General features: G+C 37.8%; 1 protein-coding gene and 1 non-coding gene across 5 annotated transcripts; both read left to right on the top strand.

Moving 5' to 3' along the window:
- Nucleotides 1-15440: 15440 nt before the first annotated feature.
- LOC140497966 (U6 spliceosomal RNA) lies at nucleotides 15441-15546 on the top strand. The gene has a single exon (XR_011964961.1). It is a non-coding gene; the product is annotated as a U6 spliceosomal RNA (small nuclear RNA).
- Nucleotides 15547-20722: 5176 nt separating this feature from the next.
- MACIR (macrophage immunometabolism regulator) lies at nucleotides 20723-61528 on the top strand. 4 transcript variants are annotated; one of them, XM_072597288.1, is made up of 3 exons: nucleotides 20723-21012; nucleotides 31364-31453; nucleotides 59002-61528. In XM_072597288.1, the coding sequence occupies exon 3, from the start codon at nucleotides 59025-59027 to the stop codon at nucleotides 59646-59648; it is 624 nt and encodes a 207-aa protein (XP_072453389.1). In that variant the 5' UTR covers nucleotides 20723-21012; nucleotides 31364-31453; nucleotides 59002-59024; the 3' UTR covers nucleotides 59649-61528. The 4 variants fall into 4 exon arrangements, with proteins under 4 accessions (XP_072453389.1, XP_072453390.1, XP_072453391.1 ...); XM_072597289.1 differs by lacking the exon at nucleotides 20723-21012 and adding an exon at nucleotides 21550-21918; XM_072597290.1 differs by lacking the exon at nucleotides 20723-21012 and adding an exon at nucleotides 21983-22196.
- The last annotated feature ends 10561 nt before the right edge of the window (nucleotides 61529-72089 follow it).

The raw sequence follows: 72089 nt of genomic DNA, 5'->3' as shown, positions 1-72089 counted from the left end.
GAAACTCTCAGAGAGTAAGGTCAAATGGTCACCTTCTCAAAAAGAATTTATAGAAGATCTTTAAAAAGACTTTAAAAATCAAATGACACAGATGGAGGAAAAACTTAAAAATAATAATAAAAATAATCCAAGAAAAATAAGAAAGTTATGAAAGTCAACCAATTAGAAAAGGAGATCTAGAACCTTAAGAAAGAAAATGACACCTTGAAAATTAGAACTGGGCAAAGTGAAGCCAGAGAAATTATAAGAGATCAAGAAATAAACAAAATATGAATAATGAAAAAATAGAAGAGAAAGTGAAACATTTTACAAGAAATACAACAGATGTGGAGACTAGATCAAGAAGAGAAAATATAAAAATAATTTGGCTAAATGAAAGTTATGATCAAAAAACGAATCTTGATATAATGATACAAGAAATAATTAAAGAAAATTGGCCTGAAGCATTAGAACAAGGGGGTGGGGAAGTAGAAATAGAAAAAAAAAATCCACTGATCACTACATAAAAGAGATCCTGTGAGGAAAACTCATAGAAATATCATTGTCAAATATTGAAACCACCCCCCACCCCTGCTCAAGGACAAAATTAAAAGCATGAAGATTAAAACAATTTGAATATGATGGACCCATAATTAGAATTACACAAGACCTAGCAGGGGAGACATTAAAGGACTGCAGGTCTTGGAACACAATATATCAAAGAATGAAAGAACTGGAACTCTGGCCAAAAATATCATATCCTGAAAATTAAATATTATCCAGAATGAAAAAAATGAACATTTGATAAACTCTCAGACTTTTAAGACTTCTTTAAAAAATGTCCTGAACTTAATTTGACATATAAGAACCAAGAGAAATATAAGGTATATACCCAAAGACTGATTATAAATGATTCATAAAGACAGATTGTTTATCTTTTATACATGTAAAATAAATGTCTAAGACTCTTATTAATAATTGGGTAGCTCAAAAAAAATTGGGGTAAACCTGACTATGATATTAATTTTAAAAGTAAAACCATTTAGGAATAGTTAAAAAGAGTATTATTTTAAACAAATGAGGTTCAAGAAGAATTGATACAGAGGCATCAGATGAGGGAGGAGGGCTGGTAGTTCTGGGAACCTAAATTCGTCAGGAATGGGTTTAAGAGGGAAAAATACATATATATTTAGAAGAATATAAAAATCTTGTAAATTCAGAGGAATTAAAATGATAGTGGTATAGGGAGAGGAGAGTGGACAAGGCAGGGATCTTTAGAGAGGAGGGTGAAGGAATAGATAAAAGGGGGGTATAGGAGGCTGTTTAGGTTTATGGGAATGGGGGGATAGGGGAGGAGTCCTTGGAGGAGGATAGGAAAGTAATAGGAGGGCAAGATAGTGGGTAGAAGTTAAGTAGAGGAGGCAGGAGTGATAGGAAATAAGAGATATACACAAACATAAAAAGCAAAGATCAGGTGTGGAACTTGTTTGGGAAAATATATATCAATATATATGTGTATATATATATATGTATATATATATATATATATGTATGTATGTATGTATCTATAGCTATAGAGAAATATATCTAAACTTCATAGGAGCCTTCTGGCAGTAGGGTAAGGGAAGAAAAAAAAAGTGAGCAGTAGAGAACAAAAAAGTCACAAGGAAGAAAAGAAAAGATGGACAATTTTCAATACCACAAATATATTTATCATACAGGCTTTCTTGAAATGAAAATATATTGTTACATAATTTGAATCTTCTCATGTTCTGCTATGCACATTACATGGTTTTTTTCCTTTTTAACTTTGTATTTAAGTTCCAATATTTAAGTTTATACTATGTTATTGATAGAGAAGTGAAAATTAAAGCAAATTTGAGATATCTCACACCTATCAGATTGGCTAAAATGAGAGAAGGGAAAATGACAAAGGTTGGAGAGGATGTGGAAAAATTGGGACACTAATAACTGTGGGTGGAAGTGTGAACTGATTCATTTTGGAGAGCAAATTGGAATTATGCCCAAAGAGTTATAAAACTGTATATATACCCTTTGATCCAACAATATCACTATTAGGTCTGTTTCCCAAGGCTATTCAGGAAAAAGAAATAGAACCTATATGTTTTAAAATATTTATAGCTGCTCTCTTTGTGGTGACAAAGAACTGGAAATTGAGGGGATGCCTGTCAACTGGGGAATGACAACACGTTTTGGTATATAATCATGATGGAATACCACTGTGCTATAAGAAACGATGAGTAGGTTGATTTTAGAAAAATATGGAAAGACAAAAGAAATAATGAAGAGTAAAATGAGGAGACTCAAGAGAATGTTGTATACAGTAATAGCAATACTGTTTAAAGAATAACTGTGAATGACCAAGCTATTTTGAGTATCATAAATATTTAAATCAAGTACAAAGGACCTAGGAAGGAAGATGCTACCTACCTCTAGAGAAAGAGCTGAGAAACAGAAAAGTAGAAGTTTGCATAGTACAGTTTTGCACACACACACACTTATATACACGTATACATATACATAAAACATACATATACATACATATATGTCAAGTGGTGGTCTTTTTTAGTGCAGGGTGGAGAGGGATGGAGAGTGACAGTTTAGAACTTGAAATGTTACAAAAATAAATTTAAAAAAATAAAGGGAGATGAGCTCAGAGGCTAAATGATTTCTCTAGGGTCACACAGACAGTAAGTGGTGAAGCCTGGACTCAGATGCAGACTCCCTGACTCAGCCTGGCCATTCAAATCACCCAGGAGGAGAAAGCATGAATGGATTCCTCTCTGTATGGCCAGAGGAAATGCTCACATTAATGAGATTACATGTCCACATATATACCTACACTGATGTACATGTATACACATATATGTGTATATACACATGTGTGGTTGGGCTTTAATCCCTCCTATAAACAACATGCAAAAGCAGCAATCACAAACTCACATTCTAACCCATTGACTATAACATGATGGGGGAACAAGCAATTAGAAAGTATGGGAATGTCAAACAGAATTCTGTACAGTGGGGACTCTTCATGCCCTGAGATTACTATAATAGCTGCAAAGCCAGGCAAGAACTCAAAAATGTTTGCCAGTTGGATTCTACCGATACTTCTGATAGGTTTGCACACTGGCCAATGCAATGAAACAGTTCCTATGAGTCAAAGAAATAGAAGGCACAGCATAGGGTTGCCAGCTGGTGCTACTTGAATCCATAATGATGGAGAGCTTGGCCCAGAGGACAGTATAACAAGTGATGTGTTCCTTCATGGTCTGGTTCCATAAGAAGGAAAGATACATGGGAACAAATCAGAAATACTAACAACCTACCTACTAGAATTGTTTCAGCAGATGGCATGTGCCACTAAAGTAGGCAAATCATGGATGTACATGAATGGACTGAAGACACAAATAATTTCCATATGTATCAGTACAATAACATATCAAAAATGCAATCATTTCGTGACTTAAAGGTAAGTGATTCATACTGCTTTTTCTCAAATATATTGTCAGTTCCAAGTTATTCAATAATCAAGTGCAATAATTAAAAAAAAAACAATTTCAATCTTAAGCCCAACTCAAATGAAATAAGAAAATAAATCAAGGAGCTACTAAAATTTAAAGTAATGTTGAAGATCCTGAGTTGATTGAAAAATCATCTATTAATTCAAACTATGGTAATTAGACCTAATAACAAAACATAATAAATAACCCAATCCCAAATGACTGTGAAAAGGAGATGGGCATATATAGACTGGAATTTCAAAAAAGTCTTTTTCAAATTTGACAGAAAGAATTCAATTAACAGACCAATTATAATGAGACAGCAATTTTAAAAGTTATGACCACATAATTATAATAAATCTTATTTTGAATGTCTAGCTCACAGAATATAGAGACTCTGACCATCTCTTGTAGAGGATGATATTCAAATTAGAATGTTAAGAAAAGCAGTTTTGTGTGGGCAATTTGAGGATAGTGGAGAAATATTTGAATATGAAGTGCGTCTCCCTAGGGAGTTGTAAGGATGGGACAGTTTGCTAGGTCCTACCTGACAGAAGTGACTACATGTTTGGTGCCTCATTGGTACACTTGGGTATAGGGATGTTTCTATGTACCCAGAAACTGGTATAAGCCAGCTTCATTCAAGCAAGGTCTTTAAGGTTCTTCTAAACATAATCATTTAGCAAATTTTCTTAATCATAATGCTGTTGTAGTAGATAAGGGGAGTTTCAGTCTGGCAGCTTGCTAATTAACTGCCCCTCAAGTCCTCCTCCCACTTGGTCCCCTTGAATCTGCCTAGCAACAGCAATCAGATATAGGGACAGAGACCCTGAGCTCTGCACTCTCAGCTAGGGAATGTGTCCTACCACATATCCACACTCCTGCCCTTGCTTTCCTAGGACACTGACGGATGGGGGACCCATATACTCGCATGTTTGTGTAATTTTTCATCCTCACAGACTTGGATTCCTTCTTGGTGCCTTACCCAGACCTGCTAACAGGAGTCTTGTCTGCGATACATGAGGACCTAGCAAGAAAATACATGCCATAGAGAGATAGGAAGGAAGTGAGAAAAAAATTTCTTCCTTGTAGGAACTATTTTAACTGTGATAGAAAGAATCATATAAAGACAAATTGATCTGTGAGGAGCTGACAAGCACAGTGCCTTTTAGAAGGAGTGTTACTGCAATTAAAGACAAAAGAATTAGTCTGGATTTTCCCCGAGAATTTATCCTGAGAAGAAATATGAAGGTTTTAATAATTTAGAGACTTTAATCAATATCTGAAGTGAATATAATAATGGCTAGCATTAATGTAATGCTTTAAGACATGCACAGCACTTTACAAATATTATCCTCACAACAGTCTTGATATTTGCGGTTGTTTAGTTGTAGTTGTGTCTCTTCATGACCCCATTTAGGGTTTTCTTGGCAATGATGCTAGAGTGGTCTACCATTTCCTTCTCCAGTCATTTTACAGATAAGAAACTGAAGCTAACATGGTGAAGTGACTTGCACAGGGTCACACAGCTAGGAAGTCTCAGGCCAGATGTGAATTCAAGATAGTAAGTCTTTCCGACCTCACACCAGGCAGTCTACCTACTATACCACGTAGCTGCTCAACAACCTTGCTAGATAGGTGGTATTACTATTTCCATTTTATAGATTGAGGCTAAAAGGGGTTAAATGATTTGCTAATAAGTGTCTGAAAGAAGATTTAAACTCAGAATATCTTGACTCCAAGCACAGAACTCTGCACTATATGCCACCTGGTTGCCTATAGAAGTAGCCTATAGCTGCCATGGAGGGTAAAGAGGGTTTAAAAGAAAAGAATTATATCTATCTGCTCCCCTTAGATATTGCTAGTTTAGGGAAGGGATTTTTTTCCCTTAGTTTCAAGACCATTTTCTTGTTGCAATCCTTTAAAGAGCAAGGGGTACTCATATCTGAAGGGCTGACCGCTTCCCACCAAATTCTAGCTACACAAAGGAACGTCACAATAGTGAATTGTAAGTAACCCATTCATTCAGGCAGATAACAAGCAGAAATCAAGGAACTTATATAGATCAAAATATATTAGACAATACTCAGAATGAATGAAGTTTCCTACTGGGAGTAAGTTATCTCAGTCTGACCAAGAAAGAGAGCCCAGATCACACCCAAGGGGCTATTTTCTGAAGTCTTTAGGGAAACAAGCTGGAAATCAGACATGTCAAGGAACTTTCCTCTATCTGCATGCCTTCCAAAAATCCTTTCTCTCTCTCTCCAGATTTGGTCCTGAAGAAACTATGACTGTGTATGTCCTCTCTTGAAAGATGGAAGAAAGGAAGGAAGCAAAGGAGGAAGAAAGAAAAAAGAAAGGAAGGAAGTAAGGAAAGAAAGAATGTTCTTTTCAAAGTTCTGGTATGCATCATGGAGTCATCACTTTCTACCAATGAGGAGACTCTTCTGTAAATATCCCTGGCTTTCCTCTAGGCTACTTAAATGAATAGGTTTTTACATGATAGATTCAGAATAGAAGAAAGTTAACTTCAGAGGGGAAGGCTCAGTGACTATGGGGACCCAAGAAAGCTTCCTGCAAAAAGTGTCATTTTAACTATTGAAAGAAAATGCTAAGAGATAGAGGTGAAGAGAGAGTAAGAATTCCCAATCTGTAACACTAAAAGCCAAATAGGCACACTGTATATACTTAAAATGGTATTGGGTAAGGAGAAAACGTGGTATGGCTCCAAAGCCCCAGGGGAGTTATAAAGAGCGACTTATTACACACTGGATAATTATCAGACAAGTCTCTCTAAAGTATTATAACAGTTATGTTTCCTTTTGTTTATTATCATACAGCTTTGACTTGGAAAGGTACATGTGACTGTATATTGCAAGTCTACAAAATAGACCCAAGTATAGTGAGAATATTAGAGTGGTAGCCTTCCAACTGGGAGTAGGGTGTCATATTCAGGGTGCTGTGGCCTGACCCCAAAAAGTGTGTTATCAACCATTTGGGCTATGGTAAAATAGGCCCCATATTGCCCTAGTTGCAAAAGCTGATTGTAGGGGCATACTTAGCCTGGCCCTCCCTCACTGCCCCCCAAATTCTCTCCTTCTGATTTGGGTATTTCTCCCTCAGGGAAGTAATCATCTAAATTTAATCTCTGCCCACAGAAGCTGAGCAGATGTCATTGGGATATTCTGACCCTATTATCTTCTACCCCCTGGTTATTGCCACTCCCCCTACATGAGTGGGCTTTCGTATTTAGGGGCTATAGTCAGTGAGTACCAGCCCTTCCTCTCTTTGTCTTGTTTGGGGTAGAGTGATTATCACAGGCCACAGATTGTGATTTAGATTGCTATATTTCCTCCAACTGCTTCTTCCACCAAGACACAAAGCAAATTACCCATTTTCCAAACTTCCCTATCACTTTTAAGGACAACATGATCATCCTTTTACTCATATAGTTTTTTTTATAACCTCAGTATCATTTCTGACTCCCTATTTTGCCTTATCAACAGCCGTATATCCAAAGAGTTGCCAAAAGTTATAGATTCACCCTATACATGTTTCACATCTTTCTCAATCTCTACCTCACAAGATTATCATCTTCAGGTGAGTTCAGATCCTCACCTCCTCTTACCTGCTCTACTGCAGTAGTATCCTAGCTGGTGTTGATACCTCAAGGTTCTTCTCATTCTTATCTATTTTCCAAGCAACTATCAAAGTGATTTTCCTAAAGCATAAGTCTGACCCTATCACTCCTGTACTACTGTAGTCACTCTTTATTGACTCTAGAATAAAATATTACTTCACTTTATCCCATTCTTTTAAATTTCCATTTTTTCAAAGTTTTACAATGTACATAATCAGTAGAATAGTAGTACAGGTATATATTTGTGCTAGCTCAAAAACTTTTTACTGATAAGAGTGTGCAATCAAAAATAAGATTACAGACCATCTTACCATTATATCTGAGATTCAGATAGAAAGCTATTCCCTATAACATGCCACCAAACAATGCCAAGAGACATAAGTGACATAACAAAAATCTGAACACCGTTAATGAAACATAGGGTTCGTGACTCTAAGAGAACTAGAGAAAGATTAGTATTTCCTTGATAAAAAGAAGGAAGACGATGAATAGAAATTCCTAGAACATATGATTAAACAGGTCAAAAGCCTACGATTGTACTTCAAGAACAAACAGGCACCATGTCACTGAGCACCACGAAAGTTGATCACAGGTACTTGCCACTGGATTTGTCAAGTCTAAGCGAAAGTTGTCTACCTTTGGATGAAGCCTATAACATTGTTAAATAGAAAGAGTAAAATCAAAAAGACTTTCACTGGCAATATCTTTATGAATTCAGTGAATACGACAAGCAAAAACAAACATCAAATAGCTGATTGGTGTGAATTTGTTTATGGAAATAGAAGAGGTTATTTGTGATGGCAATTCAGAAACTGGGTGGTTCCCACTGGAAATTAAAAAGGAGTATTTTTAAGGAGTCCAGAATTAGTGATCAATGAAGGTTATGAAAAGAAATGGTCAAAATTGCAACATTTCACTTCAGAAGTCAAAAATTTAGCCTCTGCTAAATGCCAATCAAAATATGACTTGGAGACTAGCATTATCCATTTATATGCAATTATATATTTATGAACTATCATTACAAATTCCTACAAACTTCAAAATATACTGGATTACTCAACCAAGAAACTATACCAGAACTGGGTTGTTGTAGACTGAACTATTTATTGTTCACAATCATCCAGATAAAATTACTTACACTTAAAAACTTAAAGACAACATTTTAAGTAGATTTTTCTATAACAGATACTCATAATCTCTAAGCTGTATGGAACTGCTTTCAATATATAGAGAAATAGCAGAAGAAATCAAAGTCATGGAAGCACTAGCTCAACCAATCATTGATCTATTGGTATTTATTAAGCAGCTATGATGTGCCAGGCACTGTGGTAGACACTGGGGATACAAAGACAAAAAAATAAAACAAAAAACAAGCAAACAAACAAAACATCTTTCCTGTCATCCTGTCCACTACTGGAATTATACAATGATTTTTTTTCAGTGAGCTCATAAGAAAATGAGGTTGTGTCCTAATAATTTTATTCAGCTTCGGAAACCAGTTATTTCTACTATCAGTGGAATAATCTGTAGAACATTCAATATAAAAGAATAATGGTAGGAAAGCACCTTATCCCAAAACTGTCTCTGTTGGAATTCCATTGCAAAAGATGAAAGCAGTAATAACTGAAATTTATATAACATTTTAAAGTTTGCCAAGATATTCATATACATTATCTCCTTTGAAATTTACAACAACCCTGTGATGTTGGCTCTATGGGCAGACTTATTCCCATTTTACAGATGAGGAAACTGAGACGTGCCCATATTAGAGGCTTACTCTAGGTCTTCCTGACTCTAACTCCAGCATTGCATCTACTAAGCAATACTGTCTCTTATAATCCTAAAGAAATAAAATCCATCTGGGCATGCAATAAATAGAATCTGATTCAATTTTACTTTTAGAATCTTGCCAACATCTAAATTTTGATATGTTAAAAACGGAAGCTATTGTAATGTGACCCCACCCTTTAAAGTTAGTTTCCTTTCTAAACTTCCTCAGTATCCTCAACATCACATGCTCATTGTCCAATTTAGTAAGCTGTTTTAAATTTTTTCCTCCTCACGCTCCACATAAGGGCAGTTACAAAGTCCTATCACTGCAGTTCCTCTTCCATGATGTCGCAAAATTCCCCTTGACTTCCCATTTCTCCTGGCAAAACCCAGGTCTTTTATCTCTTTATGCCTCGCATACTGCAACAGTCTCCTTTTAAATTTGGAAAGGAGCCAATACAACTTCCTCACTTTACAAAGGGAAAAGCAGAGGACCAGAAAGGTGAAGTTTTTGGCCAAGGTCACACACATCTAGTCATTGGCAGAGGGAGACTTAAGCTTTCTCACTCCGAACACAGTGTTCTTTCCACTACAACATAATTTTACATTAGACATTACATATATCTTTTTAGCAAAAGGTAGCAATATAAACATTCTAAGCCTGCCAAGTACACACTAATATAGGGCTGCCAGATTTGGGTGTGTAGCAAACAGAAAAGGCAGCGTCAGTGTGGGGAGCGGGCGGTATCCAAGGGAGATGAGAATAGCTTACATTTATATAGCACTTCAAGGTTTACAAAGCTCTTCCCTCACAACAATCCTGTGAAGTAAGGCAGTTATAATTATCTCTATTTTACACATAACTAGTGCCCTCTTATCTATCCTAAATTATTACTTGCCCTAGAATCCAAGGAGATGGTAGTTTGGCCCAAAGAAGGAGAAAAGGGCATTGATGATTACCACCAGGTTTTCCTTCACTTCCTCACTGGGAAAATGTCTGGACTGTATTGGAGACACTCCCAGAAAAAGCCATCGAGGAAGGGAAGGTGAGCTCCCTGTTCATTTACTTTGTTCTTGAGAATGACTTTCTGTCAGCCATTCCACTGGGTTCAGGTAGCAGGGTCTTCTGTGTTACAGATTTGGGTCTTTGGCCCTTGAAACTACGACTTTTGGAAATGAGACTGGACTGAGAACTGGAGAGGGCAATAAGGTGAGAAATGTCCTGGACTTGAAAAGTTGCCATTATAGTAAGGATGGCAGAAAGTGAGCTTAGCCTGCGTGACACTGATAGGCAACTTTAGTCTGTCAGCTCATGGGAGGAGGACCCATGGAGAAGCACAGAAGCTTGTTCCCTGGGGACTTCACTGTGTGAAATTCACTATGTAGCTACAAAAGTTGTTTGCTTGTGTAATATTGTGTAACATTGCTAGGAAGGTGCTCAGATGTGGCAGTAGTGGAGTAACAGGGAGTGATAAAGGTGTGTCAACCTATGGTTTTTTTAATTATTTCAAAAAATATGTATTAAATAAGACAACTTTAATTTTTGTCTTTATGCATCAATAGGCATTTAGTGGGGCAGTGGATATAGCACTAGACCTGAGCTCAAAACTGTCCTCAGATACTTACTAGCTGTGCGACCCTGGGCAAGTCACTTCAACTCTTCAATTCAGTTTCCTCAATTTTAAAGTAAGGATAATAATAGCCCTTACCTCTCAGGGTTATTGTGAGGCTCAGTTAAGGTAATATTTATTAAAAGGGCTTAGCACTCTGTCTGGCACATGGTAGGTGCTATATTCTTATTTTCGTCCTCCCCACTCTTATTTTTTCTACTTCTTTGCTACTACTACTACTAGTACTGGTAGTAGTACTAGTACTACCACTACTACTACTATAAAAGTTATCATGAATATATTGGTATAAATACACATGTACATACATACATTAATACATGCAGATATATATATACACACACACATATGTATATGTGTATATTTGTGTGTATACACACATATCTATATATATATAACATAAAATAACCTTTCTATCTTTCTCTGACTTCCATGGAGTATATCTCAAGCAGTGGGATTTCTGAGCCAATGAGTATAGTTATTTTGGTCACTTCCTTAGCATAATTAGCATAGTGCCTGCTCATAGCAGATAGTTAATAAATGTTTATTGAATTGAATAATTTCAAATTCTGAGTAATATTTTATATGAACTCTTAAAAACCAGCCAGTTTCTTTCTTGCCCAATCAGTTGAGGTCATGCGACTTATGGGGTGGATTTATGGGGCACTCACTAGAAAGGATGTCCTATGGATTCTTCAGGGAACCCTTGATAAGTCCCCTGTATCAGAGGATCATAGATTTTTACAGTTTAGAAAGGATATTAGAAGTCAAGTCAAATCATGTTATTTTCCAGATGATGATCCCAAAGTCTGGAGAAATTTAAATGTCTTGTCCAAGGTCAAACTGTTAATAAGTATGTGAGGACAGATTTGAATACAGGTCTTCTTGACTCCACGACCAGTATTCTTAACTATAAAATGAGCCTAAAGGCTTGGCTGTACCTACCTGATAGGCAAACTATCACATTCTCATAGTGGTCAACAAGTTTTTCTGTAGGTCTAAGAAAGTTGGCACATGAACCAATATGGGTTATTGGAACGACTGTACTTCCTCAAATGTAACATGAGATATATACTTCATGCCACAGTCATATATTGGGGCTCCATTAAAATATTTGGATTTTTTGTTGTTTTGTTTTTGAGTATGTCTGCCTCAGAGTATATGGGTGTCATATGGGGATTCATAGTCTTGGGAAAAAAATTTTGGTGATATTTTTGAGTTTTGAGAAAGATATTTCCTTTCCAGTTGAATTTTATCTGGTTTCGTCTTATATAAAAGATAATCTGGATACATGTATAGATCTCTCTCCAAAGAATTTTATAAAACTGAGAGAGTAGGCATATGGGTTGGCATTTATTGATTTTTTTCTTATTCATCTTTTTTGGAATAATAACTCTGATTTTTTCTCCATTCTTATGATATTTTTCCCTCCTCAAATTATCTTACACAACTAATCAATCAATCAACAATAATTCACTATCTACCATGTGCCAGGTACTGTGCTGGGTGTTGGGGTTACAAAGACAAAAATGAAACAAACCCTGCACTTTGGAGGCCTATATTCTATGATGGAGATGCACATGTATAAGTTTTTGTAATATATCTTACCTATAAATACACATACATATCTTACCTATAAATACACATACACAAATATATACATATACACATGTATACACATGTGTATGTCTATATAAATATGCAAATGTAATAAGATGTTGGTTATTGGTATCCATTGGCAGACAGGAATTCATGGTGTTTATTTCCTTGAGTCTCTATAAAGTCTTGAAATTCTGATTGACATCTTAGCTCCTTTCATTCCTAAGGGAGAAGAGGAAGGAGAACAGAGCTCTCTGGAGAGGCAGCTACATCATATGGTGTAATAGTCAACAAGAGATAGGCTGTGAGGATGAGAATAGGTCACTCTGCTACTGCCACAGGGAATGGAGCTGGAGCTGCTGCCAAGACAGGCAGCCAAGGCAGGCACTGAAACCACAAGCAAAACTGGCAGCGAGGAGAATGCCAAAAATTCTAAGATAAAGATTATAGCTGAGCTATGCAGAAGCCATAAAGATAGATGCAGAGTGTCTGGAGACTTTCCAGTTGCTAATAAGGGAACTGGTGATGTCCAACGATCCTGTCCCTTGCATCATTCTGACTTCTGCTCTGTTCTGGAAGAGCTCTGAGCCTGTTTTCTCTAAAAGTTGATTCACTTTCTGTTTGGCCATTTCTTTTGAAAGGCATTAGTTTTACAAAGATAATCCTGATGCTCACTGCAGTGCCGATTTTTGTGTGTGTCCTTGGAGGTTAAATGCAGCTCAGAGGGGGGACATGGATAGTCAATCACACAGGAGAGAGAAGTAGTAGATTACACATATAATACATACATATATATATATGTATATAGGAATAAGAGAGAAAAAGAAAAAGAGACAGAGACTCTAATGGCAAGGACTTTTGCAGCTAGGTGCTTGAAGCAGCAAAAGAAATTTTTATTGATTCTGACGTTTTATAGGTCAACCAAAGTAGAATGAAATCATGAATTGGGACAGCACTTAAACACAAAATGGGAGCTAGACATTGTGGGAGATGCTGTGGGAAAAGGTGTTGTAAATGAATGGGAGATGGACTTTTGACGCAGTGGGCTCTGACATCTCTGGTTTTTGTTCTTCCTTTGGTGGATATAAAGGGAATTGACTAAATAGAAGGGCATGGTCCTAAGGGAGCCCTGGGGAGAAAGCACATTGTTCACATTGGAGTTAGGGCCAACCAAGAGGTAGTCACTAGTTTTGCTCACCAACTTTTCACCTACATCCCACACTATTAGAAGCCTGCCACCACTTCTGCTAGATAAATAGAGGTAACTTTTGGAGGGTGAGGTACTAGCAGTATCAAAGAAAGGCTTTATGTAGAAGGTGGTCCTTGAACTGAGTTTTGAAAGACAGAAGGGATTCTAAGAAGTGGATATAAGGAAATAGTAGATTCCAGGCATGGAGGACAGCCAGAGTAAACATGGAGACAGGAGGTAGCATTGTGTATGGAGAGTAGAAGGCCAATTTGCATAGACTGTAGAGTTCAGGAGCAGGAGTAATGTCTGATGAGTTTAGATAGATTGGGAATAGGTTATAAAAAACTTTAAATGTCAAACAGGAGTTTATATTTGATCCTTGAGGCAATAGGGAGTTAAGTAAATATTAAAGCTGAGCAGGGGAGTGTTGTGTGCTTTAAGAAAATCACTTTGTCAACAATATGGAGGATGAAAAAGAATGAAGCAACAAAGTGAAGAGACCAGTTACAAGGTTATTGAAGAAGTTCAGGCAAGAGATGATGAGGGTCTGTGGAAAAGGACAGATGTGAGGGATGTGGTTAAGGTAGAATGAGCAACTCTTAGCAAATGATTGTATATGTGAGTTGGAGGAGAGTAAAAAGTCTAAGGGGAAATTTGGTGAACCATAATTAAACCTTTGGGAGCTGAGAAGGTCACCAAGTAAAGGAGTGTAGAAAAAGAATTCAGCAGGGTCCAGCATAGAGTCTTGTGGTACATCCATAGTCAGGGGGTTCTATAGTTCTCCATAGTTCCAGGCACATAGAGAGCACTTAATAAATGTTTATTGAATGGTTGATGATGGTCCAGTAATTGATGATGGCCAGTTTTTTTGCCTTTCTTTCTTATCCTGAGAGCTTAGCAGAATGTCTGGCACATAGTAGGTGCTTAATGGAAGCTAAGTGACTGAGTGATAGGGAGATCAAGAAGGAACAGACAGAAAGGAATACAACCAAAAAAAACCTAGAGGGAAAGAATATATAAAAAGAGAGGTGGTCAGTGTCAAGTGCTGCAGAGGGTCAAGAAGGCTTAGGAAAAAGTCTTTAGATTTGGCAATTTAAATATTATTGTAACTTTGAAGAGGACAGTTTAAGTTTGAGTGATGAGATCTGAAGTCAAATGGCAAAGAATTCAGAAATGAATAAAGAGTAGGAGAGAGAACAACTATTTCTTTTTTGACCTTCAGTCTTGCATTTCCAACTGCTTGTTTTATCTCTTGGACTAGATGTCCTGTAGACTTCTGGAAATTAACATGCCCCAAACTGAACTCATTTTCTTTCCTCCAAATCTTATTACTAATAAAAGTCCACCATTTTCCCCATCACCCAAGCTTGAAAATGTATCCTTGTCTCCTCACTCACACTAACTCCACAAATCCAATCTGTTGCCAAGTTCTATCGATTATCCCTGGCTAACATCTCTCATGTATGTTCCCCTTCTCTCCCCTGACACAGCCACCACCCTAATCCAGGCTTTCATCACCTCACACCTGGACTACAGTAATAGTTTGTTGATTGGCCTTCCTGCCACAAGTTTCTTCCCATTCTTCTCAGTTTCCAAAGTCAATTTTATAAAGATCAAGTTTGCCCATGTCATCTCTGCCCTGCCCTTAATACAATCCAGTAGCTTCCTATTATTTCCAGGATTAAATTCTGATTCCTTCCTACCTTTCCAGTTTTATATTTTAGTCTCCTCTCTGTTCTTTGTTATCCAGCAAAACTGGCTTCCTTGCTTCTCCTCACACTCAACATGCCACATGCTGACTCTGTGTCTCTTCACTGGCCGTCTCCCATGACTGGAATGTGCTTCTTCCTTGTCTTTGCCTCCTGGCTTTCTCAGCTTTCTTCAAGGATCAACTCAAATCTAGTCTTCTAGAAAAGACTTTCGTCAGTCCCCTTCAATACTAGTGCCTTTGCTCTGAGATCATCCTGTGTCAAGTACATGCATAATTGTTTGCTTATTTTCTGCCCCATTGGAATGTGAGCTTCTTGAGAAAAGTGACTATTTTGCCTTTGTGTCCTCAGCACTTGGCACAGGTACTGGCACATAATAAGCACTTAATAAATGCTTGTTGAGTGCTTGCCTTGCAGCACATATATTAAAATTGGAACAATACAGAGAAGATTAGCATGGCCCCTGTGCAAGGATGATATGCAGATTTGTGAAGTGTTTCATATTTTAATTTTTACAACCAATATCTGTGATAAGGGTCTCATTTCTAAAATACGTAGAGAGTGTAGTCAAATTTATAAGAATATAAGTCATTCCCCAACTGATAAATGGTCAAAGGATATGAACAGATAATTTTAAGAAGAAGAAACTAAAGCTATCTATAGTCATATGAGAAAATACTCTAAATCACTATTGATTAAAGAAATTGACTAACATGACAAAACAGGAAAATGATAAATGTTGGAGAAGATGTGGGAAAAATTGGATAACTAATGCATCGTTGTAGAGTTGTGAACTGATACAACCATTTTGGGCAATTTGGAACTATGCCCAAAGGGCTATAAAAATGTATATACCCTTTGACTGAGCAATATTTCTTCTAGGACTATATCCCAAAGAAATCATGGAAATGGAAAAGAGTCCCATATGTACAAAACGTGTAAAAAGGACCTATATGTACCAAAATATTTATAGTAGCTCTTTTTGTGGTGGCCAAGAACTGGAAATTGAGGGGATGCCCATCCATTGAGGAATGGCTACAAGAAATGATGAACAGGCAGACTTTAGAAAAACCTGGAAAGACTTATATGACCTGATGCTGAGTGAAGTGAGCAGAACCAAAACATTATACATAGTAACAGTTACAGTGTGTGAGGATTGTTTTTGATAGACTTAGCCCTTCACAGTAATGCAAGGACCTAAACCATTTCCAAAGGACTCATGATATAAAATGCCATCCACATCCAGATAAAGAACTATGGAGTCAGAAAGCAGAATGAAGCAGAGCATTTTCTCTTTTGTTATGTTTTGTTTTTCTCATGGTTTCTCCCATTCACTTTAATTCTGCTGTGCAACATGAATAATGCGAAAATGTGGTTAACAGGAATGATATGTAGAGCCTATATAAAACTGCTGTTTTGGGGAGGGACGGAGAGAAAATTTGGAACTTATGGAAGCATTTGTTGAAAACTGAAAACAAATTAATAAATTTGAGGAAAAAAAGTTCTTCCTTTTGTTGAATTAAAAAGTAAATGCTTGTTGATTTGGTTGTGTTTGGTTGGTAAGAGTTTGATTGTAAAAGGGAGGGGAGAGTAAGGATGAAAGAATGAGAGGATGGCAGGATCCTTCATGATCTGATTACTTCATTGTGAGAATATCAATACTGACATGGTTCACTTGTTTTTATTTATTTATTTTAGTTTCAACATTCATTTCCACAAGATTTTGTGTTCCAAATTTTCTCCTCATCTCTCCCATCCCCCACCCCAAGATGGCTGGCATTCTGATGACTCCTTCCCCCAGTCTGCCCTCCCTTCTATCACCCCAATCCCCCTTCCTATCCCCTTCCCCCTCACTTTCTTGTAGGGGAAGATACATTTCTATACCCCATTGCCTGTATATCTTATTTCCCAGTTGCGTGTAAAAACAATTTTCAACATTTGTTTGTGGTCCACTTTCTCCAGGTATGTTAAAGTTACTGTCTTTTCTGGTCTCACTTCCCTAATATCCACTCCTACTGGCAGGATTCCCCCAAAAGGTGAAAGGTACCTTGGAAATTCCAAAGGGTAACTAGGTAGGGCACTACTAATATTATAGCTTAATCATCCTTTCCCAACTAGTGCTTTCCATTAATCATCAGTGAATAGACTTGATTAGCTCTTAGAAAAGACATTTACTCATATGGTAGAGTCACGAACAGTGATTACAAACCCTGGAGCATACTTTTCCACAAAGATATTGGGTCCAAAGTGGGAGGAAGGAGAAGAGAGGCGGCGAAGATTAAAAGTACAATAGTAGTGAGATACATGTGTAGAGAACACCTGTGGACAAGGTATACAACCTCTGAACTCAGGAAGAGGGTCTCAAACGCCCATTCTCTCTCTAGAGAATCCTCAGGATCATTGTGGTGTGAGGGATTAGTGTTGGTGATGTACCAACTACTCTGCTGTTAGGCAGAAAAGAGTCATCTTTTCACAGAGTATGACATCTAAGCTGAATGAGCTGATCTGCTCTTGGGCATGGTGTGGCAGGTAGCTCAACAGCTGGGCTGGGTTGGCTGTTCACAGAGTGTTGTGCTTCCATTGGGCAGGTCAATCTGTTGGACTTCCTAGACCTCTTCTTTGATGAGTCAGTCTACTCCCCAGTCGCCATCGCCTCTAGTTGTAGACTGAGCTGGGTGTTCTTGTACTCCTGCTGGGATGTTACACTTGGACTGCATGTGTCTTTTTTTAATGGTCAGAGGTACGTAGTCTTTGGCTGAAGCCTCTCCAATTCTGCTTACTCAGTGCCTCTATTGTGAGATTGGTCACATCCTAGTTAGACGGCTTCCCTCTTCTGTGTTAATTCTTTCTAGTTCAGAACAGGGTTTTCTCAGGGAGACACCTAGTCCTGACCAATGGTAACAATATAATTACGTTTTCCAGATTCCTGTTGGATATTATTGAAATAAATATCTGGGGACAAAAGTTTTGAGAAACTTTGTGCCTTGGCAAGTTTATTTTCTGTGCTGGCCTTTTCATATACAATTAAAAGCTTCAGAATCCCTTCCAAATGTGGCATTTACACCAGAAAGGAACTTGTCTTTACATTTCATTCCCTCTGTCTTTCCTCCTATGACATTCAACTTTTCATAATTTTTAAAAGGACATATTATTTATTAAAAATTAAAATTTTTTATTTTTTCTCAATTACATGTATATAAATATTTTTAAACATTTTTTAAAAATTTTGAGTTCCAAATTCTCTCCCTTCCTCCCACACTTCTCTCCTTCTTAAGAAAGCAAGCAATTTGATATAGATTATATATGCAGTTAGACAAAACATTTCCATATTATCCATGTTGCAAAAGAAAACACAGACCAAAACAACCCAAGAATAATAAAGTATAAAAAATAACCAAGAATTAAAAAATGTTTGCTTCAGTTTGCATTCAGACTCCCATTAACTCTCCCGCTGGAGGTGGAAAGCATTTTTCATCCTATGTCCTTCGGAATTGTCTTGGATCACTGGATTGCTGAGAAAGGCTAAATCATTCACAGTTGATCATCATACAATATTCCTGCTACTATATATATATATGTATATATATTTATATACATATATATATATATATATATATATATATATATATATATATATATATATATATATATATATATATATATATATATATGTTCTACTGGTTCTGCTCATTTCATGTTGCATCAGTTCATGTAAGTGTTTTCAGGTTTTTAATGAAATCTGCCTGTTCATCATTTCTTATAGTACAATAGTATTTCTTCCATCACAACTGTATTCCACAACTTGTTCAGTCATTCCCTAGTAGATGGGCATTCCTTCAACTTCCATTTTTTTTTTTTTTGCCACCACAAAGATAGTTACTACAAATACTTTTGTACATATAGGTTCTTTTCCTTAATTCCTTGGGGTACAGACCTTGTAGCGTTATTGCCAAATCAAATGGTATACACAGTCTTATAGCTCTTTGGGCATAGCTCCAGATTATTCTCTAGAATGGTTGCCCAGTTTGCAACTCTACCAACAATGCATGACTGACCCAATTTCTCCACATGTCCTCCAATATTTGTCATTTTCCTTTTCTATCATATTATTATTCTATAGGGGACCACCTCCAGTCATCCTGATCTATATCTGGCCACTGGACCCAGATGGCTTCAGAGGAGGAAGTGATGCTAGTGACCTTGCATAGCCCTCCTTCACTTAAATCCAATTCATTTGCAAGTCATTACCCCATCTTCCTGATGTCACGGTCCTCTTCAAGAATGAAGGACAAACAACACCATTATTGTATAATATTAACCAATCTGATAGGTGTGAGGTGATACCTCAAAATTGTTTTAATTTGTATTTCTCTAATCAATAGTGATTTAGAGCATTGCTAACAACTATAGCTTTGATTTCTTCTGAAAATGTTCATATTTTTTGACCACTTATCAATTAGGGAATGACTTCTATTGTTATAAATTTGACTATTTTCTATATATTTGAGAAATGAGGCCTTTATCAGAGAAATCTGCTATAAAACCTTTTCCCTAGCTTCTTGTTTTGCTTCTAACTTGGCTGCATTGGTTTTGTTTGTGCAAAACCTTTTAAATTTAATGTAATCATAATTATCCATTTTACATTGGGCAATGCTCTTAGGGCAGGTAGGTGATAGAGTGGATAGAATGCCAAGCCTGGAGTCAGGAAGAGTTATCTTTCTAAGTTTAAATCTGGTCTCAGACACACTAACTTTGTGGCCCTGGGTAAGTCACATAATCGTGTTTGCCTCAGTTTCCTCATCTGTAAAATGAACTGCAGAAGGAAACGGCAAACCACTCCAGTATCTTTGCCAAGAAAACTCCAAATAGTGTCATAAAGAGTTGGACACAATGGAAAAAGAACAATGCTTTCTATGTCTTTTTGGGTCACAAACTCTTCTCTTACCCCTAGACCTGACAAGTAAAGTATTCCATGCTTACGACATCACCCTTTATGTCTAAATCATGTACCCATTTTGATCTAACCTCAGTATGCGGTGTGAGATGTTGGTCTATACCTAATTTCTGCCAAACTGCTTTCCAGTTTTCACCGCAATTTTTGTGAATTAGTGATTTCTTGTACAGGGGCAAATTGATCAATGGATAAAAGTTTATATGGCGATTAATATTTCTCAATAACATAAAAACTTGACTTCTTAGCACTTTTTGCCATCTTGTCATTTCATCATTGCCAATGAAAAGGCATATTATTATTTTTTCTCCCTCCATGGGTTTCTTGGTCCCTGTCCTAAAGGGGCTCACATGCCAATGTAGGAGTTACTGGCCTGCCACTCCCCCCCATTCCTGGAATTCTCTCCCTCCTCTCTGCCTCCTGACCTCTAGCTTCCCTCAAGTGCCAACTCTATGAGAAATCTTTCTCTATGTCCCTGACTGCTAGTGTTTTCTCTTCTGTAAAGTGTGTGTACACAGCTTTTTGCACTCTGTCTCTCCTGTCAGACACGGAGCGCCTTTCTCACACTCCCGGCGTTTGGCACGAAGCCTGGCACACAGTAGGCGCTCATAGGCTTCCTTCTGGGCTCAGTTTTCTCACGCTGCCCGCATCAGAAGATGCCCGAGATCCGGACAATGGGCGAAGCCGGGGCGCCCGGGGGCGCGGCAGCTGGACCCGCACTTTGGGTCCGGCCGGGGGTGCCCCCCTCCTCCGGCTCCCGCTCTTTCCCTCCCCACTGGCTCCACCCCGCTCCTGTTCGGGGCCCTAGGAGGCGGAGCTTGACTGGCTGAGTGGCAGCGCCTCCGCAGCCGGAGGAGGAGGCGGAGACGAGCCGGGACTGCCGCCGGGACTGCCGCCACCCGCTTCGCTCAGCTCGGCTCCGCTCCCGGGGTCTCCGCCGCGCCGCCCGGATCTCGGGGCGCCCGCCTCCCCGAGGGCCAGGCCCTGCCCTGCCCAGGAGGGCGCTGCGGGCCCGCAGCCCAGGTAGGTGGCACAGGGGCCGCGGCGCGCGGGGCTGCCTTTTGTACTGCAGAGCAGGCGGTACGCTTAGGTGCGGGTGCCCCCCGCGCCCCCTCCGGCTCCTGGGCGGAGGCTGGCCCGGCCCGGCCTCGCGGGGACTGTGGGGTGCGGCCGGCCCGGACCCATGGGGAGACTCCGGCTCCGGCTCCTACTCGGCTCCGGCGCGCGCGAGGGTCTGGGGGTGGGGCCAAGGGGTCTGTGCCAGCCCCGGGGAGGGCGCGCGGGGCATGGGGAGCAGCTTCTGCGGGGATGGGGGCAGGGGCACTACGTAAGAGGAAGATTCCGGTGTGTCCGCGGCCCTGGGGTGGGGCCGTGTGTGTGTGTGTGTGTGTGTGTGTGTGTGTGTGTCCGCAGCCGGGTGTGTTCCCTGCCAGGGTGCCATGGTGCTTTTGGGCTCTCCATCGTTGTGTTTGTGTACGCCTAGGGGCTGTGCAGATGCATGCACCCACTCTCCACGGGCACGCACACGCCGGGGTGCCCGGGGTGCAGGGTCTGTTTCCGGGGGACCGCTCTGCAGCCTGCTTCGTTTCTCGGCTGCACCCGGGTGGCACCCGGAGGCTCTGTGACAGAGAGTGACTTGTGCGTGGGTGTCTCCCTGTCCTTCTCGTGCCCTGTCCCTCCCCTCTCCAGTTTCCCTCTCCTCCCACGGCGGATCTGGGTGTCATTGGGAAGGAGTTGCCGCCGCCCTGCCCTCTTGCCCTGCTTGGGCACGGGGGAGGAGGGCGGGATGGGCCGTGACCTGCTTCTTTCGGCTCTGCCTGCCTCCGGGGGGTGATTGTGGGTGGGAGCGCGTGCGGGCCAGAAGTAAAAGTGCCGAAGCGCGCCTGGCATCCGCCCCTGCCCCTTCTGGACTTGGGGTTACCTTGGAAGGTGAGAGGAAAGGGGCAGGGGGAGCCTAGGGGGACGTAGACCGCGTCTGCCGCTGTCCCCATTGTTGTATCACCGCCAGGATGCAGAGAGAGGGCGAGAGTGGCAGGTGGGTGAGGGGAGCCCCCTCTGATGCCCTCCTTGCCCTTTGCTCTGCCCAGCCTTCTCCAGGACCTTCCCCTGTCTTGCCAGCCCAGCCCAGTTCATCTAGTTTAGTCTCAAGGATTCAAAGCTTTTTTTTCACCCTTCTGTTTAATGGGCCACGTGAGGGGCGGTTAAAGGTAACAAAGTAACGAAGGACAAGGGCTGGTAACTTTTCAGTCCTTTGAGAGGGAGAAGAATCCCTGAGATGGCATTTGTAGCACCAGCCTTTGAAAGCTGTTTTACCTTGGCTGAAAGGACAGTCTGCAAAGCATTCGTGGCACTGCAGCTAGCCTAAGTTTTACATACTCCCTCCCCTCCACATAGAGCTGCCATATGCTGTGGGGTTTGTTGCTGGTCTGTTGTTTTTTAAATTTACTTATAAAGCCCGGAGATGGAAAGTGGAGGGAGAACACTTCCTCTTCCAGAAGTTTATTCCCATGGTTATTACAGATTTAAGGATTGTTAGCAAGAATCTCCAAAGTCTTCTGATTGAGCTCATTTTGGGATCATGGTTATGAAACTAGGCTGAATGTAGCATATTATAGATTTCACAGTGTTTTATGAAACTGGACATGGTGATAGCGTGTCATTTGAAGGAAGAAAATTAAATGTGAACTGAAGTGGTTCTTGATTGGTTAATATTAGATGGGCAGAACAGATTGTTTAGGGATAAAAACTCAAGGTTGTAGGTTATTTGTTGTCTTAGATGAAAGTCAGTACATTTTATTTAGTATTTTTATGCATGCTAATTTGTGACTTATTTTTCATTTTAAGACACTGGAATTTAGTGTGGCTATGGCAATTAAGCTCTTTTACTTAGACAATTTGAAGTATTTTTTACTCTGTGATATATATATCCTGTAAACTAAAACAACAAAACACCAGTGAGGAGAATCTTGAATAGCACATTCTGCTCTTTTTCTTTGATAATTAAGATAGCATTTTGGTTGTCCTTGGGAACAGATTTATAGGTTACAAAAAAGACTTCAGAGGGACTTGTTTTTTCCAGTTATTGTCAGTCATGTTTGCAGCAGAACTAAGTTTCTTGTTCTAAAACAAGGATGATTTCATCAATGCTAAAGGCAGCATTGGTAACCTAGTTTGTAGTTTTAGCAGCATTGAAAGATACTGATGAAAAATGCTGCACTTTAAATAATTTTAAGGACCTGGATATTTCAAATAACTTCCTTAGTTTGATGTCAAAGTATTGTTTGTTCAGAGTATCAGAATGATTGAATGCCAGACTCCTTAAAATTATTTAAAGTACTCTTTTTTCTAATAATAGATATTCAAATAAGTAGTGTAAAAATAATAAATTTTGTCTTGCTTCATCAAATATGGATAACCAAGCAGTAGTTTTGAAGTTAATTTTTTTAGGAAGTGCAAGATTATTTTCAGAAAATTTTATTCTAATTAAACTAGAAGCTCACCTTTAAAGTTAAAAAGATTTAGGGCTTAGAAAAATGCTATATTTCATACAGCAATGGTTTGAAAGTAACCATGTATATATATGAACAGACATTTTTTCTTTTATGTGTAGTGGGTTTTTTAAAAAAATCAGTCACATGTTTTTATCAGCATTATTGCCTTAGTTGGTGACATTTTGATCCCCTTTTCACTTGCTTTCCAAGTTAAAATTTTTCATTAGTCTGAACTAATCTTAGAACTCTTAGAACTGTCTTAGAACACTTAGAACTCATTTTAGAATTCATCTTTAATTTTTTTCTTAATATTGATTCACCCTCACAGCCTTTCTGAATCTTCACAAATACTTCTGTCAATTTTCATGAAAAAAATAAAGATTGTTTTTGGATCTTGAATTATAATTTATGTCTTAGCCTCGCAGTTTCTGTACTTAAAAACTCTGTCTCTTTATAAATCTTGAAATAGTAACAGAATTCATTAACTTATGCTTTTGAGGGCATGTGTGCTGAGTTGGGTACTTGCCTGCTTGAGTACTCTTTTCTGTTAATGTATCCCTATTGATTTCTTAGTGAATGCTTTGTACTTCTTTTTCTCCTCTTTGTATTTTGAAATGAAAATGTCCTGAAGTCTTTTTATTTTTTTTTGGTGGGGGGGAGGTTCTGAACTTCTCTGTCTTAAAATATAATTTAACACTCTGGGTAAGCGCTTCCTGGGTCTTAGGAAGCCCTTGGCAAGTAGGTAATTTTTTTAATCCATTGATCTTGGAGAGATGGATGCTGTTTTTGTCTTTTTTGATATCTTTTAATACTTCACCTTCACACATATGTGCAGCCTGTCTTCAGTGTAGTGTCTATAGCATCTCCTCCTTAGGGAGTTTATGTCTTGGTTAGTTTCGGGTCTATTTCTTTGCAGATTTCCCCTTACTTTCCTAATGGGCTTTGTTTGCCTTTTCAGTTCCACCCCCTGTGCCTTCTGTGCTGGGTGTTGATGAATTTCTTTTTCAGGAGTCTGGTTGCTTTTTTACCATCTTTAGACTTTTCCATTCTTAGCAGTTTCCAGGATAATGTCACAGTGTTTTATGTCTGCTTCCACATGGTGTATGCATGATTTCTTGTAGTTCTGGACATTAAATCTTATCTGCCTTTCTAGCTATGCCTTTTCTTTTCTTTCTTTTTTTCTGCAGCATTTTGCTTATTGCCTAAGGTGCTAATAACTGTGTTTCCCTACACACCCAAATGTCTTTGTGTCTGTGATGGGGTCACAGACGCTAATTTCTAAGTTAAAAGTGGTGGCTAAAAAAGCCTTGCTCTGGGTTCAAATCATGTCTCTTCCACTTACTACATGTGTTACCTTGGTCAAGTCACATAGCCTCATTGGGCCTGGACTAGATGACCTCTGAGTTCTATGATCCTATGATCATGAAATTTTCTCTTTTTGATGCTATCCCGATGTTCTTTACTTATCAATGGTGTTTTTATATCGCAGGTTCACTTTCAGTAGTTATTAAAAGGGAAGGAAGGAAACCAGTATTTATAAAGTACCTACTGTGTGTCAGGTTCTTTAAAAATCTTGTCCCATTTGATCCACACAATGACCTTGGGATTGTTTTATTTATTATCATATACATTATTATTATCATATATATATTATTATCATCACCACTTTATAATTGAGATCCTGAGGCAGACATGAGTATGGTTAAGTGACTTGCCCAGGGTCACAGAACTAGTTAGTGTCTGAGGCTGGATTTCATCTCTGGTGTTTCTGCCACCTCTGATCGGAGATGAATTTCTGTGATTTTATGGTGTGCCTTTACCTACTTACCTTTACCTACTTTTAGAAAGTCACTCCTGGAGAATGTTAATTTTTGTACTCTCCTGTGGTATTTTCAGTAATGTGAAATGTGATCTTTTTTAAGTAGCTGTGTAATGACATATTACTCAGCATTCAGTTACACAAAATAATGAGTCATATCATAAACGAATAAAATGGTGACAAAGTATAGCGTTCTCCCTTGGTTTCACCTTGTTGTGTTCCCTGATTCTGTGTTCTATTTTTAACTGGGTGAGGGAGTGATAGGTATAATTGGTTACTATGGTTTATTTACCATGAAATTACTGACCATTCTCTCTATTGCCATCTGTCCTTCGTTAATAGGGCCCTCTCTGATTTGTCTTCTTCCCTTTCTTAAATTATAATAAAAGGTCAAGAAATGAGTTGAAAATTAAATATTTTATGTTCCTCATAATAGTTTTGAGTATTGTTCTTGATAAAGTTGATAAAAGAAGCTTCTGAGAGCTCAAAAATGAATAAGTTTTGTAGTAAAAGATACAATTTGCAATATATTTTGGAATCACTTTATTTAAAATTCTGATCCTGGGAGCACACAAATTATAGATTGTACTTATAAGGCTGAAACCAGGGAACTGGTCTAAGGATTACCTGGAACTTCAATCTAGATCAGCATGGTGGTTAGGTTTTTGCTTTTTCCTAGTGTAGTTTTTGATTTGTGTTATAATATTAGGCAGTGTGCTAGGCAATGCAAAAATATATTTATGACATGCTCCCTTTCTCCCAGGAGTTTGGAATCTACAGAAATATGCAAGGTACATATACTGAGGTGGTATGAGATCCATTAATATATATTTGATATTGGTTGATTTCATACTGTGATGTAACATAATTGTGCCCAATGATAAGATGGCTAGATATTTGGACATCTAAGTTCAGCTAATAGTCTTTAAATTTTATGATTTTTTCCTTAAATTTAAATACTAGAAAAAGTCACATGGTTTATTATACCATAATGCTACTGTGTGTTGTCTCCCTCTACTAGAAGGAAAGCTTTGTGATGCAGGAAATAAAGTTTTGTACTTGATCTCAGGTACTTAGCACAGTTCCTGGAAGATAGCAATTCTAAACAAATGCTTTTTCATTCGACCATTTCAGAAGTATTCATTTTATAAAAGGATTCAGAATAATAGGTCTTTTTTTAAAGAGCTAGAAGAAACCTTAGATATTATGTAGGCAAATCCTCTTATAGAATGCTAATAATAGCCAACATCTACATAGCGTTTTAAGGTTTGCAGAGTGCTTTACAAATATTATCTCATTTGATCCTTATAATAACCTTGTGAATGAGGTGCTATTATTATCCTCATTTTACAGATGAAGAAACTGAGACAGGCAGGGGTAAGTGATTTATCACTATAGCAAGTAAGTATCTGAGGCCAGACTTGAATTCAGGTCTTCCTGACTTAAGTCTAGTATTCTATCCACATCAACACCTAGAAGAAAAAGCTGAGAATTTTCAAAATATAGAGCTCCCTGAATGCAGTGTTTGTTAAAAAAAAACCAAAAACCAAAAAACTATTGCATACAACAAGGCATTCTTCTATGTATATATGTGTGTATGCATATGTGTATATGTTTGTATATCTATCCTGGCTTATCCAAAAGTCTCATAAGCTTTCCATTAATGAATATGATTCAATAAAGATCAATTTCTGTTACAGTAAAAGTAAAATATAGTAAAATACAATAAATTCAGTATTTGTATAATCCCCTCTGTTAGATGTAAAGGATAATCAGAACCAGCACAACCTTATTCTTGCCCTCAAGCGTATTATAGTCTACTAGAAAAGATAAATGTTTTCACAAATAACTGCAGGACTAATTAGAATTTCAGGAGATATACAAAATACTTTAAGGGATCTGAAGAGGCCAGCCTTACAGCTGGTTAGGCAGTGAATTAGCTCTGTAGCAACTCCATGGAAGAGCTGGGCATTTGGAGGCAAAGAATTTTAGTGACTGAAAATTGTGGTCAGGGAAGAACCTACTAAATATAAGTCTTGGTGTCCCATAAAGTATAGGAGGAGAGACGGAGTGAGATGAAATTGGAGAGGTATGTTGGCCCTAGTCTACTAAGGGCTTGGCGTAATAAGCCCTCCATACACTGTACCAGTTAGTGGGAGGCCACCTCAGATGGAAGGCATTAGAAAGGAGAGAGGGAGGGATGGGAAAAAGCCTGTTGAGGGAAGATTTGAGCTGTGTTGAAGGGAGCCAGGAGGCAAAGGCAATTTTCTGATCTTAGCACCAGTGCAGGAGTCAGGAGGACCTGAGTTCAAATCTTACATCAGACACTTGACACTCACTAGCTGTGTGACCTTGGGTAAGTTACTTAACCCCAATTGCCTCATCCTGGGTCATTTTCAGTCATCCTGATGAATATTTGGTCACTGAATTCAGATGGCTCTGGAGGGGAAGTGAGGCTGGTGACTTGCACAGCCTTCCCTCACTCAAAACAAAGTCAAGTGCAAGTCATGTCATCATTTCTCTGATGGCATGATCTTCTTCGGCAGCGAAGGACAAACACACACACATATCAAAAGGCCCTAAGTCTGGAGCTAGAAAGAAATTCAGAGGGCAGCTGGTGCAAACCCCTTCACTTTACCTATGAGAAAACATAGGAGAGTAAATTACCCCATTGTGCATTACCCCATGCACATACTGCAGACAGAATGCCACTCATCAAGCGTACCTTGCCCTTTTCTGCCTCTCTGGCTTTGGTCTGCCATGAGTACTCTTGACTGCCATTTCCACCCAGTGAATGAAGCCCAGCTCATCCTTCAGGATCTACTTAAATGTCATCTCCTCCACAAAACCTTCAATGACCCTTCTTTCCACCCAACCAAATGGAATGATCTTTCTCTCCTTTATGTACTTTTTTTTATCATTGCTGTTCAGTTGTGTCCAACTCTTTGTGACCATAGCCTACCGGGCCCTTCTATCTTCCACTATTTCTCAAAGTCAGTCCAAGTTCACGTTTGTTTCCATGATGCTGTCTATTCATCACCTTTCCTTTTGGCCATCTATCTTTCCCAACATCGTGGTCTTTTCCAATGAGTCCCATCTTCTCATTCCATAGCCAAAGTATTTCAGCTTCAGTATTTGACCTTCTAGTGAATAGCCCAGATTAATTTCTTTAAGTACTGACTGATTTGATCTCCTTGCTGTCCAAGGGACTTTCAAAATTCCAAAGTGTTGATTCTGCACCAATCAGCTTTCCTTGTAGGCTTAACTTTCACACACATTCATTGCCATTGGATAAACCATAGCTTTGATCATATGTTTCTATTTTTTAGTATGCTGTCCAGGTTTGCTATAGCTTTCCTTCCAAGGAGCAGGTGTCTTTTAATTTCATGGCTTACATTTGCCATCTGCAGTGATCTTGGAGCCCACAAATATTAAATCTGACACTACTTCCATTTCTTCTTCCTCTCTTTGTCAGGAAGTGATGGGACCAGTTGTCAGGATCTTAGTTTTTTTTTTTAATGTTAAGCTTTAAGCTAGTTTTTCCACTCCCCTCTTTCACCATCATCAAGAGGCTTCTTAATCCTCTTCACTTTCTGCAATCAGAGTGGTATCCTCTGCATATCTGAGATGGCTGAAGTTTCTTGCAGCAACCTTCATTCCAGTTTTGGCATTTTGTGTGATGAGCTGTGCACCTAAGTTAAATAGACAAGGGGACGATTTATAGCTGTGTCATATTCCTTTTCCAGTCTTCAGACTGTGAGTTGTTCTAATGGTTATTTCCAGGCCCACATACAGGTTCCTCAGGAACACGGAAGATGACTTGGTACTCCCATCTCTCCCTTTTTTTAATTTTCCTGTATTATTATTTGTGTTTGTAACCCTTATGTCAGAAGCTCTCTTCTGCTACGAAAAGCCTAGGCATCACTAATTGTTGTGTTAAGTGCTGTTACCAAGAAAAACAAATGTATGGTTTCTGTCCTTAAGGAATTCCCATTCTAATGGTGTGGAGACCACCTGCAAACAATGACATAAATGGAAGATTTGTAAATAGAAGAAATTGAGTTGGGAGGTCATGTGGGAGGGAGGGCACCAGAAAAGGGGAGAAGGGGGATTGGAAAAGGCCTTGTTGAAGAAAGAGAGATTTGAAGGAGGCAAAGACAGGGAGGGAGAACATTCCAGGCACGAGAAAAGGCTCTGCATTGAGAAATGGAATGTTCTGTGAAGAACAACAAGGAAATGAGTGTTCCTGGAAGGTAGAGTAAATGGAAGAAATTCAAATGTAGAAAAATTAGAGAAGGAGTCATGCTGTGAAAGGTCTGGGGAGGGGTGTTAGAAAACTCAGCATGGTTTTTTATTTGATCTTGGCACTAAAGGAGCGTTGGTGTTTATTGAACAGGAGGTCAGACCTGTGCTTTAGAAAGTTCACTTTGGCAGCTGAGTGGAGGAGAGACTTCAGGCAGGGAGATCAGTCTGCAGGCTCCTGCAGCAGTCTGGGTATGAGGTAATGAGGGCCTGGTGCAGGGGGGTGGCTTTGTGAGTGGAGAGAGGAGGACATATGTGAGCGATGTTGTGAAGATAGACTCAACTATGTTTTGTTTTGTTTTAATGAGTCATTTTCGGTTGCGTCTAACTCCTTGTGACATTTGGGGTTTTCTTGGCAGAGATACTAGAGTGGTTTGCCATTTCCTTCACTGGCTCATTTTACAGTTGAGAAACTGAGGCAAACAGGGTCAAGTGATTTGCCCATGATTACCCAGCTAGTAAGGGACTGAGGCTGGACTTGACCTTATGAAGATTATTCCAAAGCTGGTGCTCTATCCATGGTGCTATCTAACTGCCCTTATAGAATCAATAGGACTTGGCAGAGTACAGTACAAGTGGGAAGTCAAAGATGACACCTAAGTTTTGAGCCTGAGTGACTGAAAATTGTGGCCTTTCTCAATAGTAATTAGAAAGTTAGGGAGAAGAGAGGGTATGTATGTGTGGGAGATAATTAGTTCTATTTTGGACTTGAGTTTGAGATGTCTACAAGACATCCAGTGTGCTATGTAAAATAGGTTGGGGATTCGGGACTGAAGATTAGGGATGAATAAATAGATGGTGTGTGTGATTGTTTTAAAAGTAAATTTCCCCCAGAATGCCCCACAAACACCTCAAACTCAGCATGTCTAAACAGCTCGTTATCTTTCACTATCAACCCATCCTCTGAGCTTTCCATTTGTTATTGAGTCTACCACCATCCTCTCAGCCAACCTGGCTCATGAACTTAGAGTCATCCTTGGTTACTCTCTTTCCCCAACCCCACCATGTCCAAGTCCAAAGATATAACTTGTTTTTTTTCTTTTCATTGTTGCTTAATAACACAAGAACAAAGTCATTTGTGGATAGAAAAGTACTTTGGAGAGTTTTGTGTGTCTTAAACTGTTTCAGGAGGAGATAGCTACCTACCTATTTATACACATGTGTGTGTATTTATATGTATGTATATATGTGTATATACATACATACACACACATATATGGAGAGAGAGGTGATGGAAAATTTAACCAGTGTTCTTATTGTTTTAAAAAATTATAACTTTCCTCCTTATTTCCCAAGTGCTTGACAGTCATTGTTTATTTCTGACAGTAATCTCCTGTAGGGGATTATAATTGCCTACATTTTACTGGTAAGAGGGAGAGACACAGAAGAGATAATTGTATGAATCCACAGAAGGATGAGGATATTAGAGGTAGCATTTAATCTCCAGATTTGAACTCTCATCCTTTTATTTAGACTAGTCAGCTTTTCTGAATCTCCACAGGAATTTTTTTTTAATAGATCAGAAAAAAAGAGCATCTGGCAGTTTAAAACTTTTATGTTTTCCTTTAGTTCAACAAACTCCAAACTATTGTAATTGAATGAATTGAATGCTAAATCCTCTATAATTTGTACCCTCTGTTGATATGTTACGGTCTTGTTATTTTGTTTTGCATTTATAAATTATGTATTGCTTTGCAAATTGTAACTTAGAATTTTTTGGAGAGGTTTAAATTAAAGGTTTATTTTTATATTTCATGTTTAGGATCCGCAGAATAACAAGAAAATTAGTATGCCTGTGCTCCCTTGGGACTCACTGGAAGCCGCACCGTGACATCTACTGGGATTTAGTCTGGTGAGCTATATTTTTACCTTTTATTTTGCTAAGCGCTTGAACAAAAACATGGTTCTACCATATATTCTGAGATATCCTAAATAAGAATAAAATACCAGACATTATTGCACGTATGCTGTACGTACTCTGTATACTCTCAATATATTGTTATACATAGGTACTCTGTAGTTTTTAATGTATTGAATGTTTTTAATTGCTGTTTTTTAAAATTCAGTATTGTAAATAGTTTGCTTTAATTTTTTTCACTCAGATTTTTTTTTTTTGAGATGTAATAGTTTTGCTTCTTTAAGAGGGATAGTGTCTTTAAGAGGGACCATATTTCAGAGTTCAGCAGTTAGTGATACTGCGGCTATTTTTAAGCTTAAATTTTTTTTTTAGGGAAATTAATTTAGGTGATATTTTAGTAAAATATATTACCCTTTGATCTCCCAAAGTTTTGTGTGAAATACTGGTTTTATAGAATGGTATGCCAAAAGGTTAAACAAAATCCCAGAGTAATTTTCAGTCATTTATACATATATTGGAATTGAGAGGTCTCTTTCTTCATGACTTAACACATTAAAAGTATAGTAGACTCCTGTACCTTTTCCATCATGGTGGTAGTGTGTCTATACCAATACAACTAAAGAGAACTTGTACAGAATTGTGAGTTTCTTTATACTATATCACACTGCTTATGGCAGCATTCCACCTGACCTGAGTCTTTGCAGGTCATTGCTTAGAACCACTTAGAGATATGATCATAATCCTTGAGCAGAGCAGCTTAATAGTAAGCCGTTGCCCAATTATTTAGCAGCAGAATGATAAAGAAAAAACGATGTGAAAGCTACTTTGGAATTTCTTTAAAGGGCAGATATGGGTAACATACTTTTACATGAAGTATTAAGAAGATAAAAAATTTCATTAAACAAAAGCACAGGCAAGCAATTGCAAATGGAAAACATCCTTATTGGATCTTGCTCGATTGAATTTGGTGTTTGTGACTTGGTATGTTGACTTGGCATTACACTGGAACACCCACTTCTCCTTCCATCCCATCCCAAAGTCAGAATTCTGTTAATGGGAGGCATCGCAAACTCAACAGGCATCAACAAATATTTATCAAGTGCATACTCTGTACCAGGTACTGTACTAGGTTTGGGGGATACAAATACAAAGTTAGTCTCTTTCTTGTGCTAAAGTAGCTTACATTTAATGTAATGGGAGTGAGACAGCAAGATCACAGAGAAGTAAATACAAGATATATGCAAAATATGGGGCACTAGGAATACAGGGTGTTCCTGACAGCCTGTGGCTGTGGCTGGAAGAAAGCAAGGGGTTCCAAGAGGCAGAAATGAGGAGGGAAAATATTTTAGGACTTGAGCAGAGACTCATGCAAAGGCACATAGACGAGAGATGGAATGTGATGTTTGGGGAACAGTAAGACCATTTTGGTTGGAGAAAATGTATTTGTGAAGGGAACAGTGTGCAGTTAATCTGGGATGATAACTTGGAACCTTATTGTAATGGGCTGTAAGTGCCAGACAGAAGAGTTTATATTTTATCTTAAAGGCAATAGGGAGCCGTAGTAGCAAGCCCCCTGCCACATCCAGGATGGCCTGCTGTACAGGTTCTTAGATCTGCTTTTCTAAAAGGAAAGCAACTTTTGAGGGGTCAACAGTCTTCTTTAATTACATATACGAGCAAATATAAGCACAGAAATAAAGACCAACAGACAGGGCTTCTAGCTGTCTGACCATAAGCAATCCATACATCGTAGATCAACAGACAGATCCAGCTGTCTGACCATTACATACATACGTGGTTACCAGAGGGAGGCACCAGCATCTGGGTTTTCCAAGCCAAGGGGCTCCTTAGCAGCTTCCCAGAGACTCGTCTGGCACACAAACCTTCTTCCAAAAACTAAGCAAAGCTTCACCTTAGAGTGCATATACACTTTTAAGAGCCAGAGGGCATCACAACCCTCATGACCTGGTGCCTCATTAAAAATTAACAAAAGATGTGGGCCTTCCTACAAAACAAGCCTTCCCGAATCAGACTTCCCTTAATGGGTGGGGAAGATCTTTGACTCTCATTACTAGTGCCACTGAAATGATTAGGAGAGCGGCTTAGTCAGTATTTGCTTTAAGGATATCAATTTGGCAGTGCTGGGTAGGATAGGCTGGGCAGGGGAGTCACTGGATGCAGGGAGACTAATTAAGTCATTATAGCTTAGGGGAAAAGTGGTGAGAATCTGAAATAGGGTGGGTGTTGTATGAATACAGAGAAGGGTATGGGGACAAGATTTGTTCAAGATACGTAATAGGTAAAACTTGGGAACTGATTGAATATGGAGGATGAATGAGATTGAAGATTCAAGTAAAATTCCTAGATTATGAACCTGGATGACAGGAAGTGTGGTGTTGCCATTAATGGAAGTTAGGAGGACGAGTGGGGAAAATGAGTTCTGTTTTGGAAATAGTGATTTTGAGATACCTATGAAATATCTGGGTGATTGTGTCTAGCAAGCAGTTGGAGATGGGATTCTGGAGTTTAGAAGGCAGATAAGGGCTAGATATGTAGTTTTGGGAGCCATCTACATGAAGATAATGGTTAAATCCTTGGGAATGGATAAGATCACCAAGAGTGAGTATATAGAAAGAGGAAGGTCTTAAACAGAGTTCTGGGGTACATATAAGGATGGGAGATAGATTATGATCCTGTAAAGGACCAGAAGGTCCAGACAAGGTGAAAGAGAACCATGACAGTGCAATTTCATCAAAATCTAGAGAGGAGAGAGAATCCCAAAGAGGGAAGGCTGGTTAACAGTATTAAATATTATAGGATGATGATGAAAACTAAGACAAGCACCTCCCCCTTTTTCTTTTCTTTTCTTGTCTTTTTTTTTTATAGTAATAAAGAGATCATAGGTGACCTTGGTAGACATCAGGTGGTGGAAATAGAAACCATATTGCAAGGGGTTGAAAAGTGACTGAGAGGTGGGGGAGTGGAAGCAAAGAGTAGAAAGGATGTTTTCTGGAAGTTTGGCTATGAAACCTCGGCAAAATAAAAGATAATACGTTGACGAAATGCTTCAATCAAGGGAAGGTTCTTTAAAGATGAAGGAGCAGGGCATCTTTGAAGGTAGCAGGGAAGGAACTAGTGAATAAGAGGAGGTAGAAAACTGGGGAGAGAGAAAGGATGGTTGAAGGAGGCCAGTTTGCTAAAGGGGATGAGGGGGGAAGGGGCAAAGGTTAGAAGGGTTGGTATTATTGAAGAGAAGAGCCATTTTCTCCTCTGAGATTGGATTAAAGATAGAAAGGATTGGGGATGAAACTGAGGTGATTTGAGGTATGAAATTGGGGAGGAGGGTGCACTCAGGATGTATGGCCTGAGCTTATTTTAGTTAAGTATGAGATGAGGTCCTTTTTTAGGTGATGTAATATAAACAGTTGAGAGGAGAAGGTTTGGAATAACCACTGTGAGGAGTCCCTTGGGGTGTCCATCATTGGGGCATCAATGGATGAGCATGCAGCAGTGAGGGCTTAGCTTAATTTCTTTAGTGGTCTTAAGTTGAAATGGTGGTGTAACTCTCTAGAAGGATGTAGCAGCATTTGAACAGGGGAGAGAAGGTAGGTGGTGGGAATAGTGTAAGATTGGGTTTGGACAGGCATGGGTAATGATGGGATAATGGATCAGGGGAGTCAAAGGTCAAGGAAAATGTCGAGTTGAACTGGTTACTAACAAGTCAAGATTTGGATGGTGTGGGAGCTGGAAACACAGGAAATTAATTGCATTGAGGGATTTTAGAGTTTTGGCTTATGGAGGTAGAACGTCTGTGGGTCATGATGAAATCAAGGGTTTGGCCTTCTTTGTGCGTAGAGATATCATAATCCTGGTTCCCTCTTCTGAAATAGTTGTACCTTCTCTCATACTCAGCTGACAGTGTCAAGAGGAGAAATGGGAATTCTTCCAGGCCCAGGTTCCTCTAACTGGACTGTTAGAGTTCTCATCTAGCAGCACCTAGATCATTCTTCCTCCTTTCTCAAGAAGCTTAGCACCTCAATCAGTTTTTTCCACCACAATCCCTAAGTCCTTCATAATTTGCCTCTCTACTACCTTTTCAAATCATGTGACTCCTAACACTCCATCTGACACCCAGCATTGTGTACTCTGAGATCCAGTGACACTGGCCTCCTGTTGCTCAAACAAGAAACTCCCATCTCCCAACTCTGTATGTTTTTACTGATTATCTCCTGTATCTAGAATTTTCTTTCCTCCTAGCTTCCTGGGATTCCTTTAAGTCACAGCTAAAATTTTAATTTCTACAAAAAGCCTTTCTCAGTTCTCCTTAATCTGAATTTTTTCCCTCTGTTAATGATCTTTAATTTATCCTAACAGTCCAGTTAGAGGGACCTGAGCCTGGGAGTATTCCCTTTTCCCCTCTTGACCCTGTCAGAGAGGGTATGAGAGAAAGTACACCTGTTTCAGAAGAGGGAACCAGGATTGTGATATCTCTAGGAAGACAGATTTCTGTGAGATGGTGTTGATTAAAAATAGAATGAAGGTTTCATAGGAACAGTAGAAGTAGAGAGTTGAATTGGTTAGTAACCTGGGAGGGCTGTGGCTGTCATGGTCGTGGATGAGGGGTGTGGAATGACTGATAGAAGAGAACTTGTTTTCTAGGCCTACAACTTAGAATCACAAAGGTTTAGAGTAGAGCCACAGGGCAGTAGGTCATCATGCCCTTTTTAGCAGTAATGGCAAATATTATTTTATTATTGTTTTCTGAGCAAGATGGAGAGAGAGAGAGAGAGAGAGAGAGAGAGAGAGAGAGAGAGAGAGAGAGAGAGAGAGAGAGAGAGTGTGTGTGTGTAGAAGGGAGGGGACAGGATTGGCAAGATGCCTTCCCTGCCTGGCCCTGTTGAGCTGATGGCATAAAGCTGTATTTGAGATTGAAGTGAGATTCATTTCCTGGGGTGTGATGTATGTATGAGCAGGATTTCTGGAGGACCCAAATTTCTCTACTTGTGGAAGAGAGAGATGGATAGCAGAGCAAAGGGAAGTATGGCTATGCTGGCTAGACTTTGGTGTCCTAGTAGAATGGTTAGATAGGCAGAAGCTTGTTACAGTGTTGAGATGAACTTTGATTTGCACATATACTGATCAGTAACAGGTGCAGTGCTGCCCCTAAGAGATGGCTAAAAACTCAGCAGAAATCCTGGGGATCTGGGTTCCTGTCCTGGTTCTCCTGCTTATTGTATCACCTTGGGCCTAATTGGGTTATTTTGCGTCACTGAGTTTCATCTTTATCATCTGTAAAGTGAAGGGATTGGTCCAGTATAATGTGGAAGAATCTTTTACTGGCCTAAATCTCATAATCCTGTAAATAAGTAAAAAGACTTTTGGGTAACTTAAGTAGTTCCTGTAAAGCCCTTTGTAGGCGAAACTTTGCGGGTCCTGGTTCAGGGACCACCTTCTCTTACTTCATTAGAAGTTCTGGCTAATCATCATTTCCCTGATGTCAAGGTCCTCTTAGAAAATGGAGGACAAACACAGTGGTAACTGTTCTCTTTGGAACAGCAACCCTGAAGGTTTTCCCCTCCTAGCTTGATTTTTTTTCTTTTTTCTTTCTAATTAAAGGGGCCATCCTTTGACTCATTTCAAGAGGGCTATTCACCGAATGGGCATTACCTCACTCAAAGTGGGAACCTGAAAAGGCCTAAAAGGCCAAGGTCTCTCATTGCATCCTTGGCCATCTCCAGCTGTCCTGATGAATATCTGGCCACTGGACGTAGATGGCTCAGGAGGAGAAAGTGAGGCTGGTGACCTTGCACAGCCCTCGCTCACTCAAACCAAAGTCAATTGCAAGTCATGTCATCATCTTGATGTCACGGTCCCCTTTGCAAATGAAGGACAGATGCAAACATTTCCTGCAAGTTTGATTTCTTAGCCCACAGGGGATTGTGGGGTAGAGCGAGGTAAAGGGAGTAATGTGAATTGTCCATAGTTGCCCCCATTTCCTTTTTCTCTCACTCTTCAACTCTTTGCATTTTGGCTTCCTACCGATGGTCATCACTTAAATGAAACTATTTTTTTCCCCATAGTTTTTTAACTGCCAAATCTTATGGTTTTTTCTCAGTTCTGTCCATCAGTCAATATTTATTAATATCTCCTATGTGCTGAGTGCTGGGGATACCAGTGCTTTAAAAAAAAAGACAATTCCTGCCCATAAGGAGCCTATATAATCTAATAGGGCAAGCCAGTGGAAAAAGAAGCAGAAAAACCAGTAGGGGACTAGTCCAAGAAATCTCAAAGTAGTGCATCCAGATGGGATATAAGGAGATGCCTGAGCTGAGCTCTTTCCTTGAATGGAGGTTTTGCAACCCTCAGCTTTCTTAGCCTGCCTGCTGAGGTCTGCCATGTTGACCATCCTCTCCTTTCTTTCTCTCTGGGTTTTTGTGACACTACCCTTTCCGACTTGATTGACCACTCCTTTTCAGTTCCTTTGCTCGTTTACCATCCATATCCCACCCTCTAAATATCAATATTTCTGTAGGCTCTGTCCTGGGCATTGTTATTTTAAAGGTGGTATAATGAATACTGCACTGGACTTAGGGTCAAGAAGTTAAAATCTTGCCTCAGGTACTGTGTGGAGAATTTGGACAAATCCTTTTCTGGGACTCATTTTCCTCATTTGTAAAATATAAGGAAGATATTAAAAACTAATTATAAGGTATTTATTAAGGTCAAACTGTTTACTTATTTTTTGTATGCACACAATGCATACATATACATATATATGTGTGTATGTATGTACATATATAAAAATGTTATCAGTATTTTTAAAACTGTCATTAGTTACTGAGGTAGTTTGAAAGAAAGGTTGGGGCTGAGTTGTGTATGGTGGAGTGGTTCTTATTATCAGTATTGAAGAGGAAACAGTGTGTATATCTAGAGGGATTGGAGGTGAAAAAATTGAGGGATGAGGGGGGGAAGGAACTTTTAGAAGGATGTGTAGATTAAGATATAAGATATGAGGGGTGAGGCAGAAGATAAGGGAGGGACTTTCAGGGTGGGCAAAATAAGGAGAGTAAGGGTAGAAAATAAGGTAATGGGGATAGGGCAAAGAGAAACTGAGAAGGAAAATAGTGAGTAAAAATGAGATGGAGGGAAATTCACAAATAGTTATAACTTTGAATGAGGATGGGATAAGCTCACCCATAAAATAGAAGGAGATAGCAGAATGGATTAAAAATCAGAATCCAATAATATATTGTTTGCAAGAAACATGTTTAAGAACGAGAAATATATACAGAGTTAAAATGGAGGGTTGGAGTAGAAATTATTATGCTTCAGCTGATGCAAAAAAGGCAGTGGTATCAATTAGGATCCAAGATCAGAAGGAAAGCAGAATTGGAGAAAAAATTTATAACAGTTTCTTGGAAAAAAGTCTCATATCTCAAATAGATAAAGAACTTTGTCAATTCTATAAGAACATAAGTCATTCTCCAATTGATAAATGTTGAAAGGATGTGGACAGGCAGTTTTTCAATGAAGAAATCAAAACAATTTATAGTCATATGAAAAAATGCTCCAAATCATTATTGATTAGGGAAGTGAAAATTAAAATCAATCTTCTGATATCATTTTATATCTAACAGACTGGCTAAAATGATTGAAGGGGAAAGTGACAAATATTGGAGGGAATGTGGAAAAATTGGAACACTGATTCATTGTTGGTAGAATTGTGAACTGATCCAACTATTTTGGAGAGCAGTCTAGAATTATACCCAAAGAGTTATTAAACTGTCTTACACCCTTTGACTCAGCAATACCACTACTAGGTCCATTTCCAAAGATGATTGGGAAAAAGAAAAAGTACATAGTAGTTCTAAAATGTTTGTAGCAGCTTTCTTTGTGGTGGCAAAAAACTAGAAATTTCAGAGATGCCCAACAGTTGGAGAATAACTGAACAGATTATGGCATATGATTGTGATGGAATAAGAAATGATGAGCTCAGTGATCTTAGAAAAACATGGAAAGACTTGCATGAAATAGTGAAGAGGGAAATGGGCAGAACCGAGAGAACATTGTGTACAGTAATATTGCTTTAAGAATGACTTTGAGCAAATCAGTCATTTTAAATATTATAAATACCCAAATTAACTGTAACGGACATGAAGAAAGATGCTATCTGCATCCAGAGAAAGAACTTAGAAATAGAATACATATATATATATTTATATATATTCACACACATATATCGGTGTCTAATGGAAGCTATCTCTAGGGTGGGGGAGGGAGAGAAGGAAAAAATTATGTATTATGTAATTTTATTTATAATAATATATATTACATAAACTTTATTATATATTTAAAAGGAATAACAAGTTGTATGTCATAGTTTTCAATTTCATGTGCAATGTTTTTTAATTATACTATGTTATGGAAATGTTTGTTTTATTTCATGAACTAAAATTTTTTAAAAGGAGGGGGTTGTCCTTTATGACATGTAGGGTCCTTTCTGGCTCTAAATCTCTGAACCTATTAATCTTTCTGTACCTCCTTTGTCTTGGTGATCTGGTTTGATCTCTCTGCATATGTCTTCCTAAGATCTGTGTATCCAGCCCTGATCTCTCTGCTTAACGCCAGTTGCATCTTGGGCATTTCAGATGGAATGTCCTGGAAACGTCACAAACTCTAAAAGTGTCAAATGGAACTTATCTTTTCCCCCAAGCTCTGTCCTCTTTTAGCTGCCTTCCCAGCATCACCATTCTTCTATTTTACCTGGTTCATAACTCCTTAACTCCTCCCCTTAGATCTTGCATTTCTAGAACTCCAGGATACCTCTCACACGCTATCTCCTCTCACCATTTTGTGCCTCATCGTTACAATGGCCTCCTCCTTGGTGTCCCTGTTACAAGTCTCTCACCAGTCTTATTCATCCTTTGTGCTACTTCTGCCAAAGTATTTTTCTTAGGCGCATATTTGATGATGTCCCCCCTCCTATTCAGTAAATTCCAGTGGCTCCTCTAAGATCGAGTAAGATTCACAGGGTTATAGATTTAGAATTGGAGGAACCTTTGGGGCCATCCAGTACAACCCCTTGTTTGAGAAACTGTGGCAAAGAGATTGTTGCTAAAAGTACAGAGTTGGTGAATTGCAACCAAAATTCAAACATAAGTCTTCTGACTCCATATTTTTCCATTACACAAATGCCTTCAGTCATGAACTTTGTATGGTTTTTAAACCTTTCACAACCTGGGCTCAGCTTGTTTGTATTCACTCCCTTTCTATACTGTGTAGCCAAACTTGCCTTCTCTCCTGTGTTCCTCATGGGTCACTCCATCTCTCATTTCCATTGCTTCACATGCTTGGAAGGTATCTCATCACCTCCCTCTGAGAAGCTTTTACTTTCTTTGAGATAGAGTCCAAGCACAGTCTTCTATAAGAGTCCTGATGTTCCCGTATCAGTAAGCACCCTGGCATACACAGGATGGCCTGCTGTACAGGTTTGATCTGTTTTTATAAAAGGAAAGGCAACTTTTGAGGGGTCAACAATCTGCTTTAGTCAAGCACATAGATCATTCACTTAGTTCAGGGAAAAAGTCTGAACTTCAGAGAAAATACAAAGAAATAAAAACCAACAGACAGGGATTCCAACTATCAGAGCATAAGCAATACATATATCAACAGACAGATCCAACTCTCTGATCATTGCAGGGCCCAAGGTCTCCCAGTGCATCCTGGGCCATCTCCAGTCATCCTAATGGATATCTGGTCACTGGATCCAGATGGCTCTGGAGGAGAAGTGAGGCTGGTGACCTGCATAGCCATCTGTCACTCAAAACAGAGTCAAGCGCAAGTCATGTCAACATTGCATGGTCTTCTTTGGCAATGAAGGACGAACACAGCATGCGTAGTTGCCAGAGAGAGAAGCACCGCGTCTGAGTTTTCAAAGCCAGGGGAGTCCTTAGCAGCTGCCCAGAGACTCTTCTAACGAGTAAGCCCCAAAGTAAAACCTAACCTCAGAGCATTTATACACTTTTCAGAGCCGGGGGGCATGGCAATGTTCTGAACCCAGTGCCTCAATAGGAATGAACAAAAGGGTTTGAGGCTTATTAATTGACTGGGTAGATCTTTAACTCCTCCTCTCACCCACCATTAACCTTGCATTAACCTTACATGTGCCCAGCTGCTAGTGCCCTCCTTCCCTAATTATCTTGTATTTACTCTCTGTGTTCTGTGCCTCCTTTGTTAGAATATAAGGTCCTTTAGAGTAGGAATTGTTCCATCTTGTCTTTGTATCCATCTCCTAGCGTGATACTGATTGTTATATAGTGGGTGCTTACTAAATGCTTGTTGGTTGATTATTGGAAAGTAGGCAGGCTGGCAGCAGAGGTAGAATAAGGAAATGTATGTGGATAAACAGATAAACTGAGAAGGCACAGCACTTGTATGCATCTTAGCCATGAAAGCATTATTGTATTTGAGACAATGTCGGGATTGTTATTCTAAGGATGACATCAAGTCATTAGAAGCTTGTGCATTATGCTCTGTTTAAGAAGACAGGGTGATATAGGATACATTTTAGAAAACTTTCCATAAATGCTTAAAATAAAAAATGTTTTAGCACTTGAAGGGATCGTTTTAATCGCTGCCTGAAGGACAGGGTACCAAAGGGGCATTGTGGTGTTGAAAAGTCTTAGGTCTAGGAGTTAGCCATTGTTTAGTCATTTCCAATTGTGTCTAAATCTTTGTGACCACATTTTGGGGTTTTCTTAGCAAAGATACTGGAGTGGTTTGCCATTTCCTTCTCTAGCTCACTGTATAGATGAGGAAACTGAGGCAAACAGGGTTAAGTGACTTGCCCAGGATAACACAGGTAAGTAAATGTCTGAGGCTAGATTTGAACTCTGGAAGATGAGTTTTCTTAAATGTAGGCATGGCACTCTATCCACTGTTCCACCTAGCTGCCTGAATTCTTTTTCTCTTTCTGCCACTAACTAGCTAGGTGATCTTGAATAAATCACTTCACTTTATCTGGGTTTAATTATCTCTTAAAGCTCTTTCCAGCCTGATCATTCACTCCTGAGACCTCTGAGGCCTGAACGCCCAACTGATTTTAGGCTAGGTGCTTCCTTTAAATAAATTTTTTAATTTTTTTAATTTCAGTTTTCAGTTTTGAATTCTCTCCTTCCCTCCTGCCTCTCTCCAACTCATTGAGAAGGGAAGAAATATGTTTAACTCCCATTGCACATATGAAATTATGAAAAACATTAAATAATTTTATTTTAAAGGGCTTTTGATGACATCTTAATGACCTGTTCTATTTTTCTTGAATCTAGCATTTAGAGCTATAAGTCAGTATAGCATCTGGGCTATGCTCTTTTGTGGTCTGCCTACTTGAGATACAATTTTACTTTTGGGGGCAAAAAGTGGAAGAATATAGCTAAGCACATGAAACAATTGTTAAAAAAATTTCTGGGGGTAAATTCGTACACATGTATGATGGAAAAAGGAGACAGTGTTTGTATCAAAAATATTTTGCAACAGGTGTAAAACTTATTGATGATTTTCAGATCTGGTTGAAGCAGGTAGAGTTTTCCTACAGGGTGTGTTTTCAAAGCATTTCTGTTTGATCACAAACATAGGAAGCATGAGCAACTATGACTGTGTACTGAGCTGTCCACATTCCTGATCCTTGTCCCCAGGTTGTATGTGCTGGGCCTAACAGATTAGGTTCTACAACAATTAAGTGGAGGTGCTGTCACCTGAATGAAAATGTTTATTTGTACTTAAAGGGGCTGAGCTGAGCACCTGGGATTTAGGTACAAGCAGAAAGATAAATTCTGCCCTGATGGGAGGGGAGGGAAGATGAAACTTAAAAGGAAATTGAAATGTTGGAAAGAATGGTGATGAGATGAGGTCCTGGTGCCAGGAGCATTTTAGAGAAAGTCCAGAGTCTAGTCTGCAGAGAAATGAGACCTGCTTGACCCCTGGGCTACTTTCCTTAAATGGAAGGTCCTTTGATATCTCATTTTCTTGAAGAGATCTCTTGCCTTTCTCATCCTGCTGTTTTCTTCTATTTCTTTGCTTTTGTCATTTAAGAAAATCTTCTGTCTCCTTGCAATTCTCTGGAATTCTGCATTCAGTTGGGCATATCTTTCCATTTTTCCTTTACCTTTCACTTTCCTTCTTTTCTCAGCTATTTGTAAGGCCCCATCAGACAGCCATGCAGACACACACAAACACACACACATGCACACAAGCACATACCCTGCATGTTCTATAGCTGGTGGAGGGTAGTTCCAATATGTGAACTCTAAGGCTGGAGTGAACTTCCAGGATAAAACAGTTTCTTGTTTCTGATAAAGGAGCACAGTGGGGAGAAGAAGGAGTCACTTTAAATTTTAGAAATTATTTTATTTATTAAAAATTCAATTTTATTGATATTTTCTCTTTTTTTTCATAGCTTAAATTACCCCCACTGTCCCTCCTCTTTGATTTTTTATTTAAATATAGAATCAGGCATGAAGTTTACTTCTTTGGATGAAACTATATAAAGAACTATTGAAAAATGAAATTCACTTTTCCAGTTTCTGTTGTCTCTCTCTCCCATATTGTGGGCGTGGGGACGTAAGGGGATGGTAGTCAGGGCTGTGCTCTAAAAAATCTAATTTATTAAATTCTTCAAGAATGATCCCCTTAGACTTACATGTAGAAACAACATCAGAATTTAGGACTTGAAAAGAAGATGAGGAGTTCTCTCGTCTTACCACTGATTTGAGTTTTGATCTTTATTTGATTTGCATTAATGAGATGTATAGTGCTTTTTCTTTCCATAGATCCTGGTGGTACTTAAAAGTGTCCCCATTTTTAATAACACTCAAAATATTGTGGTTAAAGCATTGAGTTGAGCTCTACAAGTAGAGCTTATTATAAAAATCTTCCTTATCTTCTTAGCTGCTAATATTGTGCAATTAGGTGACTTTTTTAAAAAAGTTAATGACTATTCAAGAAGGCTAAATAATGATAATAAAAATAATAACTAGTATTTATATAGAATTTTAAGTTTTGTAAAAACCTTTACCTATATTATCTTACCTGAGGTGGGTGCTAAACTGAAAACGATAGCTAGTAAGTGTCTGGCAAGATTTGAATTCAAGCATTGCTGACTGTGAATTAGCCACTGTACTACTTAGCTGACACATGTAAACTCAAAAATAAACCTAATGTATCTAAAGCCATTAGGGTGCATTAAAATTGTCCTGGTCTCAAATGGAGCACAGCCACTAAGAGATCCCAGAGTACTTCCAGTTTAGGTCACATTCTCCCGTGTCCTTCTAGGTGCCTCTGGCTTAGGGCTTATTATGGATCGCTACTGGTTTACTTAATGGTTGGGACTCAAGGTTCTGAAACTCACAGCAGCCAGTCGTCTGTAGGTGAGGCTCTGATTTTATATATAGGAGAGAATCTTGTGAGGCTCCTGGGTTCAGAGATCAAAGTTAGCAGCCATTAAATGTGGGTCTATCTACCAAAGGACCTTCCTTGTCAGTCCAGGCCCAGGCTGGTGGTGTACTATGGTAGGAACACTTTTAGACTGATGCTTTATGAATTCATGATTGTGTCAAAACAATGGAAATGGACGCAGATCAGATCAGACCTAGGAATGAGCCATTTTTGGTACATACCCAAAAAGAAGAGTCTAAAGAAATTGACACATATTCCTTGTTTCAATAAAAGGCTTTGTTTTAGTCTAAATCATGCAAAAATAAAGCTTTTGTATATACATGCTTTCATGGGAAACTAGGATAATTAAAGGACCTTTTCAGTGTCCTGAAGGTAGGACAGCTTGCTTTCCTTTTCCTGTTCAACCCTTGTACTATCTTATTATATAATTGTATTGTGTTTTCCAGGTATATATACTGATGAACATGCTCTGGGTTGTAGATTCAAATGCATATTGTAATTGGGGACATAGACTTTGCTCATCTACTTGGTTTTTCCTTTGAGGATGATGAAGTCCTTGATGGATTAGAGATTTCTTCCAGGAGGCCAGGCAGTGTTCTGTGGTTTGATGTAATTAGAACAGTGTTATCCACAAACTGAGTCATCCAGAAGACCTCACCATCAAAAGGGAATTCCTCTTTAGCTTGGATCCTGAGCTGATCTCCTCCATCATCATTGCAAATCATCTCTCCTTGCTTTATACCTTTTTTGATGCTTATGATCCAAAAGTTGTTGAAAAGGGCTATTTTTGTTATCTCTTTCGAGGAATCTTGAATGATTATCTTTCACTGAATTGTGAGATGGTAAAGATGTGGTCCATTGTTGAACATTGTTTTTGAAAGGTAACTTGTTCCTTATTGATAGATACCTACATAAAGGTTATTCTCAACTGATGTAAATGATTCATGTAAAGATTTTGTGTAGATGAGCTTATAGGCATATTCGTTGGTAGTTATTGAAATTTCTTCGGTTGTTTTTTCTCTGGATAAGTTCTGAGATTTTTTTCCCTTCCTCAGATATCTTTCCCTTTTTCATATACCTTGTGTATCAGCGCCTTAGTCTGACTGCTTTTCCTTGATTTTTCTCTTGTATTATTTCGTCTTCCCCTGTAAGCACAGTGGGTACTGTAATAATAAGGTTCCAGTGCAGTAGTTTCACTGTTTTTGATGGAGAAAGCAGTTATAAAGATTTTTACGAATCTTTTCCATTTGTCTTGTTTTTTGCTCCTTATACGTTTTCATCCTTAAACGCCCTTTGAATGGCTTTGCTCAGTTGGATATCTTGCCAAGACTTCTTTAAATTAGTTTTAGTCTCCTTTGCTGCTTTCTGCTTCACAAAAATGATTCTGCTGATAAATGTCCATCATTCTTCTGTAAGATTATACAAATGAGTTTATATTGTAACCTGGTGTTGCCACTGGCAGCCATCTCTCCTATTTTGGCACGTACGTCTGATGTTTGCTGACTAATGTTCTTTCTGAGCTGTTTTTGGTATTTTTATGGTGACAATTAATTTATATTGGCTAAACCTCTGGATAAAATCATTAGAGTCAGTTCATTTCCGATTTTTGAATTTCAGTTACTTGTTTTGATAGTTCATATTACATCATCATATTTTTTATTGTATTTTTCTGCTTCTTATGTTAGCTCTGATAAGTTGGTTGTCTGACTGCAGAAACCAGTAACGCTATGATAACTCCCACACCAAAAACAAGTCTTTTCCTGTCTGTTAAAATAAAACCTGCTTTGTTTTTTGCAGTGTTATTTGGTGCTCACCATTTCTAGCACTTATCGGTTCTTTTTTTGAACAAAGTGTTCATGCTAATATGATGGGTGTGAGTCTTCTCTGTAATCTATAGAACTTTGGCCTTTTTTATTTCTTTTTTCCTGAATCATGCTTTTCCACGTATTTTCCCCAGTGCTTACAGTTTCCTCACCTTTGTATCAGTGTATGTTGATTCATTTTGGGGAATCTCATCAAGCTTTGTGGACTCTACAATGTCATCTTTAGCAATTGGTGTTGATGCATAAGCTGCAATTATTTTCATGCTATCCATTGGATTTTTTTTTTGCACTTATCTTTCTTACTACTATATGTGATGACCAAGTGTCTTCCTGATAGAATGTTTTTTGTTGCTTTTGGGTGTATGATAAAATCCATCCTTTTCTCTGCCTATTCAAGATCATCTTTCCATGTACCTGCAATTTCCTATTATCTTCTTCTTATATTTATAGTGAGAATTGCTATAGGTTGACAAGCTTGACACGATTTAGCTCCCTCAACCAATATGTCTACCCATTGGTTAGTGGATTTCACATTCACAATTCAAGTGCTCCAATTCATTGACAGTGTTGGTGTCTATGTGTATTGTTTTCTTGGTCTTACTTATTTCACTCCACATCAATTCATTTAAATCTTCCCTTGTTTCTCTAAATCATTCATATGCTTCATTTCTCACACAACAGTAAGGTGACTTTACAGTTGCGTGCTGCCATTTGTCTAGTCATTCCCTAACTGATGGGCATCCAGCTTATTCCCAATTCTTCTCCACGTTCAATACATTAGTATACTGAAGACCTTTTTTTCCTGTCTTTGACCACTTTGGGGTTGGTGCCTAGCAGTGGGATCTTTGTGTTTAAGGGCATGGACTTTTTTTTGCTATTTTCTTAGCATTATTCCAATTACTTTCCAAAATAGCTGGGGTAATTCATAGCCTCGCCAGTATCACATTATTGAGGTTGTCTTTCTGAAGTGTGTGCAACATGTACATTGTCATCTTTGCTAATTTTCTGTATGTTTGGCCTGAACTGTTTTGGTTTGAATTCCTTTTATTACTAGTGATTGGAAGCAGTCTTTCATTTGATGGTTAATACTTTGTAATTTATTTTGAGAACTTGTTCTTTGACAATTTATGAAATACAGGATAACTTTTGATCTTATATATTTGTGTCAATTTCATCTATATACTGGATCCCAGAGATACTTGATACAAAGATATTTTTCTCCCAATTAGTTGCATTGCCTTTTTATCTTAGCTATAAGAACTTTTAAATTTCATATAATTAAAATGATATATTTTATCTTTTCTGATTTTCACTGTGTCTCTTTCGGTTAAGAATTTTCCCCTTAACTGCAGCTGTGAAAGGGACTTCCGTCGGGTTCTCCTCTGCTGGTTTCGTGGTGTGACCTTTCATATTCAGTTGGCTTATCCATTTTGAGCTTATTGTGGTATATGATATAAAATACTGGTCTAAAATAATTTCTGATAAGCTGCTCTCTGGTTTTTCTAGCAGTTCTTATTCAAGTAAGGAATTATTCTAAGTTATTAGATTTGTTGAACACTGGATTATTCCATTTTATTACTTATGATTCCTCCTTATTCTGTTCTGTGGATCGACTTTTCTCTTTTCTAATCAATACCTAATAGTTTTGATGGTGGGTACTTTATAATGTAATTGGAGGTCTAGTTCATCCCCCTTCATTCCTACTTTTTTCCATCATTTTTCTTGCTATTGTAGACCTTTCGTTCATTCTAATAAATTTTGCTATTATTTTGTCGGACTCTACAAAGTTTCCCTTTGGTAGCCTACTTTACTCCTCAGTGAAAGAAAAAGTGACCCCCAATCAAAAGTACAATAACACACATGTGCAGCACTCACTGTGTAAATTAATTTAGATAGTGCTATGTATGAGGAACAGAGTGAAGACCAGTTTGGTTGGATCTCATGCAGGGTGCCGGAGGGAAGTCATGTCCCTCTGAAGCTCCACAGATAGATAGCGTCTTGGTTAGGAAGGCTTTAAAAGCTAATCAGATAAGTTTATTGAGTAGGGTGAGTTACAAAGTCAGTTCTGCAGTTAAGAAAAAATCACTTTGGCAGCAGCGTGGAGGATGGGTTGTCATTTTTCTCATACTACTGTAACTCCCAATCATGGTCAGTGACTATTCCTAGAATTAAAGTCATTATTTCTTTAAATGATGTCTTAAAATTGTATTTGTATGAGTTTTATGTTCTGTTGGTAGATTGACTCCCATGCATGTTATTTTAAATGAAATTTCCCTTTCTGGTATTTTCTCCTTGATTTTATTATTGCTAAATAAGAATATTATTTATTTTTACATGTAATTGAGGGAGATTATACCTAGGGCTTCTGGAGAAAATGCTTTGTCTTCACTGTTTTTATAATGCCGTTTGTTTACATGCCTTTGCTTTGAGTTAATTAGATCTCCTGGATGACTGGGGTAAATGTAAACTTGCCATTGGGAACTTGTGAGCTGTAGTTTTAGAAATGTGGACCCATAAAGTACTTTGAACCTGGAGTAGTTGTTACCTGGGCAACTCAAGCTGAAGGTATGGATGGTATATGGAAGAGGTGCCATATCAGAGGGGTCACTAAAATTACAAAGAAGCTTTATGCCCATACATTATGAATACATTCTTTAAGAAAAGAATTTCAAGACCCTTGACATGGTGAGCATCCAGAAACATCACACAAAAGAAATCAATTATATCTTAATAGGAAAGAGCATACTTATTTATTACTGATAAAGGTATTTCCTCCCCCACCCTCAGTCAGTTATTTGTGAACAACCAGATCACCAGACTGTTAGAGCATAGATCACTCTTATGCTCCCAAGGGCAAGGATATATCTGAGTATATACAATAAATATAAAGGCGGAGGGCACTTGGGGGATCAGAAAAGTCTTCATGTAGAAGGTGACACGAGCTTCATGGAGAGGGAAGAGGAATGCTCTGAAGTGGAGGTAAGAAAAGGGTATATTATAGTCACGGTGAATGTTTAGTGCAAAGGCATGTTATTGGAGTGCTTTGTATGAGGAACAGAGTGACGACCAGTTTGGTTGGATCTCTTGCAGGGTGCTGGAGGAAAGTCATGTCCCTCTGAAGCTCCACAGATAGATAGCGCCTAGGTTAGGAAGCCTTTAAAAGCTAATCAGATGAGTTTATTGAGTAGGGTGAGTAACAAAGTGAGTTCTGCATTTAAGGGAAAAAAATCACTTTGGCAGCAGCATAGAGGATAGATTGGAGTGCTGAGAGATTTGAGGCAGAAATAACAATTAGGAGGCCATTGAGGAAACCCAGGCAAGCGCTGATGAGGACCTGCTAGGCTGAGGTATTGGCTCAGTGAGTAGAAAGAGGACATTGGATTTGAGGGATGTTTTGTAAGTAAGGCACTGATATATACATGATGAATGTATACTCTTTGTGGGAAGTAAACCTCTGAGGTGACATTTTGCTGAAATGTTTTTTAATAGTCAATAATAATTATTAAATTAAATAAAATATTAAATAATAAGTACAGTAGAATCTTGTATTTTCTATACCTTGTAGTTGGATTGTGCGATGATAAAAGATGTGGACTCTTGTAGGATAATGTTTGCAAAAGTCTGCCCTTTCTCTACTGATATCCTCATGAAGGATGCTCTTAATGGACATGTAGACAGTTCTGTCCATTGATTACTATTCTTTGACAAGCTAATTTTTCTTCCAGTTACACATTTTTTGATAACGTCCTTTACTATGGAGTTCTTCTTTAGTGTTCTCTACTTAGTAATTGTTATATCCCACTTACAAGCATGCACGGTTTCTCATAGTTGGCACTCATTTCTAATTCTTCAGAATCCGTTGTGTTCTCTGACTTGTACCCACATGCCATCACCAGAAACGCACTAATGTTACAAATATGAGCCTTCTTATCAAGAAGAAGTTTGAAGCCATTAAAGGAGTTCTGAATTTCCCAAAGAAGATCTAGCCTAGCATTCTCTTTCATTCTTCTCTTCTTTGATTTGGGGCTGAATTCAGGGTCAGTACAGAAGATATAAAAGAATTCTGATGAGGTGATTGGCTTCTTGACTCTGAGCAGAAGCCAAAGCTGTTGGCACTTGCCCACCATACTGCACCGGAGTAAAAGCAGTGGTCTGAAGTCTTCTCACAGAGAAACCATTGGAGAGAAAGCAGGCACAAGGATTCCAACTTCATGCTTCATTTTGCAGATCTCCTTTGGAGAGAGTTCAACCAAGTCAGTGCCAGCTGGGTGTTTCCATTTGAATGTCTTTGGGTGTACTTGAGTCAAAACAAGAGTCATCTTTGACTTTTTCTCTCTTGTCTCCATCCAGTTACCACATCCTGTAGAATATTTTTCTGTTCTCTACCATGAGTACCTTATTGATTTATGCCTTGATGACTCTAATAGCTTGATGCCTGTTTAGATTTTCTTTTCCTCTAATCCAGACTGCACATTGCCACCAGGTTAATCTTTTTCAGACTGTAAAACACTCTTTCTTCTCCATAAAACCTTTAGTGGTTCCCCATGAAAGTAAGATATAAAGTCTAGATTCCTTAACCTGCCATTCAAAGACTTTTCATGTTCATGTCTCTGCTTGGTTTTTTGGTATAATTTTCTTTTACTCTTCTACATTTTCCTTAAACTGACTGATTTACCCACTAACATTCCTTGTGTTTTTCTGCTTCTGTACTTTTGCGTTGACTTTTCCCAAGTGCTCTCCCCACTTAGCACCTAGCTGACTTCTACCCATCCTTAAAGATCCAGCTTAAAATCGACTCCATATGCTTTCCTCTATAAACACCCACATCATCCTGAAATGACCCCTTCCTCCTCTAAACTCCCAAACACTCATTGTTTATAGCATTCAATTTACTGCTAATTGTATACTGCCTTGTGACATCTATTGTTGCTGTGAACTGTTATTTAAGTTTTCTATTTTTAATTTCTCATGTATCTGTTTCTTCAACTAGATTTTTACTTCCTTGAAAGCAGCAACTTTTTTATACTTTATTATGTCTCATATCATCTAACACAGTAGCCTTTACATAAAAACTCATTTTTAAATTTTACTTTAATTCTTAGTTCCATTTAGGACTTTAAAAAAATGGGTATTGAAATATGCAAGTACATAAATAATATGGTAAAATAATTCCACTTGAGATTTGCTATGGGTTTGAAAAATTTGCTTTTATTTAATGTACATGCCCCAATTCTTAAAAAGTTATTTGAGGAAATTAAAAAAATTAAAGGTAGATTTAATTTGAAGGTAATGTATCTTAATCCATCAGTCTCATAATCACTGTCACATAAGAACTGTCATTCAATGCCCTGTAAGTCATGTCTCCTAATTTGCCTTCTTTACTTCCAAATTCTTGTTCTGCAATAGAAATTTACTAATTGGTGCTAATGAGCCTGCACAGAATGTCTTTCTAGACATTCATACTTGAACAGGACTAGCCTATATATCATTTCTGACAAAATATTCATTCAACCTTAACTTAAAGACTTCTTGGAGTGGTGTGAAGAGGGTGAGTAGGGGGCTTCAACTTTCCTAGCAAGCTGTTTTGTTTTTGAGCTTTAATTGTTATGAAGATTCCCTTTATTAAAGCAGAATCCCTCTTTCTGCACTTTCTACCCGTTGTTGCTCTGGTGCCAAGTGCGACAAACCTAACGCATCCTCCATGTGACAGACACATTCAGATACTTGAAGGTACCTGTCACGTTCCCTGTAAGGCTTCTCGTCTCCCATTAAATAATCTTCATTCCTCATCCTGTAAATGGCATGGTGTCTTAGCTCTCTTAGACTCCAGTTTAGTTGGCATTTGCTGAGTCACACCCATGTTCTTTCTGAAACATGGTACCCAGTTGAACTAAACTCTCCATGTGTGTTCAGTCTTAGGCAGATAGAGTAAGACAAATGATCTTTCCCATTGTGGACATGCTACTATTAATGTAACTTAATTGCACCTGTTTTTGTTGTGTGCGTGCGTGTGTGTGTGTGTGTGTGTGTGTGTGTGTGTGTTATGTTGCAATGCTGACTCACATGGTACTTGTTCACTAAAACTCCTCGAACTTTTTCATAGGAACTGTTGTCTAGGTATGCCTCTCTCATTTTGTACTTGTAAGGCTGATTTTTTGAATGTTTGTCCTGATGTTTTTCTCTTTTGAATTTCAACTTATCTATTTTATATTATTCATAAAATGATGTAACCTTCCCGTTAGTACATGTGTTGTAGATTGTTGAAGTATTCTTGGATCCAGATTTTCTCTTTTCCTCCTAGCTTTGTGTTACCTGAAGTTTTGATAAACTTGCTATTTATGCTCCAAGTTCATTGATAAAAATAGTAAATAAATAGCACAGGGCCATCTACAGATTTCTGGGGCAATCCACTAGAGAAACCTTTGGGTTGACATTGGGTCTGATTGTGTAACCAGTTCTGAGTCTACCTAATTGACCACATGGCCCATACCTTTCCATCTTATTTGCATGAATCAAATAAGATACTTTGTATAAGATTTCAGAAAAGTATTTTACATTGTCTACAGCGTTCCCCTAACCTATCTGTTTAGTAAACCTATCAAAAAAGAGAAATTAGGTTAGTCTGGATTGATTTGTTGTTGATAAAATCATATTACTTTTTAGCAGTCATTATTTCCCTTCCTTTACTTTAACTGAGTTCCTTTTTCTTTAGTCCTGAGTCACCTCTCCCATTCTCCATGATCTTTCACATTCATGAACTTTTTATTTTGAGAACCCTGGGATATAGTTTATTCAGGCCTGATGACTCAACTTATTTGGGATAGCTAGGTGTTTTTTTTTCTTTTAATTAATTTCTTGTCTTCTTTTTCAAATTCCTGTTATTAGCAATTTTTGTCCTTTCTTTCCAGTCAAAATATCATGCTGTCAGTCACCATTAATTAAATGTTTGCTGTATGCTAGGCACTGTGCTGAGTGATAAAGATACTCATACAGCCCTTGCTCTCAAAAAAGTTCACAGTCTAATGAAAGAGACATCATGAAAACAATTATGTATAAACAAGCTATGAAAAGGATAAAATTTTCATATCCAACCTTGGGCAAGTCACTTAACCTCATTGTCTTAAAAAAAAAAAAAGGATAAATTGGAGAATTTAGCAGAGGGAAAGTACGAGCTGGAAGGACTGCCTGTAGAAGGCAGGAATTTAGTTGAGACACAAGCAATACTGTTAAATTATAAACTATATACAGAAATTAACTTACCCAAAATATGCAAAGTAAATAGAATTGAAATATGTTCAGTTATATGCAGAGATTTTAGGCTACAAAAATGTTGTCAAGTAAAAACTTAAGGAATTTGCCTAAACGAAGAGACAAAAAATTATAGTTAAAATTTTGTTTTCCCATAAATGGATCAGGATAGTTTAAAAATTACGTTAATAGAACTGGTTAGGAAATCAGACCCAGTGTCAACCCATAGGTTTCTCAGGTGGACTGCCCCAGAAATCTGTGGTTGGGCCTGTGCTATGTCTTTATTATTTTTATCAGTGACTTGAAGCATAAATAATAAACTTATCAAAACTTCAGGTAACACAAATTGTGTCTTTGTACCATGTTTATAAAACCTTTTTCTCTTATAGAAAATGCAAAGATAAAAATAACTTCTTACCTTGTCTAAATTATCTTAAAATTCTGAGTGGGGAGGATCTGAATTTATGATTTTTTAATATATTTGCACCTTAGCAAATATCATTTCAATGAAATTATTCACTGGGTGAGGACAAGGGAAACACTTTTTCTTGTGTGTATTAGTTCTTAAAACTTGGTGATAATTAGTGGGGTTCAGCAGAACCAGACATCTTCAAGTTTATATACATTTGAAAGTAAATGGCAGCATATTATTTTATTATCCATGCTGTATTCAGTGGCATATCATTAAAATGCCATTAGAAACAGGTGAATCCTGCTTTAAGAAAATACTGACACAGGGTCTTGTTTACCATCAGTGGCTGTGCTAGATTTAGAATCAGAAGACATGAATTTGAGGCTTAGGGCACATCATACACTGTGTGGTCTTAGACAAGTCACTTTACACCTGAGCCTTCATTTCTTCCTCTATAAAATGAAGATAATAATACTTTCACTATCTTCAAAATTATGACAAAATTTATAGTTTAAAACTGAGGAACACAAAATTAGTTTGACTATTCAGAATATGGGGGAATGGTACATTCTACTTAACTGAGATTCTGAGAATTACCATGTATAACAAACCTGAATTATAAATTTTCAGAGATTTAATATATCATAAAATATGCTAAAACTATTCAGGACATCTTTTTTCGAATTTATTTATTTATTGTCAATTTTCAGCAGTCACTTCCATAAGTCTTAAATTTTCTCTCCCTCCCCATCCTTCCCCCAGATGGCATGCAATAGTTATATGGGCTCTATACATACATTGTTATTAAACACATTTTCACATACTCATGTTGCATAGAAGAATTAAAAAGAACAGGGGAAAGCTTGAGTAAAACTAGACCAAACCAAACATAACAAAAGAGAAAACAATCTGCTTCATTCTGCATTCCGATTCCATGGTTCTTTCTCTGGATGTGGATGGCATTTTGTATCATGAGCAGGACATTATTTAAATCTCTGGTTCAGATGACAGTAGAAGATCTTGCCTTGAACTTCAGCTATACTAGGTATAATTGAATTGAATTATAGATATCAAAATAGTAGGAGATTGGTTTCAATCTGTGCTGACCTGATATCTGTGGCTTTTCCTCCTATAAGTAAAAAAAAATGTACAAAAAAGAATTCTGGCTATTTCTGCTTTGTAGTTTGGGTTATTGATATGGAAGTTTAGTGTATTGGACATTCATATGTGAGAAAAAAATTAGTTGGTAAGTTGAAGTTTATGAAAAAATTTTCAGAATACCCGAGAGCGTCAGTTTCTTTTTTTAATCTACTTTGAAAGTTATTAACATAAATCAGGTATGAACATTTCAATAAATAGGAAGAAAAAGGGATTGTATATGAGACCAAATTTCTTTTATGTTCTTTGTTTTTTTAAAGAATATTTTATGTTTAACTTGGTAGTAAAAAATAAATCAAAAGTTCCCTGCTTGACTGTGTCTCCTTCTGACCTTCCTTGTATTTGTTTTAGAAACTGTTTCATTGATACTTTTTTTTCTTTCTCCTTTTGTGGGCATCAAGTCCACCCACCCTTTGGCAAATATATACAGTCAAGCAAAAAGAAATCAAGACATATGTAGTGTGACCCTCAGGGCTGTCACCTCTTTGCAAAGAGGTGGGAAGCGTGCTTTATCAAATCAGTTTTCATCATCGAACGGTCATGACTGGTCATTAAGCGGAGATCCAAAGTCTTTTAGAGTTGTTTTCCTTTACATTTTTGTGATCATTGTGTAAATTGTTCTCCTGGTTCTGCAAATTTCACACAAACACCCTTAGGTTTCTCTGAATCTATCATATTTCTTTTGATATATATGTTTATTTGTGTACCATAATTTGTTTAACACTTCCCTCAAATCAAGTTTCTGTGTCACAAATTACTGCGGTTTGGTATAATGGCTGGAGGAATATATTTGGAAGACACCCTCATTTTACAAATGAGGGAACTGAGGCCCATAGAGGTGAAGTGATTTAACAGAGGTAAATAGCAGATCATCTAGTTAGGCTTAGAGCTCTCTAATAAGGGGTTTTTAGCCCTAAATCCAGGAGCCTCTGAATCCTGGAAGGATAGATAAATGCTGAGAAGCAGAGAAACTTAGAGCTGTAAATGTTAGCCTTTAATTGCATCTGAGGAGTGGTCATAAATAGATAATGAAATTATGTCATTTAATGTTACCATAGGATTTGGTTTGGTATGTGAAAAAAATAGAATTAGGTGACGTAGTGTTAGAAAGGGCACCGTTGACAGCCATTCATTATCTTTAAGGGAATTGGATTTGAATTTTTTTTTTCATTTTCTTTGACTCACCTTTATATCAGCTCCCACTCTTCCCTCCTCCCCTCAGTCTTTGACAGAGAAGTAGCCCTTCTCCTTGCTAATGCTCATCCTTCTGCAGTAATTTGATCCATATTCCCTCTCATCTTTACCAGATTTCATCTTCAATCATGTTTTCCCTTTTCAGTTAACTTCTCCCTCTCTACTGGTTCCTTCCCTACTTCCTTCAAACAAGTTCAAGTCTCCTCCTCCTCAAAAGACCTTCTCTTGACCCTGCAATCCCCTTAAACCATCATCCTAGCCTTTTCTGCCCTTTCTCAGGCAAACTCCTTGGAAAAGCTGTCTTATGTTTGCTACCTTCCCTTCCTTTCTTCTCACTTTCCTGTCTTCAAAGCTTCCCTAGTTCTGTTGAAGGTGCCGGAGTCTCTCTCGAGTCTCCAATTTGTAATCCCAGCACTAGCTTGAGCTCCTTTCCCTCAGCCCTATGTATTCAGTCAAGTGGACAAATCTTGCCATTTTTATATTTGCTTCATTTTTCTTTTCTTTATATTTCTCTCCACTTCTCACATCTGACCTTTTCTTCGCCACTCACAAGGCTACCCCTTTGGTTTGGACCTTCATCATCTCTTATGTAGATTATTGGAACAGTCGCCCCATTGGTCACCCTGCCTCAAGGATCTCATTGTTTCGGTCCATTCTACACACTGCTGCTTAAGAGATTTTCCTCAGATCCGCCCCTGTGGTTTCCCTGCTCCGCCAACGCCTCTAGGATAAAATATAAATTCTGTTTATCTTTTAGAGGTCTATACAACCTGGCCCCAACCAGACATGTTGGACATTACTGCCCCTCCAGCTCACTCTGAACCAAGCATTTTTTCTGTCTTTCACACAAGATACTTTGTTTCTGATTTCTGTGCATTTTACATCCTGAAATATCTTCCCTTTTTATTTCCACTTTGATGTAGTTCAGGCACCATCTTCTACATGAACTTCACCTTTTCAGGAACACTTTTGTTATGTGTAGTGTTTATCTGTTCCTTGCAGATAGGTGCACAGTCGATACTTTTAACATAATATTAAAACGTAAAAGTAAAAAAAACAAAAACCTTGGTTTTATTTGCATAATTCATTGAGGATATAGAAAAAGAATCTTTATAGATTTATGTGTGTCTGTGGTTTGGGAAAGGGTTAAGTGTTGTAGAACTAAATTTGAAAATTTAAAGAGATGGTAATTAATTATTTTACTCCTTATAAGCACAATTAGAAATTATTTGCCTCAGATCCTTTTTGGACATGGATGGGATATTCCTGCCAACTAAATAATTAACTGGAAATGATGGTTGATGTCAATAGCTGGATCTGTATTTTAAACAGATGCATAAAAAAGAAAACTGAATTCTAAGTAATTGAAAAACCAGCGATGGTTCAGGAGAACACAGTGAAACCACATTGCTTTCTCCTTATGACAGAGATAAGAGGGACACTTTTGGGCAGAATGTTGTATACATGGTCAGATGTGGTAATTCTGTTTATGCTTGACTGCTTTCTTTTGTTTAAACGAAAGGATTAAATTTGAAAGGATGGTGAGGTTTTTACCTCCAGAAATAACTGTGATATTAAGGCAGGCATAAAATATTTTTTGAAAAAAAATTTCAGGTCCATGAGAATCTAAAATTTTATGTTTTCAAGGAATGCAGTTTGATACCTTTCTGAAATTTTGCTTGGTTACATTTTAATTTGGGGCAGTTAGACCTGGAGTGAGGACGATCTGAGTTCAGATTCAGCCCCAGACACTTACAAGCTGTATGATCCTGGACAAATCATTTCACCCATGTTTGCCTCAGTACTCTCATCTGTAAAATGAGAATGATAATAGCACCTGCTTACCATGGATCAGATGGGATAATAATTTTAAAGCATTTAGCATAGAGTCTAATGCATAGTTTTCTATAAATGTTAGCTATTATTATAAGTAATTTGCTGGATATTGAATGTTGCACTAAGTACTCTACTTTCTGTGAATCAGAATCCCTTCTTTGTTGTACTTCTGAACTAAATATTTTGGAAGCACTTCAGACCTAATTTTCACTTGAGTGCTAAGTTCTTGAAGGCAGAAATGTAGTAGTAACTTTATAGCTGCTCTGAGATGTTTTATGGAATGAAGGATGAAATCTGCCAGGAGTATTGACTGTGTTTCAGTCGAGTATTATTTCAGGGCTCCTAAGCCTCCCAAAATGATCCAGCTTAGCTCAAAATTTCATATGCTCTATTTTTCTAATCTGTGTCTGTTTTATTTATAGGGGTGTACAGGCTGGTACTTAAAATGGAAGTAGACATTAATGGAGACTCCAGAACTACCCTGTCTACCCTTCCTTTACCTGTGTCAGAGGTGAGTTCCCCAGGAAAAGCTGAAACAGAAAAGCCTCGGTGCTCTAGCACTCCCTGCTCACCAATGAGACGGACCGTGTCAGGTTATCAGATCCTTCATATGGATTCTAACTACTTGGTTGGCTTCACAACTGGCGAGGAGCTCTTAAAGTTAGCCCAAAAGTGCTCAGGAGGTGAAGAAAATAAGGGGGAATCCGTGCCTACCTTGCGTTCCAAACAGCTCGAAACAGGACTTGCACGTTCCTCTCGTTTATACAAAACCCGCAGTAGGTACTACCAGCCATATGAAATCCCTGCTGTTAATGGAAGGAGGCGAAGACGAATGCCCAGCTCAGGAGATAAGTGCACTAAGGCTTTACCTTATGAACCTTACAAGGCTCTCCATGGCCCTTTACCTCTCTGTCTTCTCAAAGGTAAAAGGGCCCATTCAAAATCACTGGACTACCTCAATCTAGATAAAATGAACATCAAGGAACCTGCTGACACTGAAGTCCTACAGTACCAACTTCAACATCTGACGCTCCGAGGGGACCGGATGTTTGCTAGGAACAACACATGAGATTCTCTTAGGGGAGGCTAAGCCAGTTCTGGGTTGGTTTCACTTGGCTGCAAAAATCCATTCTTGTATTGTAGAAATGAATCTCCAGCATCATAGGAGGTGAATCAGCTAAGTGTTCTTGGAACAACCAGACGATTTGAATAAAATTTTGAATATGGAAGCCAAATTGCAGGTATTTGGGGGGAAAGTTATTCTAGAGCAAATGATCTCCAGGAAAATAAGAGTGACTTTAATTGGTAGGCATTACTTTGGATAACTATTTAGGTAGCCAAAACAGACTTCAGTAGATAAATATAAAGTCTTTATGATGATTTGACATGCAGCTTGGAGATGGGATCTGCCTAGGTGTTGCTAACTTGGTATGACATACTGGAAATTTACATCAGATAAGTCCTTGATTGCTTCTTAATTTCTTTCTGTATTTTACTATGATATATAGATATATATGTATGGTAATGATATGTTTTTGAAATTGAGAACCTGAATATTGCTGTATCGAACCACTTTTTATTTTTAAAAATTCAGTTTAAATGTTTTATAACTGATTTTGCACTGGAAAAAATAACATTTCAGATGGACAAGGAAATCTTTGTTCACTTGCTTCCATAATGTTATTGAACAATTTTTAAAAATTTCCTCTTGGAAATTTATTGATCTTCCCTACTGTTGTAAAATATTTCTTTAAAGTATATCTTAATAAAATTAGATTTGAGATACAAAATATTTATTTTTACCATTTATGAGAGTAGACTTCTCCAAGAAGTTTACGGTATGAGGTTTCATAAGTTGAATAGTTCTTTTTTCTTCTAAATTCTGAATTGAAATTCACCTGAAACATCATGAGGTACAGGATTTGGTTTAGTTTTTTATTTTTGTTTCTGATTGTGGATTATAGTTATAATACCGACTGCATCTGAATCTTCAATGAGTGAAACTTTTAGAAATGAAGTTATGATTTCTCTTACTGAATATTTAAATTAATATTGAAGTGATATCTTTCAGCATGGCATTAAATCATTTCAGTTTTAGCTGTGCATAGCACAGAACATTTTTGTTGAAAACCTAGCTTCTAAGATTAGTTTGAAGGCATAAAATGCTTCTGCAGTCTTAATGGGTTAATCCAGGATTAGCTAACAATTTATGTCAAATGCACTGGTTCAATTAGTGGCTGAAGACATAATGTCCAAACATTAATAATGAGTACTATTCAAACTGGGCTTGAATATTTTTCAAAATGTATGTAACTTAACCTTTCTGTAAAAGTTCCTATTTCTTTTTTCCATTTTTGTTTTTTGGTGGGTGGGTGGGGCAGTCTCTTAAAGGTGCAATTTATCCCTGAAGTGGCATTTCTGGCAGCATTTAACATTTTATTTTGTAAAGCTGGTGAATGATTTCAGGGTTAGGAGCCATGTTTATGAAATAGGGACATCTTTTAATTGGTGACTCGGCCATTCCTGGTGCAGGTGGAGCTGTTCTTTAACCAGGCTGACCTAGCAAGCTCTGAAGTCGAGCATGTGCTATAAAACACTAGGAATGTTTTTCACTCATTTTTATTATACCTCCACTGTAGTAAGCTACAGTAAAGAGCCTTGGAATAGTTTGCCTACATCCTGCTGATTTGATCAGTTTTGCTGGAAATATTTTCAGCTTTTGTACATTTTCAAGTAAATTGCACCTTTTTAAACTTACTGCATTAAAGAAATAATCTCCAGGATAAACTATATATCTATACAGTCATTAGTTTGACAAGAAATAGAATACTGTCAGATGCCAAAGAGAGGTGGGGTTTTATGTTTAATGATTAAACAACCATTATTTATTGATGATTTACCCTATGGAACTGTATTGTTTCTGGTTATGAAATAAAGGGGTGACACAAACATGCATTGTTGTGTAGTATTTCAAATGTGAGTTGTCACAAATAGACGAGCATACTCTTAGAGATTTTCACAAAGAAATTTTCATCTTTGAAGCCCAACTTTGTTTAAATATTGATAATATTAATACCTGTTGTAGTTTCGATATATATTACACTTAATTACACTTATTAGAAAACAAAATCTCATCCCTATGAAGTCTATTGGTACCTACACCCCCCCATCTAGTTCTACTGGCCATTACTACAATCTATAATTATATTTTACTAAAAACATATATACATACATATATACCTATATGTATATAATGTGTATTTTGTGGGGGGGGGGGCAGGTGTGTGTGTGTGTGTGTGTGTGTGTGTGTGTGTGTGTGTAATAGCTACCACAAAATACTGTTCCCTAAAATATATTCTTGTCTGATTTCCTTTAAACCTAAAATCTGAATTGTCTATGCTTATTCGTGTCATACTTTACAGAGATTTTAATAGATTATTATTTTTATTCATTATAACTAGTAATAATGAATTATAATAATAACAGGCCCTCCCTGTAAGATAGAGGCATTGAAACATAGTAGATAGAGTTTGAGTCTTACAGTCAGGAGGACCTGGGTTCTGCTCTCTGACACATTAGCTTTGTGACCTCAGGCAGGCCATTTAACCTCTCAGAGTACTGGGCAACAATCTGAAACTCTTGCTGCTGTATGTTGAGAGGTCCATAGTATACTCACCACTTACTCTCTACCATTGGTCTAAAAATGTGGTCCCCAAAGACCCTTTCAGGAAAGGGATCTTCGAGGTCAAAATGATTTTCATAGTAACACGAAGATGTTTTATTTTCTAATTCAGTAAATATCTATAAAACCCACATAAACAAAAGCTATTTGGGGGGGTCCTTTTTAATTTTTAAGAGTGCAAAATGGTCCTGAAAACAAGATAAATTCATTTTTGATAATGGGTTCTAAGTATCAATTTTTTAAAAATAAAATATTTGGTTTTTTTTCTCCAATTACATGGAAAAATAATTTTTAAACTTTTTTTAAAGTTTTCAGTTCTAAATTCTGTCCCGTCCTCCCTCCTTCTCTGACACAGTAAGTAATTTGATATAGGTGATATATATGTAATCATGTAAAATATTTCCATATTAGTCGTTTTGTACAAGGAGACTAGAAAGAAAGTGAAAAGTAGCGTGCTTCAGTCTGCAGTCTTTCTCTGGATGTGGATGGCCGTTTTCATCACGAGTCCTTTGGGATTGTCATGGCTCATTGACATGGTAGAATAACCAAGTCATTCATAATTCTTAATGTACAATATTGCTGTTTCTGTGTGCAAGGTTCTCTCGGTTCTGCTTACACCACTCAGTGTGTTTTCCTGAAATCTTCCTGCTTGTCATTTCTTCTAGCACAATAATATTCAGTTATAATCACATACCATAATTGGTTCAACCATTTCCTAACGGATGGGCATCTCTTCAATTTTCAATTCTTAGACACCATAAAAAGAACTGGTTTAAATATTTTTGTACAAAGAGGTTCTTTTCCATTTTTTTGGAAATCTTTGGGATAGAGATCTAGCAGTGGTATTGATGAATCAAAGGGAATAAATACACAGTTTTATAGCCCTTTCTGTGTAGTTCCAAATTGCTCTCCACAATGGTTGGATCGGTTTGCAACTCCAGCAATAGTACATCTCAGTTTTCCTTTAGTCCCTCCCACATTTGTCAGTTTCCTTTTTTATCAGACTAGCTAATCTGATAGGTGCGAGGTGGTATCTCAGAGTTGTTCAAATCTGCATTATTCAAATCAATAGCGATTTAGAGCATTTTTATATGACTGTAGATAACTTTGATTACTTGTCTGAAAACTGCCAATTTATATCCTTTGACCATTTATCAACTCAGGAGTGCCTTGTATTCTTACAAATTTGACTCTGCCTTTATATATTTCGGTAATGATGCCTTTATCAGAGGTACCTGCCATAACATTTTCCCCCTACTTTTCTGCTTTCCTTGTGATTTTGGTTGCATTGGTTTTATTTGTGCAAACTCTTTTAAATTTGATGTAATCAAATGATCCATTTTATATTTCGTAATGCTCTCCGGAGATCAATTTTTGAAAGCAAAAGGGAAAAGCTAAAAAGAGTAGTAATATAGGAAATGTTATACATGCTATATTATCTGATCAAGAAATTTTATCTTTGGTTCGTAAAAACAGAATTAGAAATTCCGGTCCATTTAGTTAATTAAATCACCTTTTATTACTTAAGAGTAACACAATTACCTCTGAAATTCTTTTTATTTGCTGTCATATTTCCTTTCATTTTTCCCTCCATGGTTTTAATTTTTGTTTTTTGACCATCATCCATTTTTTTGGTCTCAAGTGAATTTTGAGCTAGCTTGGAAGCCTGGAAGATTGCTGTATACGGACAGGACAAGTCATTTAATCTCTTGGTCTCTTAAACAGTTCCCTTAGATTACAAATTACATTTGGTAGATGGAGTTTCCTCATGTGGTAATTTCTTATACCAATGAAATTGTAGGGGCAGTCCTTTCACATTACCTGTTTCTATGATAAGGTTATGAATATTATGTAGTATATTGAAAGAATGTGCCAGAGATAATTAGGGTATCTCTGCCCATGCCCCAGTTAGGGACAGATTTCATGTCTTCACTTCTGTTCCCCTAGTTACTGTACATCCGACGATACCAAAATAGAGAAGGCAAACAGCCAAAGTTATGTTCTTGGGTACTGTCCTTATTGACTCTGGCCTCCCGAATTCTGGGCCCTATCTCCCCAAATTTGTGGTACTTCCCTGATCTTTCCCGAGTTAGCTGGTTCTATAGATTTGTAGTAACATCAAGGCTGTTCCTGACTAACTGGATTTAGAGTTCTGGTCTTTATCATATGTTATCATAGGATTCAAGTCTGGAAAATACTTTCTAGGTCATCTAGTCCCAACCCCTCTTTTTAACAAGTGAAAAAGAGGTTGAAATAGGTTAAGTGATCTGCACGTGATTGTATAAGCAAGTAGGAGAGAGATAAGATAAAACTCTTAACTCCAAACTCTGTTGTTTTCCCCTTGTCATCAGCCTCAAATATTTCTCTCTGCTGGACTTTAATATTTTAGCTTATTTCCAAACATATCTGGATACTAGGGCAGTCGGTTAGGGTTTTAATTTTGGGAATCCTGGGAACTTTGTGGAAAAGAAGTTAACCTGTACACATAAATTGGCTTCCTAAAGAAAGGATGTTGCTTAGGATCCTGAGGAGAGAAATAATTCACATGCATATTTTTTAACTCATCAATAAATATCATATGTATAGTAGACTTAATATACTATGAAGCTGTTATTATAATATGACCAGTGTTAAGACTTGTAAAGGGAGTTTTAAAGTGGGGAGAAAGGCCCATATGACTGAGAGTGGTATGTACTAAAATGACATATGAAGCTACAATGGAGAAAATATAAAAATATAATACTATTACGTAAATTGGTTGATGGAGAAAAGGTAGGGACATATAATGCTTGCAGTTCCTGTAGTATAGCCAAGGAGAATAAATATTAAGTAAAACATTTTTCAAAGAAAACAACTTGACATTGGCAAATGAAAATCAATGATGAATAGTTTTTGAGAAGTGCAATACACTCAATCATGGGGCAGAATTGGAGACAATCAGCACCTAATGAAGCTTGCAAGTTTTATGTCTAATGTACTTTTAATACTGTGTTCTAGAGAAAAACTAAAGAATTTTTGTTCCAATTTGAAAATTTCAGAAAAATTATTAAAGGAGATTGGATTTAATTTGGAATCTAGAGTGGTAGATCCTAGGATGCTTCTCTATCCTGCATGGATACAAGACATTAAATGCATGCATTGCTTTGGACAAATGATACAGCAAAGTATTATTTAATGCTTGCAGAAGAAAAATCTGAAACCTGATCTACTGACTTTTGGCCCATCTGACTCTAAGATGGAGTTCAAAGTTTATTTGATAGGGGAACACAGAGAATAAAGCCTGTACACTTGAAAAGGAAGCTAATTAATCAGTAGCTTGGCTGCAACTACTGTAACTAAAAATATCACACAAAATCAAGTGAAGAATTTCAAGTCACCAGTGTTTTTTCTGGAAGAAAAGTCTTTGATAGAGTTGCTTTTATGGAAATGTTAGCAGCAATCTTGTTTTTTAAGTTAGAGCTGAGTGATGATGAGGGAGGGTACCTTCAGAATGCCCATAAAAATAAAAAAATAGAAGTCAACTTTTGACCTGATTTGCTAGTAGAAGAATTCTGTGCCAAATTTTAATGTCAGACTGGTATGTGGAAACATTTTTTGGGGAAGGGTTTGAGTCTCCCATATCTGGTCTTGTGTTTCAACTAAGGAAAGAGTTATAGAAACTTAGAAGGAGACTTAAGGCCATCCAATCCAACGTTATACTCTACCTATCTCATAAGGTTGTTGTGAATCTCAAATGAGATAATATTTGTAAAGCATTTAGCACAGTTCTTGGCACGTGGTAAGTGCTATATAAGTGTGCGTTACCTACAACATCCGGGCATGTCCAGCCTTTGAAGATTTTCTATAGGGAAACTTGCTGCCTCCTGAAGTAGACTACTCAATCTTTGGGCAACCTGTAATTGTTAAGAAAATTTCCTTGTAAAAGAAGACCCAGAACCTCTCATGTTTGCCATCTGAGTAGATCTAACTTGAATATTTGGTGTTAAAATATGACTTGAAAAATTTGTGCCAAGCTTAGCCATGAGACAGCTTTAAAAGTGACAGTAGTGGACAGTCATACTGCTCTCTTCTTACAATCAAGTGGAAAATACAGGGTTAATCAGTTATGTTGGCACCAGCCTTATCAAATGTTATCGAGAGTTTATTAAGTCTGTGGCATTTTTCTAAGTATTAAGGGTACAAACATACTTAGGACACATTCCCTGCCTTAAAAGAGTTGTAAAAATAATTGAGATAAGTAATATATATTGAAAGATAATAATACGTAATATATAAATATTGCTAGATGAGTAAGCATTACAGGACTTAAGGGGAGGAAGAGATCATTGTAGATGAGGGATATACAACTTGAATAGTAGGTACTCTGTGAAGCCCAAGCATGTGGCAAGCTTGTTTTTCCTTGTGCTACTATCCTGCCCAATTTACTGCAGATAAATGGTATGGTGATAGAGTGTGCTGGGCTTGGTGTCAAGAAGACCAGAGTTCCTCAGACTCTCTATGGGCAAGTCCCTTAACCTCTTCAGCTCAGTTAGGAAACTTCAGTGGAGATAATAATAACACCTACCTAACCATGAGAATTTTATGAAATATTAAAACATTTCAACAGTTTTGCACACCTAGTACCAATATGAAAATTTAAACATTAAGTGACATCGGATTAAATTTTTAAAAATTGACCTCAACCTGTTTGTACAAAAGTATTTATAGCAACTTTTTGTGGTGGCTAAGAATTGGAGATCTAGAGGATGCCCATCAATCAGGGAATGTTTGAATAAGTTGTAGTATATGATTGTGATGGGATATTATTGTGTTTAAGAAATGATGAGCAGGATGATTTCAGAAAAACCTGGAAAGACTTACATGAACTGATACAAAGTGAAGTGAGCAGAACCAGGGAACGCTGTACACAGTAACAGCAACATCGTATGATGACCAACCTTTGATGGACTTGAGTCTTCTCAGCAGTGCAGTGATCTGACAGTCCCAAATGACTCCTGATGAAATGTGCTTTCTGCCTTTAAAGAAAGAACTGATATTGTCTGAATATAGACTGGAGCATCCTATTTCTTCCTTCCTTCCTTCCTTCCTTCCTTCCTTCCTTCCTTCCTTCCTTCCTTCCCTCCCTCCCTCCTTCCTTCCTTCCTTCCTTCCTTCCTTCCTTCCTTCCTTCCTTCCTTCCTTCCTTCCTTCCCTCCTTCCTTCCTTCCCTCCTTCCTTCCTTCCCTCCCTCCCTCCTTCCTTCCTTCCTTCCTTCCTTCCTTCCTTCCTTCCTTCCTTCCTTCCTTCCTTCCTTCCTTCCTTCCTTCCTTCCTTTCTTCCTTCCTTCCTTCCCCCCTTCTCTCTCTCTGTCTCTTTTGTCTTTCTGTATAAAATAATGTGGAAATGTTTTGCATGACTGCACATGTATAACCATTGTCAGATACTATCTTAGGAGGAGAAGGGAGAGAGGGAGGAAGGGATAGAATTTGGAAATCAAAACTTAAAAAAGATGTTAAAAATTCTTTTAACATGTAATTGGAAATGTCATTGTTCAATAATGGCCTCAATACCTTAGTGCACTTTTTGAAATACTTAAAATATTTTAAAATATTTTAAAGTCAGAAATTTAAATGCATTCAGTCAAAACGTGTTGAATTTTTTTTTGGCTCAGTCATGTTTAATTATAATTTTAAAAATCTCTAGAGTAGCTTTTAATCTTCGAGTCATGAGTCTGGACCCAGATAGTATGGCATATCAGTTGGACTCTGGCCTCTGAGATCCCATTCAAGTTTGCTTTCTCCAATCTTGGAATCAGCTAGCCAGGAAACTTTGCAAAAAAGGGGAATAACCCCAGGTGTAACAAAAAAATTGAACTTGGGCTAATCAACATTGTTCAGACATTGTCACTCCCTACTTGTTTCTGTGTGGGACTCACTGTGAGGCAGGTACAGTAAAGAGCTAGTATAGACTCAACAGAGAAGCTCCAAGAGTTGAGGATCACACGTGGAAAAATCTGAACTTAAAATGGTACATTGGGAAACAGGTGATTGTAAGGAATACCAGTGTTGTGAGAGATATATTTTATATGGGTTTTTTTTGTACATATTATCTCTTACAATAGAATGTAAACTCCATCAGGGCACAGAGTAGGTATATAATAAGTGCCTTGATTAAAAAGTGCTGTTGATGGATTCAATAGAAGTTCTCATATAAAGTGTTTGAAAATGAAACAATTTTTGCATTGTAGCCACTCAGGAAAAAGATTTTCCATTTATCAGCTTGAATAGATTGAATATATAGCGATTTTCAAAGAGGACTTAAAAATTGTCATTCAAAGGTTGGAAAATTCTTAAGTGTCATTCAGTTCAATTTAATAAAAAATAAGTAGTTAATATTGTTAAAAGATGCAAGTATGACAGGTGGAATGAAGACTGAGAAATGACCTTTGGATTTAGCAATTAAGAAATGGTAGGTAACTTTGGAGACAGCAGTGTCAGTGGTAAGGATGAGTGAAGATGTAGATCGTGGGTAGGAGAAGTTTCTACTGAGAGGCCATCGTGTCCGTTCTGGTACCTAAGCCAACCCAGAAAGGCTTCTGTCTAGATATTTTTGTGGTAAGAGACTGCACTTTGGTGAACAGTAGGCAAGATTTTTGGTACTAGGTGGTCAGCTTAAGGAACTATGCAGTAATAGCTAGAAATCTTGGGGCCACAAAGCAAGTATTTCAGAAAGAATTTTCTTGTATTTTATTAATTTCAAAATAAAGAGGTAGCGTGAGCAGAAAAGAAAGCTTGCAGGGGCTGTTTCCTTTTGCACAAGGTTTCTTACCATTATCTTTCATACTTTACCTATGCAGAGCAGAACTGTCTGTGTTTTTTGGCCTATGGCTTTAGCAAGGTTTTAAACAACCATTCAGCAAGTGATGTATTGCTTTACGTTTAAATCCCAGGTAATGTGGATATTGTACACAAAAGTAATGTTTTAGAGGCCTTTGCAGTCTCTGATAACACTTTGAGCTGAACCTGCCAGTTGGTATAAGACACAACTCTATAATGACAAATAATATTTCACGTTTACAAATTGCTTTGTGATGGAAGCGCTCCTTGCTAAAGCCGAGAAAATAGGCATAGAGAGGGTAAGTGAATTGAAAGGAGGTTGTTCTTGGTGTAGTGAGAAGCACGTTACCTTTGGAATCAAAAGGCCTGGATCAGAGTTTACCTGAATAATCTTCCTTATTCCGTGTCCTCCTGTATAAAATGAGGAGACTGAGCTAGATGACATCCAAGGTTCCACATAGCTGTAACAACTTTGGGTCTCAGATTTGTTTAATATCACACAGTTGGAGGCCATGCTGGCATTTAAATTCAGGTCATGTTTGCCCTCTAAAATTGTAAATATAGAATTATGTCAAAATACATGGCAATTTTAAAAATAAAATAGGCATCAATCCCAATATTTTGTTTTAAAATTTCTAGCCTCCTATTCTAGGCTAATCTATGCCCTAGTGACTTCTATGACCAGTATTTGTGAGCTTTGCAAATATGGTTTAATCTCCATTATGTTCTGTGACTTATTGGTTTGGAGAATGTTGACTTCAAGGTTGTCTGGACCTTCAGTTCTCGGCTTTTGTTTATACCTTGTGGTGTCTGCTATGATAGAAATTGTGTGCTATGATTATAATTTTTCTCATATCCTTGAGTGTCTCCCTTCTCCAGAGAGCCATCCTATGTAAAAAAAATTAAAAAGAAATAAAAGAAAAAGGAGAAATCTATCAGTAAAACTGGTTAATACATTGAAAAAGTGTCATCTTTTTCTTTCAGCAGTTAGGTTTAAAAAGTTGACTCATCAAACTAATTGCCCATTTTTTAGGTGGCCTACTCTAGTTCTTTTGGAAAGGAAAGGTGAGTATCTGCCACAAATAAAGAAAAGGTTAAGTTTGCTAAAGTTTTTTTGACCTTTCAGTAAATGTAGGTGATTATGCTTCCAATATATGTATGAAAATTTTGATTTTTATCCAAAAGATAATAATTTTGGGTTTAGTGGGTTAAATAAAAAACAGCACTGCTACTGTAATTCCTTCCTCCTTAGTTGTGTAAGGGCACCAAATACACATTACAGATATACAAAATAAACATCCATTATGTTGAGAAATCTTGACTAATTTTGAACTTGTTTTGAATGAAATATTACAACCTCAAGATCAATTTCTTCCTGTGTCGGTAAGAAACTCCTACCTCATACCTTATTAATAATTTAAGCTACTATTATATTAATCCAAATATATCCTGCAATTTTTCCCCAAGACTGTTTTGTAGGAAAGTTGAGTGTGGACTTCAGTAGTTATATAATTTTAATGTATACCAATGCCTAGGGGCAACTAGGTGGTGCAGACAATAGAGCACCAATGTAGGAGGAGTCAGGAGGACCTGAGTTCAAATCTCACCTCAAACACTTGACACTCACTAGCTGTGTGACCTTGAGCAAGTCACTTAACCCCATTTGCCTCATTCTGGGTCATCTGCAGTCATCCTGGTGAATATCTGGTCACTGGATTCAGATGGCTCTGGACTAGAAGTGAGGCTGGTGACCTGCACAGGTCTCCCTCACTCAAAACAAAGTCAAGTGCAAGTCATGTCATCATTTCTCTGATGGCATGATCTTCTTCGGCAACGAAGGACAAATACACTCATACCAGTGCTTAATCCTTTTAAAAAAATCTCATGTATCTCATATATCGTATATTAGAAGTGGCCTTTATTCCAGATCAATACAGTATAACTCTTATTTCCTGTAGAATCTTTCCAACATGCTCACTTGAACACAGTAAACTTTGCTGTATACTTGATGTCACCATTTAAACACAAATTTAGGTAATAAAGATTCTTTTTTAGATCTATGAATGTTTTTTATAAACTTTATTCAGAAGTCTTTTGAATATGTTAAATCATTTTCACCAAACAGGAATTTTCTTGGCCCTTTCAAGGGCAAGTTATAGACTTTGACATAATTTGATGTCAAATAGCCAATCCAAACAGATTTCTGTGCTCCTTTTCTTGTGAATTCATCATATTTCAGGCTTGAGACATCAGAGTCATGCAATGGATGCTTTTTGCTGTGTGTACCTCATCTGCAGAATTTGTGCCCAAAGCAAGGTTGTGTATTTGGCAATGGTAATTAGTAATATTTCTTAAGAATCTTCTGGAACTTTGTACTATGGAGCTTTTACATCAAGCAATCATTTGAAGCATTTGGTTGGGATTAGGACTGGAGCTGAGGCAATAGGAAGACCTCTTAAGATTTTCTGGAGATACCAGAATTCTTGGTCTTGTAAAGTCTGTGTAGGTACCTGTATGTGAACATTGTATTTTAAAAGACTAGGCATATTTCTTTGGACTGAAGGATAAGCTGTTGGTGTTTAAAGGATACCTTGATAAATATGTGATCTCTTTGGTGTCGGCATCCCTTCCATTAATGTAGGCTACAATCTCTCCTTGCATTTTTATCTTCTATCATTTATCTTGTTCTTTAATTCAGTACATTTGTCAAGTTCCTACTAGACACAGGGCCCTGAACTAGTTGTTGGGAAAGATAACAAAACAGAACTATACCTGCCTTCAAGTGAGTTGTATTCTCCTGGAGGGATGCAGGTAAATGTAAGTTCATTTGAGAAGGAGTGAGTGAGCTAGCAGCTGGAATTAGGAATAGACAAGGATTTCTCCAAATATGTTTTAGAGGGTCTCCTCAGTGCACTGGAAGCCTTTCCTTGGTTTTGTGAATATTCTGTGAATACCATGATAGTACTTATGTTTTCCATCTGTGGGGGATAGCATGACCTAGTAGATAGAATGC

The sequence above is a fragment of the Notamacropus eugenii genome, chromosome 3 (genome assembly GCF_028372415.1).
Source record: "Notamacropus eugenii isolate mMacEug1 chromosome 3, mMacEug1.pri_v2, whole genome shotgun sequence".
NCBI lineage: Eukaryota > Metazoa > Chordata > Mammalia > Diprotodontia > Macropodidae > Notamacropus > Notamacropus eugenii.
This window is presented reverse-complemented; position numbering and strand designations above follow the sequence as displayed.

Bases quoted from the DNA above. Each gene is read 5' to 3' on its own strand.
- MACIR (XM_072597288.1), top strand. From the start codon at position 59,025: ATGGAAGTAGACATTAATGGAGACTCCAGAACTACCCTGTCTACCCTT.